Source organism: Phascolarctos cinereus, unplaced genomic scaffold (genome assembly GCF_003287225.1).
Source record: "Phascolarctos cinereus isolate Bilbo 61053 unplaced genomic scaffold, phaCin_HiC Scaffold_7;HRSCAF=346, whole genome shotgun sequence".
In the NCBI taxonomy this organism is placed as follows: Eukaryota; Metazoa; Chordata; class Mammalia; order Diprotodontia; family Phascolarctidae; genus Phascolarctos; species Phascolarctos cinereus.
Window position 1 is genome coordinate 13,606,790 of NW_027556180.1, and position 72,089 is coordinate 13,678,878.

The window sequence follows — 72,089 nt, forward strand, 5'->3', positions numbered from 1 at the left end:
AAGGAGTTTTCATACTAGGGAGTTATTTACCCAGATGAAATCATGGGTCTGGATTCCCCTCCTCCCTGCAAAAAAAAATAATTACTATGGTCTTTATTTTTAGCCCAGCTACTTCCAAACTGTGCCCTATAATGAATAGAGGGTATTGCAAAAGTTTTAGCAAAATTTTAAGCTTCTTGAAACTCTTTTGGGATATCCTGTATTTTTTCAAGAGCATTTTGACTTTTTAACAGGGAATATTAATTTAGAACTGAAATGTGAAAATAGAGATCATTAAGTCAACCTAATTTTGCAGTTAAGGAAACTGAGGCACCAGGGATAAAGAGACTTGACCCTTGTCACACAATGATTAAATCTCTACTATATGCTGTTTCCTGGTATGATTAAAGGCAAACTTACTCAAGCATCTGGCTTTGGCTGCCAAGACTACCTATCAAATTCCTGAGGGCTTCAACAGCATGGTCACTCCCTGGCATTCAGGGCAGCTGGTGCCAAATGACACTCTGCAGCTTCTGGTGAAAACCAGTTTGTAACCCAGAAAGCTTTGGTGCTGCTGGTAGCAGGGCAGCCAGCCCATTGAGGGTGGGGCAAGAGGAGGCACAAGGCAGGGCTGGCAGGATGGGAGAGGGAAAAATTCATGTATTTCCTCCTCCAAATGACATGATATGCAGGTATCATCATTAATGCTCTAAGAGGGTGCTAATACAGGCTTTTTTTTTTAACTGAAAGGCATAAAATGTCCAAAACCTATTAAAATATATTTGTATGGCTCAGCCCTATTACAGAAACCATACCCCACATGTGCAACCTCCAAAGACACAAAATCAGAACTCTAACAACATCCTGGACTATCTAATTTAGAAGAAAATGAGGAAGTTGAACAAAAATAAAGCTTTTCCCAGGCATGCTAGTCTTTGGAAACAATATAAATGTTGAAAGAACCAGGGCTCGATAACATTTTTGTTTTAAAACCATTCTTAAAACAATCAGAAAGACAAAGTATACATAATTCAGGTATGTGTATATATCTTTGTTTTTGTCAGAAGATGCAATTCAGATATTACCAGGGCATTAATAAAGGACAGTTTTGAGCAGTGACAACCCTGGGGTACAACTGTGGAAAAGCAATGGGATTGAAGAGCAAACTTCCATATTCTTCTCATAGCTTCACAAGTCAATGCGCATTTATTATGGTGAATATTTCTGTTCAAGAGTGGCAATGTAGTAGAATGTAGGGACTCACACTTTTTTATGTCTTAGACCCCTTTGGCAGTCTGGTAAGGCCTATGCATCCCCTCTCCAAATACAGAGGATTACAAAGGAAAACAATTATATTGAAATAGGCATCAAAATAGCATTAAAAACCAAGTCCATTGGTCCCAGGTTAAGAATCCTCCACATAAAGGTTTGATGTCTCTCCTTGTAAACACAATAGCTGTGTGACCCTGGGCAAGTCACCTAACATCTCAGTACTCTAGGTAGCTCAGCACCACTATAAGTTTCAGAGAAAAATACCAATCTGCACAGGTGGGTGTGGGGGGGTGGGGGTGGAGGGTGGGTTCCTCACTTGGAACTTATCTAAATCAATGAAAATCACACATTTGGTCCCTATTCCCACCTAAGGACAAGCATTGTCCTAGGTGCTGGGGGAAAAAAAGACAAAAAATGAAAACTAGTCCCTGTCCTTGGGAGATACAAAATATAAAGTAATTTCAGAGGAATAGAGAGCTAACATAGAGAAATCCGGAAAGATTTCCTGTAGACATGGCACCTGGGCTGAGCCTTGAAGGAACTCAGGATTGGAAGAGGCACAGGTGAGGATGGAATACACTCCAGTCTGAGTGTATGTTGAGAGGATGGGGGTGGGGGATGGGAGCAGCCTTTCCAAATCTATGAAAGTAAGGAATGGAATGGCAAATTTAGGGACAGAGATATAAGCTAATTTATCTGGAAAGCAGGATATTTGAAGGACAGTGAAAATTAGTCTGGAAAGACAGCTTGTGCAGAGAATTAATGTCAGTCTTAGGGAGCTGTATTTTATCCTAGAAACAATAGGGAGGCAATGAAGATTCTTGAGCAGGGAAATAAGAAAAATGGTAAAACAAACAAATGAATAAATGAATGAATGAATAAAACCTATGCTGTGGTGAAATCATTTTTAGCAGCTGCAAATAGGATGAATTGGAGAGGAAAGAGAGTAGAACTTGGGGGACCAATGAAGAGGCTATATCTATAATTAAGGCAAGGAATGATGAGAGCCTCAACTAAGGTGGTTGCTATGTGAACGGAGAGATGAAGAGGCATAAAGGGGATAGCAGTTTGTGGAAGTGGATTCCAAACTGATAACTGATTGGATGTTGGGTAGTGGCAAGGGTGAGTAGTAGAGATCGACCCTGAGGTTCTGAGCCTGAGGGACAGGAAGGATGGTAGCACCATCGACAGAAACAGGGAATGCTCTTCCCAATATAATTTAATATTGCTTTTCATTTTTTGGAGTTCTTTTTCTCAAGCTCAATTTATATATTAGCAAGTCTCAGCATCCATTTTCTTCTATTAATGATGATCATTCTCTGCACAGGCAGCATGGACGTAGAATGAGGAGACCGAAGTTTGGCTCTAGTCTGACACTTTCTAGCAATGAGACCATGGGAAAGTCACATAACTTCTCCCTGTTCCTGTTTCCTTTTCTAGAAATGGAAATAATGCCACTTCTGCAACCTACCTCATCAGGTTATTTTGAGGAAACAATGCAGTTAACTTTGAAGTACTAAATAACAGCTTTAAAACTATTGGCATTTATCTGATGTTTTAAGGTTTGCAAAGAGTTTCACAAATACCTCGTTTTATATTCACAACAACTCTGAAATATATGTGCTATTTTTAATCCCCATTTTACACATGAGGAAACTGAGATGCAGAGTAGTTAAGTGATCTGGCCAGGGCCACACACATAGCTAGCAAGAGTTTGAGGCTGGATTTGAACTCAAGTCTTCCTGATTCCAGGGTCAGTGCTCTATCCACACACTACCCAGCTGCCTTTATATTAAAATAAAAAGTCTTATGATGCGCATCATTTGCCTCGCATTTTTAGGGTCGTGCTTTTTTCCTTTTCCCTGTGGAAGTCTCAGCACCCATTTTCTTCTATTAGTGATGATTGTTCTCTGCGCAGGCAGCATGGACATCGAATCTCCCATGGAGATTCTTTCACGTAGATTACTCAGGTTTCCCAGAGATTGTCTTAGATGAGGACGCATCCACATTTTGCTCCCTACTTTTGTTGCTCCTTTTCTAAGTACATGATTTTCAGGTGGAAAAGAACCAAACTTTGAAATAAATCAGTTTCCATGGCTATAAACTCAACTATCTCACCAGTCATTCAGTCAGATTAAAAAAAAAGTTATTTCCTTGGCATTTTCATAGATTCTGCAATGGATAGAAAGAATCAAAATAAAAGCAGCAAATGCTTGTCCTTGCCTTTAAAAGCAGTCACAGCCTTCTTTTGGTAAAAAGCTACAAGGTTTTGGTCTAAGCCACTGGGTTTGTTTGCTTCTCTATATTGTGTACTCATTCTGTTCTCTTCAGGTATTGCCCCATTTTAAAATCAGTACCAAAGAGTTTTGAGAACTACTGCTTTGCAGTACAGGATGAGATCTGGTCCTGAGACGTCCCCTTCCTTCCCACTTTTTTCCATTATATTCCTAGAGATTCTTGACCTTTTGTGTCACCAGATAAATTTTGTAACTTTTTCCTAGCTCTATAAAATGATCATTTGGCATTTTTACCAGCATGGCACCAAATAAGTAGATTAATTTAGGGAATGTTATCATTGCAATTAAATTTCTGCTTGCCTCCCCATGAGAAATTAATATTTCTCCAACCATTATTTCGATAAGGAATGTTTTGTAGTTATAGTCATATAGTTCTTGTGTGTGTCTTGAGAAGGAGATTCTAAATATTTGTGTGGGGCACGGCTAGGTGGTTCAGTGGAGTGCTGGGCCTGAAGTCAGGAAGACTCATTTTCCTGAGTTCAAACCTGGTCTCAAATACTTACTAGTTGTGTGACACTGGGCAAGTCATTTAACCCTGTTTGCCTTAGTTCCTTACTCATAAAATGAGCTGGAGAAGGAAATGACTAGTATCTTAGCTCAGAAAACTCCAAATGAGGTCATGAAGAGCCAGGTATGACTGAAACAACTGAGCAAGATTTTTTTTTTTTTGCGTTTGGTTTTTAGTTCAAAGGGATTTTCTTTTTATATCTGTTCATGCTAGATTTTATTGGCATTATACAGAAATAGGGATGATTTATAAGGATTAGTTTTATATCCTCCAAATTTTCTGTAAGTATTAATTGCTTTAATTCATTTTAGTTGACTCTCTAGGGTTATTTAAGTATAACATTATATCATCTGCAAAGGACAACCATTTTGTTTCTTTTTTTAAACAACGCTTATTGCTTCAATTACATTTTCTTCTGTTGTTATAGTTAGCATTTCTAGCACTATATGAAATAGAAGTGGTGGCCATGGATATCTTTGATTCATCTCAATTCTATTGAAGAGGATTCTTGTTGATCCCCATTACACATACTACTGGCCCTTGGTTTTAGCCCCATACTATTTACTATGTAAATAAAAAGTCTTTTATTCCTATGTTTTCTAGTATTTTTTTAAACACTAATGGGGCTATCTTTTATCAAAAACTTTTTTTTTGCAGGTACTGATGTGATCATACTTTTTTTTTGCTCTTGTTATAATATGGTCATTTATGTTTATAATTTTACTAATATTAAACCAACTCTGCATTCCTATTATAAATCCTACCTACTCATGATCATCAGAGCTATTAATCTATGGTTTCTTTCTCTGTATTAACTCTTTCTGGTTTAAGTATCATGATCATATTTGTACTATAAAAGGAATTTGGTAGGTTCCATTCTTTGGCCATTTTTTTTTAAAAAAACAGTTTGTGTGATATTGAAATTGATTGTGTTTAGAATATTCAATAGAATGCATTTATGGATACATCTGGTCTGAGGTTATTTTTCTTTGACAATTTATTCATGGATGGTTTGATTTATTTTTCTGAGATTGGGCTATTTAAATTATCTATTTCTTATTCGGTTAATCTGGGCATCTCATATATTTTCATATTCTCCTGGATACAAAAGGCTACATCATAAACAAATTAAGAGAAATAGAAGAAATTACCTGTCAGATCTATGGAGAGATGAAAAGTTCATGACAAAACAAAGAATAGAGATGATCATATAATACAAAGTGACCAATTTTGATTAAACTGATAAATTGATAAAGTTTTAAAGGCTGTGCAGAAACAAATCCAAATGAAGCCAAGTTTAGAAGGCAAACAGTTAACTAGGAAAAACAAATCTTCGCGACAAGTTTCTCTGACAAAGTTCTCATTTCCAAGATATATAAGGAACTGATTCAAATTTATAGGAATAAAAATAATTCTCCAATTGACACTTTCAAAAGATATGAGCTAGTAGTTCTTAAGGGGAGAAACTCAACTTCTTTGTAGGGATATGAAAAAGTTCCAAATCACAATTAATTAGAATAATAAAATTCAAACAACTCTGAGATCCCACATCACACCAATAAATTGGCAAAGTTGACAGAAAAAGGCAATACAAATGTTGAAAGGGCTGTGGGAAAATTGGCAGGCACATTGGTGCACAGCTGGTGCAGATGTGAATTGATCCGGACGTTCTTGAAAGTAATTTGGAATTATGTCTCCAAAGTTACTAAACCATGCATCCCCTTTGACACAGTGATACCACTCCTAGGTCTATACTCCAAAAAGATGAGAGAAGAAAAGGTCCTATTTGTACACAAATATTGATAGCAGCTATTTTTATGGTCACAAAGAACTAAAAACTAAAGAGTTGCCCATCTATTGGGAATGGCTTAACCAATGTTATATGGATATTATGGAATGTTGTTATGCTCTAAGAAATTACAGAAAAGATAGTTTCCCAGAGATGTTAAAAAGCATATATGAACTGAAGCTAAATGAAGCAAGCAGAATCAAGAGAGAAACGTATACACTAACATCAACATTATAAAAACCAAGAATTCTGAATGATTTCAGAACTTTCATTAACAGCAATGATCAACCATGATTCCAGGGGGCTGATGGGGAATAATGCTACCCATGTTATGACAGAGGGATTATGGATTAATGTGCAGACTGAGACATATTTTTGAAAATGACCAATGCAGGCATTTGTTTTGCTTGACTCTGTTTATAGGATACGAGAGGTGTTTTTTTTCTTTTTCTTTCTTCCTTCAAGTGAGTAGAGGGAAGTAAGAGGGAAGAAGAAATTAAATACTTGACAATTGAAAGGACTTTAAAATATATTTTAAAAATAAAAAACTTATGGTCTAATTTGAATCCTTGATAGCAGTAAAAATATAAATCAATTCAAGATCTCCAATGTGTGGTCATCCAGATTTTCCTTGACCATCCCCAGTAACCTGGAGCTGGACTTCAGAAGGAAGACATTACCATCTTTAGATAACTATAACTATTAGAATATTCTTCCTTGAATTGATCTAATATTTTCCCCTTCAGTAACTGCTGCCAATTGTTAGACTCAGTCATATTCTTTAGAAATACTAGGAAGGCATCTAACTCTACATGTAACCGTTCATATTTTTAAGATGGAGGTGGGAGGAAGAAAAAAATGGGAAAAAGAAGGAAATTTACCTAACTTGTATATTTGGAGAGTAGCAAGTTGTACATGGCAAATTTATAGTTTCATGTGAAATCGTCTCTTTTATTGTGCTGTTCTGGAAATGCTTGCTTTGTTCTGTGAATCAAAAATCAAACAAATTTGTAATGCACACAAAAGGATTGTAGTACATAGTAGATGCTTAAGAAATGTTTCTTTCTGGGAGAACAAGGAATAGTTTACCTGCCAGATCTATGGAGAACAGAAGAATTCATGACCAAACAGGAGATAGAGAACATCATGAAAAGCAAAATGCATAATTTTGATTACATTAAAGTGAAAAGTTGTGCGCTAAAAAAAGCCAATGCAACTAAGATTAGAATGAAGGTTGAAAATTGGGAAAGAATTTTTACAACCAGTGTCTCTGACAAAGACCTCATTTCTAAAATATATAGAGAATTAAGACAAATTTATAAGAACACAAGCCATTCCCCAATTGATAAATGGTCAAAGGATATGAACAGACAGTTGTCAGATGAAGAAATTAAAGCCATCTATAGTCATATGAAAAAATATTCTAAATCGTTATTGATGAGAGAAATGAAAATCAAAACAACTCTGAGGTACCACATCACACCTATCAGATTGGCCAACATGACAAAACAGGAAAATGATAAATGTTGGAGAAGATGTGGGAAAATTGGAACACTCGTACATTGTTGGTGCAGTTGTGAAATGATCCAACCATTTTGGAAAACAATTTGGAACTATGCCCAAAGGACTACAAAAATGTGCATACCCTTTGATCCAGCAATAGTGCTTCTAGGGCTATATCCCAAAGAGATCAAACAAATGGGAAAAGGACCCACATGTACAAAAATATTCATAGAAGCTCTTTTTGTGGTGGCAAAGAATTGGAAATTGAGAGGATGCCCATCCATTGGGGAATGGCTGAGCAAGTTGTGGTATATGAATGTAATGGAATACTATTGTGCTGTAAGAAATGATGAACAGGCTGACTTCAGAAAAACCTGGAAAGACTTATATGGTCTGATGCTGAGTGAAGTGAGCAGAACCAGGAGGACTTTGCACACAATAACAGCCATGTTATTCAATGACTAATATTGTTAAACTGAACCCTTCTCAGCATTACAAGGATCTAAGACATCTCCAGAGGCCTCAAGATGGAAAATGCTGTCCACATCCAAAGAAAGAACTACAGAAGTCGAATCTCTGTCACTTATTCTTACCTTCTGTTGAATTTTGTTTCATCTTTCTGATGGTTCCTCCTGTTCGTTTTAATTATTAGTTACAACTTCAGTAATGTGAAAATATATTTAATGGGATTGTAAATGCAAAACCTATATCAGATTGTGTGCCATCTTGGGGAGGGGGAGGGGAAGGAAGGGGAGAAAAATTTTCAACTCAAAAGCATATGTAAGTGATTGTTGATAAATCAAAATAAATCAATACAATTTAAAAAAGAACAAAAGAAAAAGAAAAAAAGCATAAACAGAAATGTTTCTTTCCTTCCTTCCTCCTTTCTTCAGGTTCATTTTCTTTCCATGCAGTGTTATCTTGATTCCCCTTACTTCAGATCTGTTCTTTTCACATGAGTCACACTCAAAGTCTCATTCAAAGTGTGGAGGTGACCCTGCAGAAAGGAAGACTATGACAATGGAGCTTAGGTTCCACCAAGTTTTACCAAGACGGAAAGTCTTTGAGTAAGATCCAAGTAATAGGGTGTTGGCTGCATTCTAGCCTACCTAAGCTTAGAGAAGCTTATTCCGAGAAAATTGTCGTCACTAGTCATGGCATTTTCTACTAAGACATGATGAATTTACTGTATGAATTGGCGGAGGAAGTATGTATGACTGTGAAATAAGGATGTGTTTGTAGTTTTATTGGAGTATACTTACCCTTCTGTTGCCATATTCTAGTTTTGATTGCTATTCTATCAAGGCTCCATGACACCTCTACCATATGAATTTTATGTTTAACATAAAGTGATAATAGGAAATTCAAGTAGAAATCTTTACAGGATACTCTGAAATGTCAGAGCTGGGAGAACCCTTAAAGATCATCTTGCTCCAATAACTTCATTGGGGGAATTTAATGTCCTGATGGTGAAGTGAATGGCCCCAGGCACTTGATATTTCAGTAGGTAACAGGTGAGACTGACTGAAGGCAGGATTAAGAGATGGTCCTGGTATATTAATCATGTTTATTAGCTTCATTTTAAGAATGTATTATTTCCAGGTATGGTGGTACATGCCTGCAATCCTAGCTATGGAGGAGTATACTGTTGGCAAATCTCTTAAACTCAGGAGTTCTGAGCTTCAGTGGGCTTTGCTGATTGGATGTCAATACTAAGGTCAGCATTAATATTATGAGCCCTCGAGAGTAAGAGACTACTACAATGTCCAAGGAAAAATGAACCAGCTTGGGTCAGAAAAAGCAGGTCAACCCTCTCTTGCTAACTAATAGTGGGAGTGGCCCCATGAATAGCCCCTTCTCTTCCAAGCTGGGTAAGATGGGTCTTTAAAAGTATGTATTATTGTAAGTATGTTATCAAACAAATACAGATAGAAGGAGAAAGGATTGGGGAAAAGAATAGGAGTCTTTGATCTTTAAGATTGATACTCAATACTTACCAGACACTACGAAATGGAAGATAGTCACAAGAAGACCACAGAAATCTTAAACGGGTAGAGAACAAGTCACTGTGCACAAAGGATCAATCAACATATATTTATTAAGCACCAACTATGTGCTAACACACCAAGACACTGTGCTAGATGTTGAGGACAGAAGTCCAAAAAATGAACCAGTCACTAATTATAAGGAGCTTATACCCATGGAGGAAATAGTAAGTAGACGTAGAAACACATCAACATGAATACAAAGTTAATAAATACAAATACATTAGTTAAGTAGGAAATAGTTTAAGAGAGTATTTGGGGGATCAAGAAAGGCCACTTTGAAGTCACGGAGATGGAACAGGAAAGGTCGCATGTGAAGAACAGAGAGAGAAAGATCAGTTCAGCAGGATTGCAAAGTAAAAGAGAGGGCATAATGCCCAATGAGGATGGAAAGATAGTTTGGAATCTGGTTGTGTAGGGCTTTACAAGCTAAACAGATGAGATTCTATTTTATCCTAGAGACAATAAGGAGCCACTGGAGTCGACTGAGTAGGGGTCAGACCTGGCTTTGGAAAGCTACTTTAGTGACAGAGAGACTGTGGTGGAGAGAATCTTGATGTAGACAGAGTGGTTAATTGGATATGGCAATAATCTAGGCAAGACATGACGAATGATGAGGAACTACCGTGGCAGCACCGTGAGAGGAGAGAAGTGGTTGGGTACGAGAGATGTTCTGGAAATAGCAACAATATTGGGCAACTGATTGGATATGTAGAGTGAGGGTGAATGAGGAGCCCAAAATAATGCTGAGGTTATAAACTTGGGAGACTCAAAGCATGGTGGTACCTTTGGCAGAAATAGAGAAGTTTCAAGGAGAGGGAGGGTTGGAGGAAATGGAAGTGAGTTAAGATATCTCTGGGATGTCCAGTTCAAAATGTTCCATAGGCAGTTGTTTGTGGATGACAGAAGCTCAAGGCAAAGATAGGGTTTTCATAGATAGATCTAGGAGTCATTGGCAGAGAGATTGTAGTTAAATCTAGGGGAATTGGTTTAATGTGGAAATGTTTGGCATGATGTCTTGTGTACAATACGTACAATTTCTTGCCCTTCCAAGGGGTGGGGTAAGGAGTGGAGGAAGGTTGAGAATTTAGTACTGAAAACATATTTTCTTAAATTAATAAAATTTAAAAACCAAACCCATAGGAGCTGTAGAAGTTACAAGAGGGGGGGAGGAGGAGAATGAGAGGAGAGAGAAAGAAAGAGAGAAGCAAGGAGAGAGGGTGAGAGGGAGTGGAAAAGGGGGAAGGAGAGAAGAGAAAGAAGAAGAAAAAGAAGAAGGGGGGAGGAAGAGGAGATTTCCAAAAGAAGGAAGTGGTCCCCTGGGTCAAATGCTGCCAAGATCAATGATGATGAGAATAGAGAAAAAGGGGTGGTGATTTCTCAAAAAGTAGGCAAAGGTGAATTGTCCAGAGAAAGAGGAAGGTACAAGCCAGGTCTGGGACAGGGTAAGAAGGAAATTTTAAGTGCTGAGTTGCATGAGTTCAACTCAACTTTCTTCCTCCAAAGACTTAGGCAGCACCATGAGCTCTACTTACATTTGTGGGTTGATTTTCTTTTTTGGAAACTTGGAGGCTAAAAGAAGATGCTGCCTTTTGTTTCAGGTTGTCTGAGCTGCTTTGCTTCCCAATCCAGTCTCTGGCACACTGATGCCTTTCTCTATAGGATTGCTCTTTTAGCCTTCAACACAGAGCCCATTAGAACATGAAACCCTTTCAAGCTCATCAAATCCCATGGTACTGGCGTATCAAATCTTAATTAAGGTACAGTGGTGCTCATTTTTCTCACATGAACTCGTTATCAATTGCTACAGAAACCATAAAGGTAATTATCTCTTTAGAATCCTAATAGTCTTTAAAAAAAAATTAAGTCCTAATTCTTACATTGTACAACTAAATGAAAGAATCACTGCAGATTCACACTGATTTATCAACACATCAATTTGTAAAATGTAATTACAATTATACACTTCTTTTTTCTTTCTGTCTTTGATCAAAAAAAGTAATTTAATTGATCTGTCAAAAGACTGAGGTGAAATGAGAAGAATTAAGCTAACTAGTTCATGTGGCAAATATTTAGAAGCTTTAAAATAACTTGAATTTATATAAAAACAAACAGGTAAGTGGAGACTCAATTATATTTTAATGAGCATCACAGAAAGGTACGAGGGGACCACTTAATTGCTATATAGAATGAAGTCAATTTCCTTCCATTTATCTAAATCCTCATTACTACTATTGTGTTGTTTAATGTTACCTAAAAATTTTCCTTTATCCTGATTGTAAAAGAAGCCTTTCCCATTCATGTTTCAACTGTCCTTGAGCATTTTTGACAAAGGTTCTTAGAATACTGCATCAATGCCTAGGCAGAAAGAGGATAGTATCGATGCATAGTAGAAAAACAAGAGTAATTATTATTGTTGTTAATGATGATGATGATGATGATGATGATGATAACCTAAAAGTGGAATAGAAGGTAACTACCCTGAAGACAGGAAATAGCATAGGGAGACCCAGGCCACACTCAAGTAAGGCCCTGACACATCCCCTAAATCGTCTCTAGGGACTTCAGCTCCCACTGCAGGTTTGGGGATAAGGTGAGTACTTGGTTTCCAGATTGTAATTCTCACTGTATTTTCATTTGAAACTGTTGTACATAGGGCTGAAGTTCCATGGTGCTATTCCTGCAATAACATATTTCAAGTTTATTAAGGCTTAAATAGGCTTTTGTGGGTTGGCATTGGAACCTCATCAGCATATCTCTATCTCTAACTCTATCTATATGTACATAGGCATATCTATCTTTCTATCTATCATTCTATGTTCCTTTCTTTCTGTCTGTTCATCTATCTATCTATCCTCCCCTATTAGATTTTGAGCTGTCTTAAATTTCTATTTATATCTCCAGCATTTAGCACAGTGCAAAACACCGAGTGTTTAATAGAGATTTTTTTTTATTCATTTCATTGATCCATTTATTACATTGTTTCTGTGGGAAAATGTGTTCTAAATTCTAAATCACTGACGTGGAAGCAACTCTAGGGGCTACCTACCATAGGCTTTGCTTGAATCAGAAGACAAAGTGCTCATTTACATTTTAGAAGTGTTCTGCTTTCCATTAAATCACCAAAATTCCTTTAATCTTGTTCCTAATCTTCTGATTATTAAGTACAGCAAATTGTAGTTAGAATAAGGAAGGGAAGAAAGAGTATGGAATAATACTCTAAAGTGGGTCAAGCCTTTGGTACTTTGCTACCATTGGCAATATTATTTTTTCCCTGACAATATGAAATATTTTCTGTGGGGCTTGGTCAAAACAACAGATATTTCTAAATGCTTCCCAAAATTGAAATGAAGGTGCTCTGGCACAACAGGGAGGCTATAGGTATGGAATATTGCATAAATTGTCAAGAACAATTCATATATTGATTATTTTTGCTAAATGGTTTTCCATTTCCTCCCTCCTCATGCCCCAGTTCCACCTCTTTCAAAAATCTTGTTGTCAGGAATGACTTCCTGGGGAGGGAGGAAAGGAAGGATGTATTTGGGAATGCTGATGATGTAACAAGAAGATATTAATAAAATAAGTTGGAATTTTCTTAAAGTCACGGTATTCAAAGCCAGTGAAAATCTCTTTCCTACTGAACATAACCAGTTGAGATAAAAAAAAATGTAATGACCTTAGTGGCATATTGCTCTCTTCCCTGAAAACTCCAAACTCATCAGTCTTTTAGTGTTAAAAACAAAACAAAACAAAAAAAGTTAAGATATTGTGATTCATTGTCATTACTGCTAATGGGGGGGCCTTTTATTCATTCACTAAATGTTAATTTGCCTTTCTGTGTACCAGGAACTGTGAGAAATGCAAAGAAACTCAAGATTTGTTCCCTGCCTTTAGAAGCAGAGTCCAGTTGGTGAGACAAGACAGACACACATAAAGAGTTAAAGAGTTTTGATGGTTTAATGACAGAGGTTATAGCATTATATAAGCACAGAGGTTAATGAGGTAATCACAAACAAAAGAGATCACAGGATGACAAAGTTTCTGAGTTAGAAGGAGCCATCTGGTCTACCTTCGACATTTTAAAAGCATCCCTTTGTCGATATTCTTGACAACTGGCCATCCGCCTTTTACGTGAAGACCTCCATGTCTTCCCCCTCCTTAATCAGTCCTATTTAGGAGAGTGCTGATTGTTAGGAAGTTTCCCCCTTACATCAAGCCTAAATCTATCCCTTTGCCACAGCCTCGCGTGGCTCTCAGTTCTGCCCACTTCGGCTTTGTCAAACATGGCTAAATATTTATTCATGGGACAATCTTTCAAATACTCAAAGATGATCATGACGTGTCACTCCTCATCCTTCTTTCACTCAGGCTAAACAGACCCACTTCCTTCAACCAGTGCTTAGAGGATGTGAACTTGGGGGCCTTCACCTGTCTGATTGCCATCTTCTAGAAGTTCTCCATCATGTAAGAGTTTTTCCTTAACCATGATGCCCAGAACAGACCAAGGTCAAGTGTAGAGCTGCTGTAACCTCCTTAGATCTGAATGTAATTCTCCTTTGTCACTAGACAGTCACCAGTTCCTTAGGTACCAAATGAAGTCTGCATAAAATAAATGCTTTGGGGAGTGAACTCAGTGATACCTCTTACAAATGTGGTGAGGAAGGTTTGCAGACAGTCCTGTTATCCATTTGAAGTAAGAGGCAGGATGAGGCTTTGCATGTCAAGAGCAGGCCCTGGGAGAGCTCAATAAAGCAGAGCAGCATCTTCAAAGAGGCCATGGGTTGTCCTACATAATGAACGGAAACTTGCACTTAGAATCTGAGAAGTGGAAGACAGCTTGAAGATCATTCAAATTGACAAAGAGGAAGCCAAAGCTTAGAGGGACAAAATGCCTCCCATAGCTGTTAATGACAGACTTGGGATGAGACACCAGGACTCCTGACTTCCAGTCCGATGCTTTTTCCACTCTGCCATACTTCCCCTGATCTTTAATGAATAAGTTACTTGGAGACACTTCAATTTGCATCCTGGTAAACTTTCAGACAGAAAGCATTTAGAAGTGCATCAATGGTCTTTCTTCCTAAGGGTTTTTCTTTTTTTTTTCTAGATCCATTACTGAGTCTTTTTATGTTCACTTTGGTGTAGATTTATGTAATACCAATAGAGAATAGTTAATATTTAAGTAAGAGAACTGTTGAATATCATTTTGGACTGGGCATAGTCAAGAAAGGCAGAATCTCCCAAATGTTTCATTCTGTAAGATGTGGGAAAGTGGGCAGAAACTGCTACAAAGTCAGATACTCAGGAAGGCTCAAAATGCACTTGGAACAGAAATTGCTATTTTGACTTTTAAATCAGAGCTGTGATGTCATTGATGTCTGAAGTTGGCTAGCAGACATACTCCTAGAGCACTGAAAAAAATTAAGAGACTTTCCCGGAGTCACATGGGCAATATGAGAAAAAATTGGGACTTAAACCCAGATCTGGCTAACCCAAGGCTAGCTCTCTACCCACTCCACTGAGAGAGAGAGAGAGAGAGAGAGAGAGAGAGAGACAGAGACAGAGACAGAGAGACAGAGAGAGACAGAGAGAGACAGAGAGAGACAGAGAGAGACAGAGAGAGAGACAGAGAGAGACAGGGAGACAGAGACAGAGAGACAGAGAGCAAGACAGAGAGAGAGAGAGACAGGGAGACAGAGAGAGAGAGACAGGGAGGGAGAGAGAGAGAGAGAGAGAGAGAGAGAGAGAGAAATATTGATAGATATTGATATAAGCAAATAGATATAGATAGATAAATAGATGTAGATATGTATATGTGTATTGTACATGTGTGTATATATATACATGTATAAATGTATACATACATGCATATATTTGTGTGTACATATGCAAATAATTTGCATCTGATAATGGAATGGAGGTGTCATTGTTTATACAATATGTGTGTATATGTACATATAACCGACACCTCCATTCATTGTCCCTAGATGCAGATGGTTTGTATGATTAGAGGGGAAAGATCACTTGATTGAACAATCAGGAGACCTCAACTTGAACCCCAGTGCTTCCTAACTTTGTGACCATGGGCAAGTCCCTTTAGCTCTCAGCCTGAATAGTCCCATCAGTAAAGGTGTTGCAAAGAATCCATGCGCTTCTGATGTTATGGTGTTATTGGGAGGAAAACACTGTCTCACCCTTCACCTATTACAGAATTAGATGCTCTTAGCCATACAATGGGGAGCATTTAGGAAGGAGTCCCTCTGAAGCTGGCCCTGTGCCATATGGAGGGGGGGGGTGGGACGCCAAAGAGGCCAGTGCATGTATGAGCCTTCCCAACATCTATAGTTGCTAAATGATGGCTAGGAGTATGGGCACCTCAGGTGTGAGGGCTGCCAAGCCCTTTTCAGGGCTGCTCATCTACTTTGGGTGTCCACCTTCACCCAACTCTCACCTGTGCCTCTTAGAAGCTGTAGCATGTGCAGGGGCTACACCCTGGTAAAATAGCTTGGCAGACGGGCTAACTCAGATCAAGGGTAACTGAGGGGCCTCAGACCTGTTGGTTAATTAGGGAAATGTCTACCCGAAGCATGTGAAGATTCTCCTTGGCAGAATGGGTGGATGAGAACAATTTGTTCAAACCACCATAAAGGTGGCTGAAGCAGGTGCTGTGGAACACTTAGACCATGGTCTGATGTCGTTGACAACCAAGGTCATCCGGCCATCACCAGTCATCCTGACTTTTGTCTTCCCACTGGACTTTGATGATTCTGGAAGAGTGAGTCTGATGACTTTGTGCAGCTCTGCCTCACTTAAATCCAATTCAAATGCAAGTGGAGACATCACCCCATGATGTCATTGGTCGGTCCTCTTTGAAAACAAAGGATGAACAACTGTAATCCAGAGGATCTAGCTGTGAGTCTTTCCTCTGAGTCATACAAGCTATGGCCAAGTTGCTTATCCTCTAAGTGCCCCCAGGCAACTCTCTTCTGTTATAAATGACAGAAGAATTGCTAATCTACATTAGTGAATGGAATATCCATACAATGGAGTTCTCTAAATTGGTTGTCGTCTCCTTTCCCAACAAAAAACAAAAGTATTCACTGTTATCTAGGTTTTGGAAAAAAACCCATAGAGCATTAAGTCCAAATCTCTCATTTTCCAGATGAGGAAACTGAGGCCCCAACAGGTTAAGTGACTTGCCCAGAGTAGTAAGTAGAAGACCCCGAAATGAAAGCCCAGTCTTTTGACTCCAAAAACAGTACTTTTTCCATTGTACACTGAGAGGTAAGGGGAAGGGGTTCAAGCTGCCCATGGTATGTGAAGGAGCCTTGGATATTTCAGGCATTTAAAATTCCTTAAGAAATAAAGGCTGTAGCCACTACCCCACAAGCATGTGCAGGAGACGAATGATTGGAAAAGGAAAATTACAGGGCTCTGTAATCTAGTCTCCAATTTACATTTCAACATATTCTTTCCTTTTCTCCACTTTAAATACTTTCCTTCTTGCTCTCAGCATGTAGAAATTGACCAAATTTGAATTAAAAGAGAAAATAGAATTTTAAAGATTAATATTAAAATAAAGGTCCAGACTACAGTTGTGTCAGGGGAAAAAGGCCCTGGATAAAAGTAGCCCTGGCAAAATCATATTTTATTCCCCCATATATCACCTGCCTCCCTCCAAGATAAAATGTTTACAGAGATGAAGTCTGGTTAAAATGAACAAAAAAGGCAGCCTCGAGGGACGACATGAGCAGAGTCAGTCACCTAGAATTTATTAAGTGCCTTCTCTTTGCCAGGCACTGTGCCAAGAGCCAGGGGTAAGAAGGACAAATGGCAGGTGGTGGTACTCTCAAGGAGCTCATTCTTGCATGGGGGGGGAGGGAAAGAGCATGCAATTAGCAGCTTGTACAGGAAAAATGGGAGGTCATCTCATATGGAAAGCACAAAGACATAGGAAGACTGAGAAAGGCTTCTTGAAAAAGATAGGACTTTAGCAGGGATCTCTAGGAAGCTAAGAGACAGAGATAAGAAGGGAAAGAATTGCAAAGATAGGAAACAGAAAAAATTCCTAGTCAGGAGAAGGTACCAAACAAGCAGGAAACTAGTGTCACTGGATGGCAGAGCATATGGAACTGAGTAATCTGTTCAAGGACTGGAAAGGTAGGAGCGGATCAGGTTCTGAAGGGCTTGGAATGCCAAATAAGATTTTTCTATTTGACAGTGGATGGGATAGAGAAACACTGAAGCTTGCTGAGTGGGCATGCAATGTGATCAGACCTGCACCTTAGGAATATCACTTTGTTGGCTGAGTGGAGGATGGACTGCAGTAGGGAACAACTTGAAAGAAAGAGCCCCACCATCAGGCTATTGCAATGGTGCAGGCACAAAATGATGAGGGCAGACACCAGTTTGGTGGCAGTATCAAGTGGGAGAAGGAGGAATGAATGAGGGATGGTGTGAAATAAGGAGGAGGAGGGAGGAGCTTGTCTCAGGAATGGGGGTAGGATGTGGAGGCTTACAGACTACATGGACCTCAGGTCTATTTTAACATCCGTCGGTTGAGGCATTTTTTTACCTCCCATCTACTGTCTCCATGAATCTCACTCACAACCTACAGCGAGAGTCTGAAAGCATAGGGATGGGCAATCATGCAGTTTCTCTGTACCCCGGAATCAGCTATGGTCAAGGGTGGTTTTTTCTAGTGTTACTTAAGAGAAATAGCTTCAATCTTAAGCACCTCAGAAATAAGCTAAAGGTGAAGGACCTATATTGACTACGCTAATGCATATCTACAGATGCTATCCAGGTAATACACAAAATCCCGTGATATTATTAAAGCTTATGCTGTTTCATATTTTCTTATAACAATGAGTAGACTAAGGTAATTTCATTTAATTGGTGTATCAAATAATTTTAAATTATTTGAAATTGTTAGATATAGATCAGGTATTCCACATCGGTCTAAACATAGGTCATATTCCACCAGATCTGGCTTGTATAACCCCTGAGGGTAGTTTGTACTTTTTCTCTTAATATCACAGACCAGAGAACCATAACTGTCGGAAGGGCAAATGGGGTTTTGTCCTGGGGCGCTAACACCTAGGGGAGAGTAGGTCCTCCTTGTGGTGACCGTCGTCTGTCTTCCACTTGGCTTTGCGCTCCCGTCTCTGCTTCCTGGTGCTGCCAAGTGGTACGGCCACTTTTCTGGTATTAATATTCCTCTCCAGCTCCAGAAGGGCAGGGATCAGAATGGCCCAGTTTTTTCCCATTACTGCATTCTTGGTCAGGCCTTCCTCTCCTAACTCTCATCCCAACTGTTTGTTTTCTTCTGCCTTAGTTGAAACTGGTTCTAGTTCTGTGTCAGGTATAGACACAGCCTGAGATTTGATGTCCCCTGAAGATGTGGCCACAGAAGCAGTCTGTGTACTCATGAACCTGTTCACACTCTTGGAAGTCCCCTTATGAGATCCTGTGTTCTTGGTGCTGCCAGGGGAGGAAGCTGATCTCTGGTTTGTCTGAAACTTCCTGCAGTGACCTAGCTTAAACTCTTTAGGGAAAGGGATCTCACTGCAAGGACCACAAATTCCCCCTCTCTTCTCATGCCTTCTTTCCTTGACCTTGGAATGGGCAACAAGGATTGGGTGGTGATGATGAAGGCTTGAGCAACTCCCTTCTCAAAGAGTATGTACTTTTTCCCAGAGTCTTAACATTTCATTTGCAAATAGAGGAGCCGTGGTTGAAATGATCATTGGATCTATGATTTGGGAGCTAGAGGGGGATGTAGATTGATGGAACTTAAAACTGAATGATGGAAGCAGGTAAGGAGGGCCAGGCCTTGGCTCCTATGTAGCAGGAGACTTTTAAAGTTTGTAAAGTGGGTGAGGGGCAGAAATGGAGTGAGAGAAAGCAATCCTGGGATAAAGAAAGTGACAGAGATTGAACGGTGGTCATTTTCTCTGCATCTTCAGAAAGGCTAACTTCTCCCATTTGTGGCTGTTCAAAATTTCCCATATTCCTAGTTCCCCTTTAAACCTCCTGTGATTCCTCATATTTGTGTTCATTACAGACATTTATTCGTCACAACATAAATGTACTTCTTCCAAATACGCCAGTGTTACTGTTTTGTTTATTTTTCTAAATAGGATAATTCTGTGGCAGGGTGGCTTACCGGATAGTATGCTGACCCCAATGTCAGGTCTTACTCCTGGCACATATAGTCTGAGGGACCCTCGGTAAATGAATCAGCATTCATAATTCACCTACTGTATACCAGGTACTGTGATAAGCATGCAAAGACACTAATGAAACAGCTCTTATTCACCAAGAGTTTCCATTTAACCTCTCAATACCTTAGAAAACTTAGATTAAAAATTGAACAGGAAGTCATGTTTTGCTTTGATAGAGGGGATTTCCTCTGTCCTCTGTTTCCTCACCACTCCCCTACACTAAACAAATTACAGGTTTAGAAAAAAAAAGCCTCAAAAATTTGGTCTATTTTTTTTAGGGAAGTTCTACTAATTAGAATAGAACAAAGAATACACAAGAGCCAGAGAGCTTTGGTTAGGGGTGGGATAGGGTCTCAGCTCACCCAAGGATGGTCTTCACTGCTGAGAAGTCTCCTCTTAATAATCTCTAGGATGACATGCACTGGGAATCAAAGCATATGTTGGGGCTCAGCTCTGTACATATCTATGACCCCAGAAAAATCTTCTGCCTGCCACTTAAAAAGTCTGAGCTTGTACTTCTCAAGAGACTCTCTAAAAGTCCTCCAAACATCTCCTAGGCAGTCCTTTCTCCCTCAGGCAGGTATGCAGGGGCCTGGCTCACCATTCTCTCAGCCAATTACAGGTCGTTTCTCCTTCCACTTTCACACAGAAACAAAGTGCATCCCTTGTAAATAAACCCCAGGATTGGATGGAAATGGCATTACACATGCATTCACAATTTTTTCTTCGAAAAATATTTCAGTTTTGGAGTGTGGTTTATTTACAAAGGAACATGGTATGAGAGTTGAAGCTCTGGCTTGGGAGTCAGAAGTCTTAGGTTTCAGTTCCAGGGCTGCCACTGTCCATCTGCATGGACTTGGGCCAGAGGCTGCACTCCTCCTAGCCTATCTATCCTTGCTCATCTGGAAAATGATGATAATAATACTTGTGCTGCCTACCTCACAGGGCTATTCTGAGCAAAGATCTTTGGATAAGTGTAAAACACTTATCCAAGCATGGTCTATGTTTATCATATTTGGGCATAGCCTATATTCAGAACAATGCAATAAAATGAGAATTACAGATTTATAGCTGGAAGGGACAACCCATTTTACAGATGAAACTGGGGCTTGGAGCGATTGTGGCTAAAGGTGAAAGGCTAAAGTTTGCACAGGCAGTAGCAGAACTGGCCAGTTGACCTCAGGTCCTTGATTTCAAAGCTAATGGTCATTTTTGCTAGAAAGGAAGACTCAGGCAGCACTTTCAATTCCAATGACACCATGTTGCCCATCATTTCAATCAAGATTATGTTTAGCATGTATGTTCATTTTTAGTCAGAGTAATTGGCATTTACTTGGATTTGAGGTGGAAGAGTTGCTATCCCAAGGTGACCTCTGAAGGAAGAGAGATGCAATACTGTGCCAATGTCCTTCACTCCTGGTTTAAAAAAAAAACTAAGGAAATCATCACTTTGCATGCAAAATTTCTATGCTCTTCAAGTTCCACAAAAGGAAGGAAACCTTGTTAGATTTGAAAAAGAAATCTCTGAAAGGAAGTTGCCTTAGAAGGCAATACCTTCAGGGACTTATCTAACATAAAACATCTTCAACAGTTAAATAACCATCAAAGAAATACTTGGCAAGACTGACATCTTACTTTTGGTTTTATAATAAAATATGGAACACCTATCTATATATATCAGTGTGATGTGATCTGTGCTTTGGGATGGTCGTCTGCTCTAACAGATCTCATTAGCCAGCAATTCCTCGGGCTCGTTATTTCGCCAAAGCTACAGGAGTAGCTTTGAAAGATAGATGACTGCTCCCAACATGTGACACTCTCTCCACTGAGGAGAAGGGCCAACTCTTCCCTTTCAAAAATGAAACACATTTCCTTTTAGAGGTTGAGATACTTACATATTTCCACTGATCTGTGATCTCCTCGAGGCAGATGTTATTTTCTTCCAACAATCCAGATGGCAATACGTCCTTGGCTGGCATATTCTCCCATAAGGCTCCATGGCAGGTCCACCTACCATGGTGGTGTCCTCTAGCTGTCTTCACATTGATACATGCAGATAGAGCGTGTGGACTATCCATTACTTGTCCCTCATTCTTGCTTCATAACTGGCCTGACTCGTTTTCCAGGCACACATGTCACTGACCATAGACTTTACACTACATTTCCTGTCTGACTCCATCGTCCAGTCTATGACTATGCTATGCAGTTGAATGGACAACCTATGGAGTCTGTGTAATAATCACAAACATTCCTATAGCCTTTTGCGGTTTGCAAAGTTAACTTACGTGTGTTATCTCATTGAATCTTCTCAACCACCCTGTTAGGTTGGTGCTACTGTTATTCCTGTTTTACAGATTAGGAAACCAAGGCTGAGGGACATTAAGTGAATTGTCCAGGGGCCCACATCTAAATAAATGCAGAAGTAGAATTTGATCTCGAGTCTTCCTGACTGTAAGCATGGCACTGTGCCACCTAGTTATATGTCTATACATCTAGTTATAGATAACACATTTGTGATTTGATGGAGAGTTATGGATGTATGCCTAATTGTGGCTAAGGATTGGAATTGTTTTCTTAGAAAGAAATCTTTTTACACCCTCTCTCTAGCACCCATTCTTTTTACCCTGAAATGTTCTTCCACCATGCTGGTACCCTTCTCCCATTGGCGAATGCCTCCTAGGGGCTCCATTTTGGGGAGAGGACCAGACTTACTAACCTTAATTCCCCTCCCAGCTGTGCTTCTGACTTTCCTGACTTTGATACCATCTCCTTCCTCCCCTCCTTGACCCTTTTAGTGTGTGTGTGTGTGTGTGTGTGTGTGTGGTCTTCCCCCATTAAAATGTAAGCTACTTAAGGGCATCAATTGTCTTTCTTTTATCTTGTCTTTGTGCCTACAGCACTTAGCTCAGTTGCTGGTACAGAAAGGGCTTAATAAATGCCACCGCCTTGCCTTCCCATCCTCCTGTGAGTGAAGCCACCTCCCCTAGGTTGTTCTTTGCAATCCCCAGGTATGATTTTCCCCTTAGTTCCCACCTGCCTGTGTCCCCCTGGTCCTGATGGGCTGGGGAAGGTGTGTTATAAGACTCATTTAACTTGACCAAGAATGAAGGGAAGCATGTCCAAGGCTAACTGCCTCGGAGGGGCTTAGAGACAAACTTTCTCCTTACTAAGACTCATCTCCCTAGAATGCCACTATTTATTTGACTCATTCTTTTCTCGGAGGAATCCATTTGAGGTCCGATTCACACGGTGTAAGATGTGCCCTGCTTTGAGAGAGGTTGTTCATATATTGTCAGTAAAATCTCTTTGGTTCATTTTGAGCCCCCATTTGGTGCCCTGGTGACTGAAAAAGGGAGTTTTCTCCTCTCAGTCTCCAGGGCGACCATAACCTTTGCAGCTGCTTTTTTCTCTTTCCCTAGGACACACAAAGACACAAACACAACCGACACTCTCTCACAGACACAGGCTCCTTTTTTTTTATTTTTGAGAACTTTTGCCAGAAAGGAACCAGACCTTTTTATAAAAAATGGAACAAGAAAGGCAAAGTAGGCTCAGGGTGGTAGGGTGGTAGGAGTTCTACCGGTGCTGTTCTTGGGAACAAGGAACAGAGACCACCTTCTTCCTTTTCATCTGGGCACTGCATCCCCTGCAAATTCATGGTCATAAATGTGGCCACAGAAGCAGGGCAGCCTTGGGGGAAAGAGACTATTTCCCAGCTTCTCTCTCTTAGTTAAGAAACCTGGAAACTGCACCTTACCCGGAGTGCAATGCTCATTTCTTGCTCCTTCTATTTTTGCTTTCATTCTCTTTCTGGACTGGCAATGAGGGGAATTAACTTTCTGGGCACAATCACAGCCCTTAGTCCTCTTTGGATGAGAACAAACTGATGATTTCTGACCGCTCGTAGTTGCCTGCTTCCATCCCAAGCAGCATCCAAACTTTGGGCGGGGGGGGAGAGAAGGGAGTGTCATCCATATGTTTCTGAAGCAGACACTTCAGAGGGACAATGAACCAGGCCTATAACTGAATAGAAAGAGGAGAGATGCCTTTGAGAATTTCATAGAGGGTTTTTTTTTTTGCTTTTTGTTGGTTTGTTTTTAGGCAATTGGGATTAAGTGACTTGCCCAGGGTCACACAGCTAGTAAGTGTCAAGTGTTTGGTCTGAGGCCGGATTTGAACTCAGGTCCTCCTGACTTCAGGGCCGGTGCTCTATCCACTGCACCACCTAGCTGCCCTGAAATTTCATAGAGTTTTCAATGAACTCAGGTTTCTCCCGGAAACAAAGGCCCATTTTTTCAGCCCAATATTCTTCTGATGCCAGCTTTAGGTCACAGAATATCACAATCTTTAAAGGATTAAAATTGCAAGTCACTCTGTGGGGAGGCATGTGGCAGGCATGAGCAGACAGAAACATATTATTGATAAAGAATTCCCCGAAGATTTTAAATCATCTAGGAAAGTTGAATTCTTAATTTGAAAAGACTAAAAAGCACATTCTAGCTCCTCGCTCCAATAGTACAGTGATGAGCATACTGTTTGCCAATGGAATGTGAGCATGAGAAGTGGAACGAAGAAGAGCCCTATGGTGAGGAAGACTGTCATGCAAGTGCTGCCTCGGACACATGTTGGATGTGTGACCTTGGGTAAGCCACCTGGCCTCTTGGTATTGAAGGCAAATAACTCTGGAGGACCACAAGGTGCAATGCAGATATTCATATGCATTGGGAGAGTGGATTTCCTCATCATGCATTCCCTCTAACACTGTCAACAATAATAGACTTTGCATATGTTATAATGTTTGCAAAGCACATTGCATATATTATCTCATTTGAGGCTCAAATCACCCAATTATACCCATTTTACAGGTGAGAAAACTAAGGCTGGATGAGGTTCAGTGACTTTCCCAAGGTCATACAGCTAGCAAGTGTCTGAGGCAGGATTTGAACGCAGGTCTTCATGACTTCAAGTCCAGTGCCAATAGGTTTAGTTATAGCAGGATTGTCTTTCCTCAGTAGTGTTCATTTGCATACTTTAAAATTATACTTAGGGTTCAGATTGTCTTTCTACTTGTGGCTTTGAATTCTCTGAAGACAAAACCCATAGAATGACAAGAGTGATATACAATTAGAATTGGAGATGACTTCTGAAGTTGTCTGGTTCAATGTGCACCTGGTCTAGAATTCCTTCCTCGATATTAGTGACAAGTCCTCTAACCTGTGCTTCAAAACCTCGAGGGAAAAGGGTCCTTTGGAGTCTAGAAGGATCCCATTCTGCTTCATCTACATAGCTTTAGAAGAGCCTTCAAAGACTATTCAGGTCAGCTGGTAAACCTTGAGGACAAAGTCCCAAATGAATAATCAACCAACCTTGGATTGAAGACTTCTAGGGGAACATTACTACCTGCTGAGGAAGACCATTGCATTTTTGGATAGCTTAACAGGAACATTTTCCTTAAATTGAGCCTTAGTTTACCTGTTGGAAAATTCCACCCATAATCCCAATTCTTCTCCTTGGGGACAATCAGACTGATCCTATTTCCTCATCCACATGACAGCCTTTCAAATGCTCATAGAAGGATTTCATGTTCCCCATAATTTATTTTTTCCAGAAATACTAATTTACATTTCCATCTCCAAAGTTTGATCTAACGTTGCCTCTATCCCCTCGCTGTCCTACTTCTCCTGTCCTTGGCACATTTGATCTTTTTGATGTTTTTGCTGAATTTTGCTGAAATTCTGGATCCAGAAAAGAATTTGAAATCCTAATGAGGTCAGAGTAAAGAGGTAAAGAGGAGCTGTCATCTCCATTTTTCTGCATTCATATTTTTCATTCTATGGCTTGAGATTCTATTACTTTTTTTTTAAACTTTTGATTCATTGTTTGAGAAATGTCTAGTTAGGGTCCAAGATTCTCATGAAATAAAAAGTCAACACACTAGACTGATACTTTAGCAATTGGCTTATTAATCAAGAGAGGAAGGGAAGGAAGTAAGAGGAATTTGGACCAGGGATCTGAGCATATGCTCAGCATTACATCTCAGACATGATAGACACTCAATAAATATGTTTAATTCAGTTGTACCCTTCTGTTTCATAAATCAGGAAAGAGAGTCTCCCAGAGTGGAAGTAACTTGTCCAAAGACACAGAACAACCATACAGAAGCACAGCCAAAGCTGCCTTCTGACTGCCAGTGTAGTAGTCTGCTAATACCTAGAGAGGCCGCTGCCATGTCAAGAATAAAACAGGATGGACAAGTGCCACAGAAATAACAATTACACCAAAACTAACTCCAGCTGGTCAGAAGACTGAGGTTACAAATCTTGGCTTTCCCATTTGCTGCCTGAATGACCTTGGTTTGATTTCTCTCAGTCTCTAAAGTGAGAGAGCTGTGCTAAGCAGTCTCCAAGTTTCCTTTTGGCTCCAAATTAGTCATCCAAGAACAGAAAGGGCTTGAATTTAGTACCTGAGAAATCGAGTGTGTAGTCTGAGCATTGACAAGCCCATTTCTTAGGAAACTCTGAGAGAAGACGATAAAGGTCGGGAGGAAGTACTCATAGGCAAACAGAGTTTACTTAACTGACAGGAAGGAGGAGGATCCAGGAGGTGGGAGGGAGGTAGCTCAAGTCAAGAGGAGCAAGTCCTCACAAGAAATATCCAAATCCTTCCCTGCAGTTTCTCTTCTCAGTTAGGTTTCTCAAACTTGTTTGTGAGCCTCACTTCTTCTCTTTTGGATATGCTTGTATGTATGTGTGTATATGGATTTTATTGTGTTTAGGCACACGTGTGTGCATATGTACATGTATGGGTGCATTTGAGAGAGCACACACTTGCTTCTTCCATTGCCCTTCAGTTTCTGGAACATGGAACTCTTCAGAATAATCCCCAGCATGTTTAGGATGTGAAAATAAACTGATATCTTTTGGTTCCTATTTCTGAGGGAAGGCAGGAATGCAGAAAATGATGACGCATTCTGTCCCCTTTAAGAGGTTGGACTGGGGGCAGGGGGCAGGGACTAAGTCCCATTTTTAATTTTTTTTTACCTTGGGAGGAGAAAAGGGGAGGAGAAAAGAAGAAATGAGATTGCAAAATATAGTATTGTGTAATTATAGGGTCAGAGGAATCGCTATAAGATTTTCTGTATAAGAAGGCTGTGTGGGAAGGTAAGAGTCACAAAGCCCTGGAGCTACTGCATGCTTTTCATTTGTATAAAATGATCTGTGTTTAGAGATCTTCGGGATCAGTTTGCTCTTCCATTGATGAAGGACTAAGAGGGGGGAATGACAGACATAGAAAATAAAAGGGAATGGTCAATTACAGAGAAACTGATGGCCCTGCCTAAGAGTAGAGAGCAAAGGCTACGTCTTCTCCCCAAATCTGACAGCTTTGGTTCTTTTATGACTCCAGCCATCTGTACCATGTGGACAATCCTCCTCTTTCTTCAAAGAGCCCAATGATCAGAAATGCCCCTCTCACTCCAGAAAGTTTGATCTAAAAGGAAAAAGTCCAGGATCATGTTGTCTAGGGAATTTCATCCACTTTGGTGGTGTAGTAGATAGTGCTGGACTTCGAATGAGAAAGACCTGAGTTCAAATGTGACCTCAGACACCAGTTATTTGTGTGATCCTGAAGAAGTCACTTAAACTTTCTCTACCATGGTTTCTTCATCTATAAAACTGGAATGATAATACTATCTGCCTCACAAGATTGTTTTGGGGATAAAATAAGATAATATTTGTAAACTACACTGAAAACTTAAAGCACTATAAATTATTGGTTTCATTAGCATTACCTCCATCTAGGACACAGTGGTTCAATAGCATTTCCTTTGAGCTCTCTTTTTGAGCTATTTGGCCAAGTGCATGAATCTCCCATGTGCTTTCTCAGCAAACCTGACCACTGTCCCCAAGGACATCCATTTCTTAGGGTAAGAAAACCCAGTCTTGGGAACTGTTTTAGTCTATATGGGAAAACACAAATTTCTTATGTGTTTTAGCCCAAGGCAGACACTAACAACCCCTGGAGGGAAGAGAGTGGGGAAGGAAAAGGGAAAGGGTCTGAAGCATCTGAGGCCCAGAAGGGGTAATGGACTGACTCAGGAAAAATGGCAGAGTTGAAGCCTTGTTCACTGACCACAAAGTCAAAATCTTTTCCACCTTAATTATCTATATGATTTATCCAGAGTTATCGCAGCTTTATTTGCCAGCCCACTGAGAATGCAGTTGTCAAATATAGCCTTCCTGTCACAAGCATTGTTAGAATATAACAGCTCCCCATTAAAGAAGTATAAAGTCTTCATCTTTATGAGTTAAAATTTTAATATGTGCTTTATCACCCTTGGAAGAATCCTACTTTAAAAATAGAGGTGACAAATGGTTTTTTAATGCATCAGTTGACCCAGAAAAGACTTGACAGTTCTAATGGGTCAAATGAGTTAACATAAATGAATTAATAGATAAAGTATTTTGCAAATCTTAAAGTGATATATAAATGCTAGTCATCATTATCATCACCATCATGAATAAGAGCAAAAACAACCACAACAACAACAATAATAATATGGAGTCATCTGTTGAAACACTAAAGTTTCTTTTGAGGGGCAGTTAGGTGGCACAGTAGATAGAGAACTTGAGTTCAAATCTGGCCTCATATATGTACTACCTGAGTGACCCTGGGAAAATCACTTAACCATGTTTTTCTTTTTTGTCTCAGTTTCCTCATCTGTAAAATGAGCTGGAGAAGGAAGCGGCAAACCACTCCAGTATCTTTGCCGAGAAAACCCCAATGGGGGTCAGAAAGAGTCACAACTGAACAAAAACAACAACAAAGTTTCTTTTAAAGACCTCATGAAGTGATTTGATATTATTAAAAAAATTAACATGACATACTTCTTAATGTGATCTCTTCTCTTACCCTTATTTCCTTCATAATTCAGCTCAAGTGCCACCTTCTGCACGATGGCGTCCCTGACCTCTCTAATTGCTGATGTCCCTCCCTTCATCGATGATTGGTTCGGAATCAATTTTAAATATACTAATATATGTATATGTTGTTTCCCTGGCAGAAGGTAAGCTTGAGGACAAGGATTTTTTTTTTTCATTTTCATCTTCGTGTCTCCAGTGCTAGTATGGTGCTCAGCATATGTAAGTACATAATAAATGTTTGCTGGATTGAATTGTTTTAAGCTGAGAGGTTTAGAGCCAGCTTGTTTGCTACTTAATGATGAACTTTTGTTTCCTTGCCATGCTGACCAAGTAACAAGCAGGTAACAATACAAAATAACCTCAGTCCCATATAGCGTCTTTCTGCTTTCAAAGTGATCATGATGGGGTAGTTGGAAGGGGTATAGAAGGAATGATGGCCACAAAGTTCCAAGATGACTTAAATTGTTGGTATGTTGACTGTCCAGTGACAATATAAGCACAAGACTATTGGGGAAACTGATCTCTATTGACATTCTTGCAATTTGGGAAGCAAGAGGACATAATTAAGGTACAGCTGTAATTGGAGCATGGCTCACTATGGGCAAAGAAAGGGAACTTCTGAGTTAGTTTACAATGAACACCAAAGCAATGGGAAATCTCATTCATGGACCATTAGCCATCTGACCCCAGTGCTCCCAGTGAACCATCTTGTAGAAGAGATGTGAAGGCCAGTGCCCAGTCTTCATCAGATCTGTTCAATAGGATCATAGACCTTACATGAATTTTAAATTTGCATCTCTGAAATATAATACAGTCAACATTTCTTAAATACTTGCTATATGCCAGGCACTATGCTAAGTACTGAGGATACAAATAAAAAAAGAGACTTTCCTTGTCCTCAAGAAGCTTACAATTTAATGGGGGAAGACAATACACAAAAGGAATGTGAAAAGTGGGGTCAGAGGCTAATGTGGGGGGGAAACAACATGGTGATGAAAGAGTGGCAACCAAGAAATGTGGCTGTTGGGAGAGGAAGGCCTGAATGGGCTTCTGAGTTCTCTTTCAAGGGAAATTTTGGTAGAAGTTCATTGCTCTGTCCTCCAGCCCTCCAGACAGAAGGGCTGAGGCATTTTCACTATTTGGCCTTTGGGGCTGAACAAATATAATTCCTCCTCCCCGAGAATATTCCATATCCAAATACTTTAAATCAACATTCTCACAAAATCTTCTTTAATTTAAATATTCTCCACTTCCTCCTTCTGTGATATAGAAGCACAAAGCTGAGGCCCATCACCAACCCGATTGCTGTTCTTTTGATATTCTCTAACTTCTCAGTGGCCTCACTGGGATATGGTCTTCACAGTATCATGGAATCACAGGATTTCACATATGGAAAGACCACAGTAGAAGAAAAAGATTCCCATCTATGATCTACATGGGTGGATATGGGGCCTTTGCATGCAGAACTCCAATGAGTGGAAAACCCATTACCTCCAAAATCAATCATTAATAACATTGGGTGAGTGCCTATTATATGCCAGGAACTGTTCTAAGCATTGACGATAGAAAAAGAGGCAAAAAACAGTCCCTGCCCTCAAAAAGCTCACAATCTAATAGTATATACAAGCAGGTTATAATGGATACATAAGAAATAGTTAACAGAGAGATGGGACTGGAATTGATAGGGGCTCAAAAGAGTTTTCTGTAAAAAGCTGGATTTTTTTTTGTAAAATGTGAGGCAAGATTCTCAACTGAGAGGGTAGGGTAAAGGGGAGTCATGGAAGATTTGAGAAAGGATGAAAAGATTTGGAAGAACTGCTATGGAGAGTGGGATAAAGAGTTGATAAGGCTGGTACAGAATGATTGCCTAGCAGTGGTGAGGGGCCAGTTGAGGTCTTATAACATAAATGTGTAATGCCACCAGTCATGATTGCATGATTTTCTCTACCTTCACACCTTCATTCAACAGCTCATGTATAGGAGCAAAGGCAGACCAGTTTTCCTTAGGAGAGCTCCAATGGTTAGGGATTGTTTTCTTCAATTTTTGTTTTCATGATATCTATCAATTACTCATAGTATAACTCTGGGCCATAACTTAATCATTCTGAACCTCAGTTTACTCATTTTTAAAATACAGCTAATAAGACTTACTGCACTTATAGGGATTCAGGATCAAATAAGGTAATAAGACATGGCACTTCGTAAGCCTTAAAGTACTATGAATGTGTCAATTCTAAAACTCCAATAGAGCTTTGGTTTTTTTCTAAGTTAGGGCTACACAGGACTGAAGGTTGTTTTATAGTTTTCCTCATTGCCTGAGTTGCCAAAGCCAAGAATTCACTGCCAAGAGGCCAGCCTGCTACTTGTGAGCCTTTCTGGACTTAAACTCTTCTTTGGATAGCAGATATCATCTGGTACTGAGACCGTAAGGCCTTGGTAAATGGTGCCTATTCTTATTAACTATTTCTTCCATATGTACGTTGTAGGAATTAGAGCATGAGCTCACTCTACAAATCACAGAGTTTTGGGTTGGGCGACACATACTTGTTCACATCCAAGACTTAATTTTCTAAAAACACAACAATCAATAATGACCTTGTTCTCATGGGAAAATCTATTACACTTCACGAAAAATCTTTTTCTGTAGCATTTTCAGGAATATTGTAGCAAAATGGAAGAAGGATAGCCTTTGTTTGCGGCACAGGAAGACCACAGTCTGTCACATATGAATGAAAACGAAACAAGAAACAGCTAAGACACTTGGCATTATGCAGACCAAGAATTTGGGTGATGATTGGGATTTGTTATTATTCTTCTCAATATTTTGAGAGACACTACTGTGTAGAACTTTTCAATTCAATTCAATGTGATACATACTTATTATTTTTTAATTTTAAACTTAAATACAAAATGAGAAAAGAAAAAAAAATATTGCCATGTAAACAGCAGACTATAAGAGAGGAATCAATATAAAACAATAAATTTCCATTTCAAGAAAACCTATATAATGAATACTACACATTGTTTTCAAAGCCATCTAGCTTTTCTTTGCTTCCTTCTTGGTTTTCTTTTGCTTTTGGCTGGGCACTTTTTACTTTATTTTCCTCTTCCCTCCCCCCACCACTCTAACGAAAGGCTACAATTAAATGTAGATATATATATATATATATACCAATACATAGATATATGTAAACATAAACATATATACACAAATACATATATGTAAGACTGTACTATGCTTATTTCCTTTCATCATCTGTTTCTCTGAATGTGGATAACAACTTCCTTCATAAATACAAGTCTTTCCATGTTTTTCTAAATCAGCCAGCTCATCATTTCCTACATCACAATATTCCAATGATTCATATCCTATTTGAGAGATTATCTGTGAAAGTTTTTCCCTCAGTTTTCTGCAGCCCTTCTATTCTTGTCTACATAGGTTTTATCTATACAAGGAAATTTTAATTTAAAATAATCAAAATTATTATTTTTACACTTTAACAATGCTCTTACCTCATAATATAGTTTAAGATCTAATGCTGCTGAATCTACTTCCTTTATACATTTTTCCCTGGCTCCTTTGAAGTTCTTGACCTTTTGTTTTTCCAAATGAATTTTGTTATTGTTTTTACAACTTGGTAAATTTTTTTTAGTAATTTAATCGGGATGACATTGTATAAATAGGTTAATTAGGTAAAATTGTCATTTAAAAAATTATATTGGCTTTATCTACCCATGAATGAGAAATATTACTTCAATTATTTAGATCTGAGTTTATGTAAAAAGTGTTTTATGTTTATGTTCATATTGTTTCTGTGTCTGTTTTGGCAGGCATCTTCACTCAGGTATTTTATACTTTCTAGGTATTTTAAATGGTCTAAAACTATATTGAATAATATTGCTGACACGGTGTAGTTTCTCTATTTTTTCACTTTTGATTAAATCTAATTTAACTGTAACTTTGTCTGAGATTGTGATTGCTGTCCCTGCTTTTTTACATGCTAAATTCTACTCCTTTCCTTTATTTTATGTCTGTGTGTATCTCTCATTTTTATAATGTTTATGTTGCCCAAAAGTATTAGTGAATTCAATAAAGTTTTATTGAATTCAAATTTTTAATCTGCAATCTGTTTCCATTTTATGGGTAAATTTACCTTCCTATTTTTCCTCATTGTCCTTCTCACCCTATTTACCCTATCCCTCCTTACTTCTCTGCTTTACTTCTCCCAGCTACCTTGCCCTCCTATTCCTTAACCTACCCACCCCTCTAAGAGTCCTTGTCTTCTCCTCTCCCCCCCATCCTCTTGCCTTCTTACTTCTTTCTGAATTATAACCTTCTAGATATATATGTCATTCCCTCTTTAATCCATTCCTGATGAGAGTAAAGTTCCAGCACTAACCACCCTCTCCCCTACTAGCTTCTTCTGTATCATTTTTTTCCTTTTATGCCTCATTCATATGAGATAATCGCTCCTTTAAATCTCTCCCTACAGGTGTTTTTTAGAATCAGCCCCATTATACTCAGCTCAGCACATGCCTTTCTTCCAAACTACCCAAATAATGATGACAATAAGAGTACTGCTGATATTTTCACACATATAAAGTAAACAATTTGACTTTATTGAGTCCCTTATAATTGGTTGTTAATGCTTACCTTACATTTCTCTTGGATGTTGTACATTAAATTTCCCCTTAAGTTCTGGGGTTTTGCCACAAAAACTTAAAAGTCTTTGAATTCATTAAATGTCCTTTTTTTTTTTCTCCATTCAGGATTGTGCTTAACTTTGCTGGGTAAATTACTCTTGGATGTAACCCCAGCTCTTTTGCTCTACAGAATATAGTATTCTAAGACCTATAGTCCTTCAACATAGCAGCTACCAGATCTTGTGCAATCCTCATTGTAGTTCCATAATATTTAATTGTTTTTTCTTGTTGCTTCCAATACTTTCTCCTTAACATGCTAGCTCTGCAATTTGGCTGTGATGTTCCTGTAAGTGTTCCTCCTGGGCTCTCTTTCCAAGTGGTGATTGATCTATTTTTTTCTATTTCTACTTTCCCTTCTTGTTCTAGAACTTTGGGGCAATTTTCCTTGATAATTGCCTGTAATATTGTATCGATTCTTTTTTAAATCATAACCTTCAGGTAGTCTGACTATTCTTATGTGACAAATACTTATTAAGTACCTACTGTAAGCCCTCATTTTATTACAAATTATTCTACTTTATCTCTATTACATAGAATGATAGCTCTTGGTTTTAGGTATGTGCTTCTCATCATTTTAAGGAAAGGTCCATTTATTCCTAATTTTTCTAGTGTTTTCAGTTTTTTCTAGGGTTAAGACAGGCTTTCTAGAAGAGGTAGAAACCTATCTGACCTTCAAATACTGCTTAAAAGAATTAGCCATGTTTTACAGGGAAAGATCTTCTTCTAACAGTCAGCTTCGAAGCATTTCTCCCCGGTTTGTTAGTCATTTTTAATTTAATCTCACTTCACCTTGGGGTTACCTAATCATTGAGTTAACATAATCCCTAAAGACAGTCGTATGTGACTGTGCAAGAAGACAGTATGGAAACAGTTTTCTACTTTCATAAACCCTGACGCTTGTTTTTAATTGCAAAATGTAATCAAGATCCTTTCAGCTTCATCATTAAGATGTCTGTTACATATTCATGGTTTTCCTTGCTGTCTAATGCCAAGCGCTCTTCTCTATGTTAAAACATCAACAATGACCAAACAAACACAAAAACAAACACAAATTGCCTTTTAGATTTGGAAGCTGACGGCTTCACCATTTACTTCTGCAGCAAAGTAGTTCATTGCTCCTGCAAGTCTCCTTCCCTTTGATTTAGAGATTCCCATCTCTTGCAGGAGAATCATACTGATCCACTCGTTAGAACAGACCTAACTCAATATATTTTCAAGTACTTTTAAGATAATGATGGGTTTGGGAAGCACATAAACTCCTAGGCTTAGCCTTTTCTGGAACCAACCCATGACTGGGCAAAATTGGCAGTTGGATAGCAGGATAGACTTGGCTCAAGGTTGTCTTGGTTGCTGGTGAGAATGCTGCCTCAGGTTCAGGAGAATAGGGTGTAAACCTCAAGAGTCTGGAGATTAGCTCTAATCCTGTTTGCCTATCTGCCTGCTGCCTTTTCTCACAGAGTCTGGTTTTTGAAACTACCTTGTTCATCATTCAGTTTAAATTTGTCTCTGAAGACAAGCCTGTTTCCTTCCCCTTGTAGGCTGTGTTATGGATAACTTGGCCATTTCAATTCAATCCAATAAAAGCACTGATAAAATGTTCATTCTGAGCAAGCATTGTGTTAGGTGTTGGGGATGCAAAGACAAAAATGAAATAGCCTTACCTTCAAAGGGCTTACAGTCTACAGAATAAAATAAAATGTACACAAGGAAATAAGCTCATTTTTAAAAAGAAGAAGAAACTGGATCTGCCATTTCATCAGTATAGAAAGCTACAGGTGAGAATCTTAGCAGGGCAGCTACTGATCTACATCTTACAGTGTTGGAGACTTGTCTGGGGATCCAGGAAATAAAGAGCTTTGCCTACAGTTACCCAGCTGACAAAGACAGGTCTTGAACCCAAATCTTCCTCAAACTGATGTCAGTTCTCAAAGAGCATGTGCTGATCAAAAGTTGATTGAGTTGATTTAAAAGAAAACATCCCTCCCCACCAACACTATTTTCACAGATTCTTGAGAGGTGATGAGACAACATGTATCTTTAATATGTGACAATTCCTCATTGGGAATGTGGGTTATCTTTACTCCATCTTATGTAATACCCAACATATGACCAGTTTGATTTTCATTGAAATAGTCCCTAAAAGACACTATTCCAAAAAGGTAAATTATTGAAGAAAAGAGTGACTTTCCTAGAGGAACAGATTCTGGTATTAGGATCACAATTTTGAATTCTTATTTTTAAATCTGTGACTTAAATGTACAGATTTCAAATCTTTTCTTTACTCTGGTTTTAGCTACCATCAGTTTGCTCTTTATGATCCCAAGTGCTTTTGAATCATAGCCTTGGTCCTGAACTCTTGGCTAAGAGTTTGATTAAAACAAAAGTTATTCTGCCTAATCAGATGGTTTAAAAGGCATCCCTAATTTTTATTTGAAAACTGTAACTAGGATGTGAAATCTCACAATGAATATTTGCAACCATTTCAACATTTTTAACTAAATTGGGGAAAATAGACCAAGGCTTATGGAAGTAAAAATTACATGAGAAAGACCAAAATTCAGGCCCTTGTAGCTTCAAGGCTCCAAAAGCAGAAGAACTTTGAGGAGTTTTGAAGATGATTGCAACTCTGAACATTCCCCTCTTCCCAGCTTCCCTAATTCTGTTGATGTCACTGTTATCCTTCCAGTAACCCAAGAGCAAAATGTCAGCCATCTCCCATTCTTATATTCTTACTGTGTTCTAGCTGATGGGAGACCAGATGGTGTGGTAGTCAGAGCCCTTTACCTTCCCTGGACACAGTTTCTCCATATGCAAAAATAGGACCTTGGACTAAATGATCATCAAGGTGTTTTAACAGTTCTAAATTCTATGATCACTGAATCTGAGAGTAGGATGGAATTTCAGAGACCATCTAGGTCCAGCCTGTACTTGACCAAGAATTTCCTCTACAAAGCCCTAACGGGTAGTCATTCATCCTTTGCTTGATCTCCTCTAGTGAAAGAAAGCTTACTACCTCCAGAGGTATATTGCTAGGCTAATCATGGGATATAGTCAATTTACAACTTCTACCTATTTTACTTTCATGACTTCATAATCTTATCCCTCTTCTGCAATCACACTATCTCCTTCCTCATTGCTTCTTCTTTAGGCTATTATAAAAGTCTCCTCTTTCTCATACAGTCTATATTCTGGCCAAAGTAAACTGGTAACTGATCTTTGATCTCGATGTGTATCTCCCACTTAAGTCCATTTTGATGCATGGAACATACTTCCTCCTGTCCCTACTTGTCAAACTACTTTTCTTCTTTCTAGGTCTTGCTCAGATGCCACTTCCTTGATGGAGCCTTCCATGATTGCCCCATTTGAAAGTGAGGGGTCTTTCATCAAATGTTCTTATACTATTTCATATCTCTCTTTTGTCCTAGCCCCATTCCATCTTGTATCACTTAGTTCTATACGTGAAAACATTTCCTTAAGTATCAGATCCTCGACAGCAAGAAATATTCTATATTCCATTTACGTCTCTAGAGCCCATCACTGTCTTACATATATAGTGGTGCTTACAAGTGTTTATTAGATTGAACTAGGTATGTATCATAACTTTTACTAGAAGGTTTAGTACTCTTTTGCTATTTTTTCAGTTGTGTAGAATGATAGGAATTAAATAAGCAAGAAAAGAACCTTTTAACTAAAATTAGCTTAAATTTTGCAACATTGGGCAGTTTCTCAATTTTTTTTTTGCTTTTATTGGTGACAAATGTCTTTTAAAGATGATTAGGATTAATTGCTCTTTTACATAAACATTTCTTCATAGAACCTAATTTGTGCTCTGTGGTCCTATTTTAGGAATCTTTAGATTTCTTATCCATATGTGTCCAATGAAGATAACAAAACAGAATAAATGTGCCATCCATCAATCATGTGGTCATTAATAACCAAGTTTCCTTTGAAATGCAACACAATTATGCTGAATCCGCTGGATTAAATATCACTTATAAAGTGCTGGGAAATTCTTGAGTGTGTATTTATAGTGAATTTAAATAGAATAGTTGGTTCCAATCTTTACCATTCAGCTTTTTTTTGCATGTGTATGAAGTCCAAAGAAACCATTTCCATGACACTTGAGCATGAATTCCTTAGTCAAATATAAATCCTAAATATTCATAGCAGTTAGAAGTTAGAATTGAAAGGGAAAGAACTTGACTGGAAGCTCAGTTGGGTCTCACAGGATTTATACACCTGGGTTCTCAAACCTGTGAGTTCAGAAAATTGGGCTTATCAAGGATCTTGACTTATGCTCACCAGGCTTACAAACACTTATTTGTAAACCAGAACGAGTATGTATTAATCATAAAAGGAAGGTATATCAAGAATTCAAAATGGTATCATTAGCTTGCACAAAGTGGTGTCTCCTGATGGAAGGTCATTCACTCAACTCACTTGTATTAAGTTGTTACTGTCTGCTGTTAACTCAATTCAAACCAACAAATATTATAAAGCACCCACTATGTTCCAGACCCCGTATCAGATGCTGGCAATATGAACATATGAACAATATGAACATGTTAGGACTTCTGACAAGGTGGGCATTCAATCACCAATTTAGTAGTAACAATGGTAGTTATCCTTCAAGAACAAGAGTATAGGTATAAATAGTTTGTATATGTGTGTATACAATAATATATGCAATATATTTCATATGTTGTATATATATATATATATATATATATACATATATATATCCAATATGTGCATAAGCAATAATTTCATAAAAATAGGATAAATGCTAACCTTAATGAAAAAAAAACTTGCATTCACAGATTAGTCATATAGAAAGTAGTAAGAGCTATAATTGGGTATGGAAACAGTATGCTATGGTTAGCAAGCCTTTCCCGTGTAGAGGAAGGCTATAACTCTTTAAACTTTATCAAACTGAGCTATAATCTTTAGTTGAGAAGTTATTTTCAAGGCTATCCTGCTATTAAATCCACTGTTCACTGTTAGAGAGAAGGATTGCTGTAGAAAGTTAGACTTTAATCCTCAGGGAAGGCCTGCAAGTTCTTTCAGTCAATGACCAGAAAGATATTCCCCATAGCCAGGATATGAAAAAAGGTAGCAGATGCTTAGCTGAAGATCATATCTACTCTCATTGAACTCTTTTCCTCTTTATAGTCTCATCTCCCTTAGTTCAAATTTCATTTGAATTTATAATCAGAAACCCTTTTTAATTCTTAGTTTTTATCATTATTCCTTCTCCCTCATGTTGGGGGTCTACTTCCTCAAGTAGAAAAGGAGCTAAAAGATATTATGATGAAGAAACTTCTTCTGATAGCCCACCCTAAAGACATCCCCCCCATACCCACCATCACGTTCCTCTGTTCTGTCCAGATTGCAAGGGCTGAGCTGATTGGAGAAAACTTGACAGGCTGAGGACCTCCATCTCATTTTCCCATAGCAATATATCACAGTCTAGTCTCTCTACATTAGTTTCAAAGATTATTTTCATTCTGAAGTGAAAGTATGCACCACATTCTAAAGATATAATGCTTATAAAATTGACATTGAATAGGCAATCAAAATTATCTTTAATGCTTCATGCAAAATGTTTAAATATTTTACTGAGTGGCATAAACATGTCCTTAAATTATTTTTCAAGTTACTTTTTATGTTCTTCTAAATGTAAATGAGGAATTAAGTTTGTCGAAGGGTGTATTGACATGTAAACTGAGTTGACTTACTGGTGGATTCTCTTGCTCATTGATTTTAGAAAAAACATAGATAGACTTGTATGAAATAATGAAGAGCAAAATGAGCAGAACCAATAGAATGTTGTATGCAATGACAGCAAGATTATGTTAAGAACAACTTTGAGTGACTAAGTCATTTTGGCTATTATAAATACCCAGACTGACTGCAAAGGACCTGTGAAGGAAAATGCTACCTGCATCCAGAGAAAGGAAGAAATGTATACAATTATATATATATACACACACACACACACATATACATAACTACATATTATATATATACACACACATGTACATACATACATACATATATATACATATATATATATATATATATTTGTATCTAATGGTGCCATTTCTAGGACAGGAAAAAAAAGAAAATTATATAACTTTATTATATATTTAAAAGGAATAGCAAGTTGTACATAATAGATTTGCAGTTTCATGTGCAATCTTTTTTTAAAGATTCTACTATATCATGGAAATGCCTTTTATTTCTTAAATTAAAGATAAAATATAATTAATAAAGTAAATGTAATACCTTTGTATACAAAACAAAGGAATCAAAACCATTTAAAAGAAAAATAAGAAAAAATCATTAAGGTACAAATGATATAATTTAGTTATTGTAAAAGCTCCATCATGTTGTTGCTGATGTGGCAACATTTCCCCTTCTTCTTCCTTCTCCCATCTAAGCTAAAACAATGAATAGTGAGAAGAATGAATAGTTTTTGCTTAAAAACACGTATGTCAGGGAGTAGGGTTGGCACACTGGGAAAAAGAAAAAGACATGGGCAAATGGGATAGGTTTTCCCAGGGAGCTCAGGAGGCCCCATCTTGCACTGGGAAAATGACCCAAAATATTTGAAAACCATTGGCCATTAGTTCTTGCTTTGTCTGAAAACTTTCTGGGTCATGTGGAAGGAGAACTGACAGAGAAGAGGAGGGAGGGAGGGAGAGAGAAAGAGAGAGAGAGAGAGAGAGAGAGAGAGAGAGAGAGAGAGAGAGAGAGAGAGAGAGAGAATAAAGTACTCTTTACTCTGCTTTAATTGGTAGAGAACAGATGGAAAAGACATGCCTTTTGGTGGGGATTGGGGGAGTTCCACCAAGTGAGCTCTTCTATTAAGGACTGTTTGTACAGAGATTTACATAAAGTTTTGGTTGCTCATTCAAAAATATTTGTTTTCTCTTTTTTTTAATATAAATTTTGTTATATTGCAAACTGTGTTTGCAAATGAGGTCTCCATTTCAGTATACTTTGCTGGCAATAAGGATATGCCCAGAGATTTCCTGGATGAGTTTAATGATTCAAGAGAGTACAAAAATCCTTCAATCCTTCTTTGGATCTTCAAGGCATGAGACCCTCTGATCAAAAAAATATAAAGCTACGCTATTAGTTTGTTGAAAGTGAAGCAAGCTCAGGCTCACATCTCTCTACCTTTCCAGTGATTTGAGATTTAAGCAACCTATCTTTTCATACTCCTGCTTGAAACTTGGGCTAAAAAGTCTAACAGTATGAGCTAAAGTTAAACAACAACAAAACTCTGCTTGGCAAAGCTTCTACCCCCTGTGCAGAAAGTGCAAACATTTGCCAAGAAGTGAGTCACAAAACAGAATTTGGAAGGTCACTGTGATCAAAGTGCACAGAAAATAGAGGATGTCCATGGCCAGTAGTGGGAGAAAGGGAAAGAGAATAGCAATGGGGCTTACTTTATAGTAGTATTGACTTTCTGATACAAATCAAAGTCTACTGGAAATCCCTCAATAATTTCAGGAAATTCAATATTACTTTGGGAAGTCATGTTATTCTCTTTGATGCATAGAAGTTTAGCCCATCACACCATCCTTGGGGCACAACAGAATCATCAGTTAAAATTAATATAATAATCTTTTCTAATTGGGTTCCCGGTTTTCTGTCTCTCCTCTCTCCAAAGCAGTGTCCACACAGCGGCCAAAATAATCTTTCTGAGGGAATCAAGGACTTTCAGAAGCTCCCACTCCTTCAAAATAAAATGCAAATTACTTAGCCTGGTATTTAAGGCCTTCCCAACCCACATTCCAGCCTGATTTCATATTACTCCACTTCCTGCCAATTGAATTAACTTTTGTCTGAAATTGACTACGTCTCCTGCCTCTACACATTCACACAAGCTACCTACCTTGCCTACTCAAGACTGCCTCTGAATCATAATATTCTTTCCAGGCCCAGCTCAGGTACCACCTCCTTCATGAAGTACTCTGGGATTCTTCTGTTAGCTTTCACTTCTTCCTCACAGGACATTGTATTACTGAACAATTGTATCTCCCCAGTAGAATGTAAGTTTCTTACATATTCATTTTGTCTTTGTTTCCCTAGTGCCTAGCATAGTGTAGCACATCATTGGCACTTAATTAAGTGGTGGTATTGTCATTCAGTCATTTCAGTCATGTCACAGTCTTTGTGACCCCATTTAGGGTTTTCTTGACAAAGATACTGGAGTGGTTTGCCATTTCCTTCTCCAGCTCATTTTATAGATGAGGAAACTGAGGAAAACAGGATTAGGTGACTTGCCCAGGGTTACACAGCCAGTCTGAGGCAAGATTTGAACTCATGAAGATGAGTCTTCCTGACTTCAGACCTGGTACTGTACCCACTATTCTACCTAGCTGCCCCTTTAATAAATGTAAATTGCCTCAAATTGAGTTTAACTGAATCATATTTAGAGTTTTATGAGTGAAGACATAACTATAGTACCATGTTAACTTATCTTACCATAGTAATGAAAGCTCCATTTCTACTTGCTATTGGTAGGAGGATAGAACAGTCAGTTAACAAACATTGCTTAAGTGCCCACTATTAGTAATACTGTGACAGAAGTAATACTATTCCTCCTTTCAAGGAATTTGTTTTGTTGGGAGAGAAAAAAATTCTAGGCCAAGTGAGCTGATCGTTAAATTTTCAGTGCGAGAATTTACATCTCAGAAATCAGCAAATACTACAAATCAGAGCTTGTTTTATTGTTTTTGTTGATTGTCCAGACTAAACAAAGGGTGATAATGTAGATTAAACTGAAAAGTGTCTTGCATGTAGTTTTTTTTTTCTTCCCAGAGAGATAGTTGTGAAATATTTATCAGCACATCCTGGGTAAAGGTGATAGGGGGGTGCATTCTGGGCATAAGAGATGGCCAGGATAAAGGAGATACATTTGCCATATATGAGGAACAGAGAGAAGTCCAGTTAGACTGGAACATGGAAGACAGACAGAGGAGTAATATATAATGAGACTAGAAAGATAGTGTGGCACCATGTTATCTACGGTTTTAAAAGACAAACACAGGAGTTTATTTTAGAGGCAAGAGAGAGCCATTGGAATATATTGAGTAGGGAGTAAAATGGTCATATTTGTATGTAAAATTATTTAGCAGCTACGCACAGACTGGATTGTAGTGGGGAGAGATAAGGCTGAGAGTTCAATTAAGAAGGCACTGGAATAGTCCTGGCAATTAATGGTGTGAACAGAGAGAGGTGATCAACTGCAAAAGATGTGATGAGGGTAGAAACAATAAAATTTGGCAACTGACTGGATATGTTGGGATGAGGAAGAGTGAGAAGTCAAGAATGATGAAGAAGTAAAAACCAGCCAAACAAACAAGGAAAGTGGAAAAGAGAGGTAAACTGTAAATAAGGAAGCAAATAAGGAAGTTCAACAGAGGGAGGGTTTGGGGATGAAAGATAACTTCTGCCTTTTTTTCATATATTTGGTTCTTACAATTTGCCACTACTAGAAGTGATAATTCTTGATTCCTACCACTCACGAGGACCATAGAGGCACATCAATAAATATATTGGTAAAATGGATAATTCACAAATCTCCATTTCTCTCCAAATCATAAAAATGTTCATAAAATTTTCAATCCAAGTTGAATGTATTCTGAGAGTCGTATCATAGAGGGGATTTCTGTACTGGGTGGGAGCTTAGACTAGAGCTTAGTAACCACTAAAGTCTATTCCAACCCTGAGATTTTGCACTTCAGTGTCTATAGTGAAGTATGTCTGGCAGTGATAAGAATAGAGGCCCATCAATGTTGTTTCAAATTCTAAATTCGGAACCATAGCAATAAAGCTAATATAATGTGAGGATCAAGATAAATCAGTACAACCAAAAACAAAATGGGGGAGGGGGAGTCACTTTCTTCGTTGTGTATGCCGCCACCATTACAATTTTGCTAATGACAAAATATAACAGTCAATATTTCGATTTCCTATTTTGAGCAAAATAACGACTTCCCGCTTCATTTCTGTTGTGTTATTTATTTATTGATCCACACGTGCACTCTCATTGACTTAGGGAACTTCCAGCAGGAAAAGCATCTCTGCCAATGGAGCTCAGCATCATCCGTTTCCACCGTAAATTATGGTGTTACAGAGAGAGGTGTTTGGGAGTACTTCGAGGCTGTGAGCTGTCCATGGTCATACAGCTATGTCAGAAAAGCAGAACTCGACTCCATGACCCTAAACTTTCATTTTGGCCCTCTGCCCACTACCTCACACTTTTAGTATGCTATTTGAAAAGTATGTCCCAAGATTTATATGACATGGCTCTACCATTAGACAAATAAATTCATCATCTATGAAATCACTGTGATAAAAGGAAGACGTGGGAAATATGTTTAATCATTTATCAACTTTGGCTGTTTTGCTCTGCTAAACAGCTCAATAACTGAATGAATGATCACTTGATGACCTAGTTTTTCACTGAGTGGAGCCATTAGCATAGCTGCTCTTCTGAGTAAACTGTCAGTACAGGGATTACAGTTCATGTTGACCCAAAAGATTTGATGAGACTTCTTTTGAAAGGTGTGGAAAGTAGATTCCATCAAAGTAATGCAGATTGAGAATTCTTACTCATTCATCCATTTAACAAGCACTTATTTCATGCCAATCATTGGGGATATAAAGACAAAAACAAAAAGATTCTTTAACTTCAAAGAACTTACATCCTTCTGAGACAAATGATGCCCACCTAGAAAATTAAAAACAAAATGATATACAAAATAAAGTGGGTAATGGGATTGCTTTAATGATTCAGCGGACCAGAGCAAAAATAAAGCACAATTATGGGCAAGTATGCAGTAAAATCTTATTTGGTTTCTTAAAAGAAAAGGAAAATATATGAAAAAGTCTGTGAATCTAAGATCTCACAGATCTTTCATAGACAGAAGAATCTAGAGAAATTTCCCATCTATAGGGGAATCCCCTGCCATTTGAATTGGAATACGACATCCACACCTGTGGAACAACTTTGGTGATGGTATGTTTTTCTACTTTATGACTTGCTCAATATTAGTAATCAAGCAACAAGCATTTATTAAGCGCCTAGTACGTGCAAAGTGGTGCAGTGGACTTGAGAATTGTACTTAGGGTTAAGAAGTCTTGAGTTCAAATCCAGCCTCACATACTTACAAGTGATATAACTGTGTGTGTGTGTGTAAGTGTACATTTTTAGAGACATCATTTTGCAAACTTTAGAGTGATATATGAATGGTATTATTAATAATATTATGTATCATTATATATTATTGATTTCTTGTTATGCACTTGGCACTGCTTTGAATGAAGCAAGGATAGGTCTGTAGAGGATTGTTAAACAGTCATCTCTCAAGGAATCTTATATAACTTTAACATATGAATGGAAGGTTGGAAGAATCTAGTGATTAAAATGTCTTTCGCAATCAACAAACAATAAATAAAGTAGGAAATATTGTGTAGGTTGCATCAAAGGTGGGACATTTTTGGTGGCATTCACTGACATTTTGAAGAAATGAAGTTTTCTTTAATCTTCATCATTTCAATTCAGTCTTTCCAGATTCTTCCTAGTTTTTACATTTCATTCTTCTTATGGCACAATGATGTTTCATAAGTTCATTGACTCTAAGTTGTTTACCCATTCTTGACTGTTTGACAACTGGATGGTTTCAACTTTTTTGATGTTACAAATAATACTGTAAAGATATTTCCATACAAATATACCTTTCTTTCTTCCATCAACAACACACTTAACAGCTAGATCTAATGGGATTACTGGGTCAGAGAGTGTGAACAGCTTTGTAGCTCCTAATATAATTCCATATTGCTTTCTAAAAAGATTATTCCTGTTCACAATTCCACCAACAGTGTATACAGAAGCTTTCCTCCTTCCCAAAACCTATTATTGCCAACTTTTAATTTTTGTGATTTTAATAATAGCTACTATTTTTTAAAGTTCAAATTGCTTCAAAAATATTCTTATACATTGTACACAGTAACAGCAATATTGTGCAATGACCAACTTTGATAGACTTAATTCTTCTCAGCAATGCAAGGATCTAAGATACCTCCAAAAGACTCATGATGGAAAATGCTATCCACATCCAGAGAAAGAACTATGGAATCTGAAAGCAGATGAAAGCATACTATTCTCTCTCTCTCTCTCTCTCTCTCTCTCTCTCTCTCTCTCTCTCTCTCTCTCTCTCTCTCTCTCTCTCTCTCTCTCTCTCTCTCTCTCTCTCTCTCTCTCTCTCTCTCTCTCTTTCTCTTTTTTATCTCTTCTTTCTTGTGGTTTTTCCCTTTGGTTCTAATTCTTCTTTACAACATGACTAATGTGGAAATATGTTTAATATGATTGTACAATTACACTCTGTCTTGGGGGGGGAACAAAGGGAGGGGAGAGTATTTAGAACTCAAAATCTTATAGAAGTGAATGTTGAAAACAAAAAATAAATAAATAAATAAAATTTGAAAAAAATGAAAAATTTAAAAAAGAAAGAACAAAATATTATCTCATTTCTTGATAATAACCTTGGCAGGTTGTTACTCTCTTTTTACAAATGAGGAAAGTGAGGCTTCCAGAGGGTAGGATACTGAAAGGGGGAAGCTTGGCATTGTATTCAAATATCAAATTAGAGAAAAGTGTTCACAGTGAGAGATATCAGGTAATGCTCTAATAAGTTAGTAGAATATACAGGACACCAATAAGGAGAAATCCAGCTGTGGACTTGCCAAAATTATAATTATAAAACTATAAAAGTACGAAGACCAACAAACATGTATTGTGAAAAGAAGTTAAAGAAATAACAACTTGAGCAGCACCGCACTGTTAATTTCAGCTCTATTTCTTCCTGTTCAGTTTTGAGTTCAGCTTATTTTCCTTCTTTAGCACTTGACCAAAATATAGGCACTAATGAGCTAACTTCATCAACTTCCCATCAAGTTACTCTTGGTTAATGTTCTTCCTAGAGTATTTTCTCATTCATTCACTAAAATGCCAATACTTCATAATCCTGAATTGCCAGCCTATTTTATGCAAGTCTATACTATTTTTTTCCAATAATAGTAATTAGGTGTATAATTATACAAATATATTTATCTTCAGTCTAAAAAATAAAAGTTTTGGTCTTCTGTACATAGTTTGAGCCTAACCTAAGGATCTGATATTAAAAAGAAAATAGCTGAGAGCATTCAGGGAAAAACATTCAGGTATTTTTTAACTCTTAGATCACTTACGTCTATATGAGAGATAATTTGCATAGATCATGCAACATCCACACGTTGGGACTTATGCTCTCCAAACAAGGCTTACATGAAGGAGGAGGGAATTGGGATGTTTTGCTTCCATGGGTCCAGATAGCAGCCTATTTCTACGCTTTTAAAGTAAAATTGCACGTTATGCCTGAAATACAACATTTTCAATGGATTTGTCCATGTCACTGAGGCAGATATTGGCTTTGTGCTGAATTATCCAAGTCTTGACTTTAATTTTTATATATGATAGCATTACTTCTTCAACCCTTTCCTTAGGATCCTTCCTCATCAGTCATTCTCAGCAATACTGGAATTGCAATTGATGCCAAGATACCTTGTAGATGTATGGAATGGGGAAGAGACTTAGCTGACCTCTCCTATACTCAGTTCGAGCCATAAAAATGTTGGGTCCCAACAAGCCACATTCATTAGATTCAAGGAACAACTTTCTGGGGGCGAACAGGTTAGGATATTTTTGATTCAAAACTAACTTTTGTCTTGGAAAAGAAACCGCTAAAGTGACCTGCAGACTTGTGAGAGCTCAGAATGGTGAAATTATGATGCTGGCTCCATTTCTCAAAGGGGAGGAGCTGAACAGGTCTGGCAAGAAGGAACATGACTACGTGAATGTGACCTGACTAGAATATACCTAGAATGGGAGAGGTTTTAGGAAGCCAATCTCTTTTGCTCTCTTTTCCCTCCCTGTTGGGTAAAGAGCAGTGGGCTTCTCTGAATGCATCCTTTCATGGTGGAAAACAAAGCAGAAGGAAATGTTCCCTTGATCTGCATCTTTCAGTCTCCTGGAGTATGGAGTAGAAAGAAGCACTAAGGCTCTTCATCTGCTGTGTAGACAACAAGTGCTGATTTCCCCACAAATGATGAGTGATCTCAGGCTCTCAATCTGTTAGGAGTTGGGGAGAACACAACATAACAAAGCACAACACAAGATAACATCACATAACAACCTATACTTATATATCATATGTTATTTGATCCTCACAGAAACCGTAAGAGGTAAGTACTATCATTTCAATCATGTCTGACTTTTCCTGACCCCTTTTGGGATTTTCTTGGCAGAGATACTAGAGTGGTTTGCCATTTCCTTCTGCAGTGGATCAAGACAAGCAGGATGAAGGGACTTGCCCATGGTCCCACAGCTAGTAAATATCAGAGGTCAAATTTGAACTCAGGTCTGCCTGACTCCAGGTGCAGTGCTCTAAGCACTGAGCCAGCTAGCTGCCTTGTGCTGCACTTTAGTAAGTAACAAATTCTAGGTAAACCCAAGTCTCCCTATATCCTGACAGGCTAAAATACTTGGGTTACCCTAGGCTGTAGTGATTGCTTCCAAAGTCTACACAAATCCAATTCTCCAACTTCTGGTTTGGAAAATTAGATTTGCTTTGTACAGAGGAAGTATGATCACAGATTTAGAGCTAGAAGGGAACTTTGTGACTATCTTGCCATATACCTTCATTTTACATTTGGGAAAACTGAGGCCTAGAGAGGCTAAATGACTTGCTGAAGACCACATAGTTGAGTGGCAAAGCGAGAACTGGAATTCAGATCCTTTGACTTCAAATCCAGTGTTCTGTTCACTGTCCTAGGCTGCTTCCTTAAGTGCACAAATTTACTAAGGGCAGAGAGCCATTATTCTCCACATATGTGTATGAGTGTATGGTATAACTCTCCCCTCCCCGCATAGGAGACTGGCTGCCACTATACAAGTATCATTTCCCACCCCACCCCCAAAAAAGAAAAGGACTCAGTGTCACCTACGAATTTCCCAAAGAAGCTAGTTTTACAATAGCTAACTGAAATACACACACACGAACACACACACACACACACACACACACACACACACACACACACACAGAGACACATTCAGCAAATACTAGCCTTGTATCTGGGAAGGGGAAAAAAGATGCATTTTTCGTCCATTTTGAAACTGTGTAATCCAAATTTCTCTTTGTAGAAGGGAGATTCAAGATCTGTGATGACTTTTGTTGTCTTCTCCCATTAAATTATAATTTCTTTGAGGGCAGGACTGTCTCTCTTTTTCTTATTTGTATTTCTAAGGCTTAGCACCTACTATGAATTGAATTATATGTTAGCCCTCTTCTAGAGATCATGATCATTCAATGGGGGTAAATCTTGTTAAAATCTTTGTCCATTATAAGGAAAATAGTGTTGTTCACATTTTAAAGATGGACACAGGGAGACATAAGAGGCTGTCTTGTTGTGATATGTTTAAATAGTGACTGTAGCCAAGCTCTCTTGAAGCAAGAGCTAAGCCCCAAGGCATGCCATACTTGTCAAATTGAGAAGTTACTTAGCAGTACAAAACTTATTTCTTCTCTTTTTCCCTTTTTTTCAAGATTGGCTACTAACTCTGTCCCAAAGCTGACACATGACAATATCTGTGATCCCCTAACAATCTCTCCACCAACATGATTAATCTTGTGGCCCAGTGAAAAAACTGCAGCCAGCAATCTCTTCTCATGCCACACTTTACAACAAAACTTTCAGCCGTCCAGAAAAAGATTGAATATGACAGTGTGGCTGTTTGGGTGGCTGAGAGGAAAAATGTGCTAGAGGATATTTGGGAACCAAGAGAAGAAAAGGAAGAAAAAAGTCAACACTCCAAGTCCAACAGTAAATTCCTTTTGGATATTCACATGTGCACTTTACAATTCTAGAACTGTTTCCAGAAACATAATCTATCAATAATGGCATTTATAGGTCAATTAATATTACCTAGGGGTTTAGCTGACTATTCTTTTACAGTATATCTGCCAAAAGAAAATTGCATATGGTGTGTTGTGACTTGGATCCGAGTTGGCTAAAAGCCTGTTTTTCTTCTACTTTAGAGGAAACACTGAACCATAACGGCTACCACTTTGGCCCTAAGCCTAAAGACAGGTCAGCTCTAAGGCTGGCGTATGATTTGTCTCTCTCTGCTACAGCCTAGCTCTGCCCCTCCTCCTTCACCCCAGTATTGACTTAGGGGAGAAATAAGTAAATCCATGGCCTATATAGAAATACTGAGATCAAAATCTCAAAATATGTCCAAGTTATGAATGGTTTGGTCTCAAAGTTCAGGCAAAATTGTGACTTGGTTGTTGTCTGGAGGGGAATTAGATAGGTACATGGCAGACACTGAAAGGGAACTTGATGACTTTTGTGATAAGAAGTGGTATTGTGCGTAGGCTAACATGGGCATTGGAGCTTGCGGTGCCTAGAGTCAATGACCTGGCTCTATTTAGCCATGGTGCTAATAACTGTTTACCTGGGATTGGGGTATTGCAAATCTTTACTCGATCTTCAAAGACAAATCAAAATTTTAAAAGTGAGTTCAGATCGAGAGTTGAAAGCATCTTTGCTGTTGTTGAGTCATGTCTGACTCTTTGAGGTGCCATTTTGGGGTTTTCTTGGCAAAAATACTGGAGTGATTTGCTATTTCCTTCTCCAGCCCGTTTTACACACGAGGAAACTGAGGCAAATAGGGTTAAGTGACTTGCCCAGGGTCACACAGCTAGTAAATGTCTGAGGCCTGAAGATAAATGTTCCTGATTCCAAGCCCTATGTTCTATCCACTGACTGTACCACCTAGCTGCCCTATTAAAATAAAAAGGAAGAAAAACATCTTATTCTTATCTTAATATTTCCTTCTTAAATACTTTGAAAAAACTAATCTGAGCTGTTGCAAATTCTGAGTCCATAGTTTGGGGTTCTCTTCTACCATGAAAATTTCCTTTTGCCATTAACTTCACAAACATTGAAGGACCTATTCATTCATTATCTCCTCTGTTCATAGCACTTTGCAAGGTATAGAGACGGTAAATGAAAAAAAAATAAGGCATAGTACCCGCCCCCAACCAAGATAGGCAGATAAGACACAGAGCAGTGTATAATTAAGGAACAAAATGATAAGTGTGTGACTGCAGGAATGGAGGAGATCATTGAGGGCTGGAGCAGGAGGGGAGAAGGTCTCTAGGAAGAGATGGGACTTAGTCTGGACTTCGATGGCTTGGCCAGATTTGGAAAGAAGAGGGATCAAGAAAAGACCTTTTTATTGCAAGGATGAGAATGAGGAAAGGAAGTCACAAATGATATGGTGCTGAGGCAAAGAACAGCAAGGATGATGGGCTAATTGGTGCAGACATGTCATGTTGATAAGGGAGATATGTGATTAGGTAGATCCCAGGACCACTGTCTGTCAGGCCCTGCAGCCTCCGTCGCAGGCGTAGCAGAGAGAAGAAGGAATGGTTCCGAGTACGCCATCACAGGCACAGCTGGCATTGCCTCCTGGGCAGTCCTCGCCCAGCTCTTCACCACGTGTGCACCCTGAAGATTCTGTCTCGAATTCTGATGGGTCTCTTCTTTCTCATTCACTTCTGGGCCAAGTGACCATTCCCCTGTACCACAAATCCTGGAGGACCAATAAAAGGTCGGTTGGAACACACTCACTGTTCCTTGATAACGGCCAAAGTAAAGAACCCACATCTATCACACTTTCACTTGCTTTCTTGTTTCTGTGCCAAAGAGATTTGATCTAGAAAGGGGAGAATAAACATAACCAGTTGAGAGCTGTTGGTTTGTTTCTCATTTTTAAGAGAGGGAAGAAAACGAACTGTGTTGGCTAAAGGCCTTGAAGCTTGATGCTGATGCTTGACTCTCTAAAAGTCTGCAATGCATTCTTAAGGAGATGGCTGATGAGTGTTTCGAAAAGAAGGCAGTGATCGTGCAATGCCAGTGTGGGGTCACCAAGAAGAGGTCATGTCAGGCTACTATTATTTCCTTTCTTGGTAAGATGGCTAGACTCATACATCACAGGAATACTGCAAGTCTACAATATTTATAAATTACCTCTATTTCAGGATTGCATTTGACAGACTCCCTCATGCCATCTTTGTGGAAGGGATATTAAGATATTAGCTAGACAAGAGGACAGTTAGGTCAATTCAGACCTGGTTGAATAGTTAGACCCAAAACATGGTCTTTAATGACCCACAGCATGACAGAAGTTCAGAGACTAAACAGTAAAACTCAAAGCTGAATTAGAATCTGCTCCATTAACATCCCCTTAAAGGGATCATTCAGCCTTCAACATTTATATGGTGCCTACTATGTGTCAAGCACTCTTCTAAGGACTTTACAATTACTACCGGATTTGATCCTCGCAACAACCCTGGGATGTAGGTGCTGCTAGTGTCTCCGTTTGACAGATGAAGAAACTGAGGCAAATAGTGGTTAAGTGACTCGTCCAGGGTAAGAGAGCTAGTTTGAAGCCAGATTTGAACTCAGATCTCTGACTCCAGGCCCAGTGCTCAAGACTTCATGTGAAAGGGAACATTCTAATTCCCAAGGCTGTTTGTTCTTTTTTTAAGGTTCTGATTTTTAGGAATTTTTCTGTACAACAAAGCAAAGTTTATCTTTCTGTTCCTTTTACCCGTTGTTCATAGTTCTGCCATCACGGGCCATACAACACGCATCGTCAGTGTCCTACATGACACAGAACTGCCCTGCAAATACATGAAGGCAATCGTAATCCCTGTCCTCCACGCATCTTGTTCTCCAGGCTGACAAACCCTAAGCTGATGTTACCATTGCTGGAGTTCTCTTACAGAATGCCTTGGCCTTCTATTTCCAAATACTTTTTATCAATTATTTGAATGAAGGCATAGAATTGGTACACGTCTCTAGTAAGGTCCATTTTAATAAGAATAGATGTAAAGTGCTCTGTTATTCAGTCATGTCTGACTCTTCTTGACCCCATGGACCATACTGTCCATGGGGTTTTCTGTCAAAGATATTGGAGTGGTTTGCCATTTCCTCCTCCAGTGGACTGAGGCAAACAGAAGTTAAATGACTTGCCTAGGGTCATACAACTAGTAAGTGTGTGAGGCTGGATTTGAACTCAGGTCTTCCTGACTCCAGGCCCAGTGCTCTATCCACTGAGATCCCTAGCTACCTCCTTTACTTGAATTTAAAAAATCAACTTTTTATATCGAAGTTAATGAAGTGGCAGGTAGCCAATTCTTCTAAAAAATGTTCTGGAGGTTTTCTTAGAGTACAAGTTGCATGTGTGTTGGGGCTGTGCTATGTTAACTAAGAAAGTGAATGCAAACTTTAGCTGCATTAAGAAAGACACAGAAGAGAGCTGCTATATGGCACAGTGGGTAGAGTGCCAGGCCTGGATAATAAGTGTCTGTGTGACCCTGGGCAAGTCACTTAACCCTGTGTGCCTCAATTCCCTCCTTTATAAAACAAGCCAGAGAAGGACATGGCAAACCCCTCCAGGATCTTCACCAAGAAAACTCCAAATGGGATCACAAAGCTTGGACACAGCAGAAAATGACTCAATAACAACAAAGAATCTAGAAGAAGGGAGTGTCTCCACTTGTGGGCCATGTTTAGACCACGTCTGGAGAATTTGATTCAGTTCTAGGTATCACCTAAGGAATTGATAAATTAAGGCACCCCCAAAGCTTGACAATAGAAGAGTGGAATGGATTCAAGATGGTGCCCGAGGAGGGTCAAATATTTGAACATAGGAGCCATGATCCCTCAAGGCTTCCCTTCTCAAGGTGAACATTCGAGCTTCCTTCAGTTGATCCGACATAGGCAGGAACCTTACTTTAACCCTCTAATAAGTCCCAGGAAGTATACAGACAGGCTCAATTAGCCCAGACATAGTGATGACTGAGCTACTGGTATGATTCAGAGGGTGTGGTGGTGAGTCAGTATCATGGTGACTGACTGAAGTGACTACTGGAGAGAGGCCGTGTGAGCCTGGGAGGCCCAGTGAAGCCAAAGCCCCTGTGCTCTTTAGTTCCGAGCCACGTTGTGTCATCCCTGTGGTATGCAGAGGTGCTCATCGGTGTCTTCATCAGTGCGGGATCATGGCCTGCGGTTATTCCAGGGGTGATAATCACATGCACTGGTGTGGGGGAGGCAAACGATGCTGAGAGCTCGGTTAGAAACAGCCTAGTACAAAGAGCAGCAATGATTCTGAAGGAGATGTAATCGTGGGGTATGATGTTCCAAGAGGCAAAAGCAAAGATCTGACCGAGCTGCAAATGCAAATATTAAAGAATACCCATCTTTCTCAATGTCCCGTGCTACCTTTCAAAATTAATAATGTGCTCAAGAAATAACAAGTGAAAAAGATACTAAGATTCACCCTTGATAAAGTATGAAAAAAGTAGACACAGCTCAGCTGGAACTCCTTAGTGCTGGCAACGCACATGATTCCCTGCTTGCTGTGCAGTCACTGTGGTTTGATAGGGTTCTTTTCTGGGGGAGTTTTCCTCTTATGAAAGGGATGAGACTCCCATTCATTGGCTCATGAAACTTCACCAAGGCAGCTGGGACAGGGACAATGTTACCTTTTGGTTCAAATCTAGAACCTCCAATAAAAGAGAAATAGGAAAAATACTCAATATGTAGTGTGTATCAGGGAAAAGATAAAAAGACAAAACATTATGCCTACGCAGCAAACAATGATAATAATAGGGCAAATCACACTATTTCTGCAATTAGGTTATTGGTTCAGTTCTAGACAAATCAAATTATCGAAAGATTCTCTTTTTTCAGAACTAGGCAGTATAATGCTAAAATTCATTTGGAAGAAAAAAAAACTTTAGAATTTCAAGGAAATAACGAAAAAAGTGTGAATGAAAAAAGTCATAGTAATAGCACACCTAAAACCAGATCCTAAAGTGATCAATAGCTAAATAATAAATAACATCCCCTAAAAATAAATAAACTAAATAGTTTTATTTAGTATTGATTTGGGGGGGGGACTGGAAAAATAGAGCATTGGAACACACTAGATAAGTAAGAATGAGGAGCAATCTGAATTGGCAGCCCAATGTTTGACAGGCCCACAACAAAAAGTCCTGGGGAAGGACTCCTTGTTTAACAAGATCTACAGGAAAAACTGGAGAGCAGTTTACAGAAATTCAGTGGAGACCAGCATTTTACAACATATAACACACATGTGAAAAGGACATGAAATATCTCACAAAATGTCACCACGTTAGAAAACTGGAAGAACTGGGAGGAGGCATACTTTGTAGTTATAACAAGAGGGAGACTTTTGCCTAAATAAAGGATAAAGAAAATAATGAAAGCTAAAAGAATCCTTTTTCATTTTACAGAAGTAAAGATTTTTGTATGAAAGCATTCAATAAAGGTAAAATTAGAAGAGAAAATAGTGAGAAAATGCTTGTATTAAAATAACTGATAAAAGTCTGATATCCAAGATTATCCATATATGGCATTGCCACAAATACATAAAAAGAGTAATTCCACAATATATAAGTGGTGTGTGTATATACACATATACATATGTATATACACTTATATATGTATATATACATACATATATTAAAGGTTTTCAAAAAAAGAATCATAAACTACAGATTGCCACATGAAAACATGCTGCTAATCATGAATAGTAGGGCAAATACAAATGAAAACAAGTGAGGTTTCATAGCACATCCATATCAATTGGCACAGATGGCCATAAACAGGAGTAGGTATTGCTGGAGAAGGGGCTCTAAGGAGACAGGGACACTAATACACCATTGGTGGAGCTGTGCATGGGTCCAGCCATTCTGAGGAATCATATGGAATCATTTAACAAAAGTAGCTAAACTTCCCACATCTTTCGGCCACTCGGAGTATGTATCTTAAGGAAGTCAAAGACAGTAAGAGTTCAGCATATCCCAAAGTATTTGCCACAAGCCCGGTATCACCCTAGATACCTCACTGCTTCACCCTGCATACATACTCAGCGGCCAGATCTTGTCCCTTCTATCTCCATGACATTTCCCAAATTCTTCTTCTTCTTTTCACTAACACAAAAACTTCCCTAGCTAAGACCACCCTAGGACTATAGTCATAAGCTCCTAGGTACTCTTCTTGCCTCAAGTCTCTTTCCCTTCCAATCACTCCCATACTTCATTGTTAAAGTGCTTTTCCTAAAGCCCAGTTTTGACCATGTCATACAGTAAATATGTCACAATAAATTCAATGGGTTCCCCACTACCTCAAAGATCAAATACAATCCCCAGTTTGGCATTTAAAGGCTCTCCCAACCATACCCCAATGCCAGTTCACAAATTTGTTTCTTATATATCTCTGCACTTTATTTAGCACATTCGATGGTCCAACCAGACTGACCTCGCTCTTGCTCACACAGGGCATTCTCTCTCATCTCTGGACCTTTGCCCAGTCCATATTCTTCTCCTAGAATATCCTCCCTCCTCAGCTCTACCCCTTAGATTCCCAACTTTTGTTCAAGGTTCAATTCAAGTACGATTTCTGATTCCCACTTACAGCTGGTTCCTGCTCTGCAATGTTGCCTTGTATCTACTTTGTAAATGCCCACACATGTACATGCTCCTTCCACCTCTAAAACATAAGTTTCTTGGGGCCAAGGTCTATTTCATTTTTCTCTTTTGTGCGGTCAGCACCAATCACAGTATCTGGCACATACCAGGCACTTGAGAAATACCTGTGGATTGATTGCTAGCAATACTCTTCATGGTGGCAAAGTGGAAAACAAAGTGGGTGGCCAGCAATTGGGGAAGAGCCTTTATAAACTCTGCTAAGTTATTTCAATGTGATGGAATTTTATTGTGTATTAAAAAAATACAAATATGAGGAATTCAGAGAAACATGAGAGGATAAATATGAAATGATGCTAATGGAAGTAATCAACTGATAAGCTTTTAATTTAATATAAAAAGAACTATCAGACAGACAGAAAGACAGATAGAGAGATAGATAGAAAGAGAGAGAGAGAGAGAGAGAGAGAGAGAGAGAGAGAGAGAGAGAGAGATGACAATGGAGTCCATGAAATGAACATTAAAAAGAAGTAAAATTCTGAGCCACTGAAAACAACAAATATGCAATTAACTGATAACAAAACATGCCTCTGACCTCTTGCAGAGGGGTGGGGGTTTACTAAGACTGAATGGTGTATACATTGACACATATGGTAAGAATTTTCTGATATTTTTGCTGAAGTAGTTTTTTTCTGTCACCAAAAAAGAAAAAAAAAATCTAGACTGGAGATGGCAAGTTAGTGTGGTAGGTGGTGTTAAATGACTGCGATATAAAGGAAAAAGGCATTAATAATATCTATCTCTGTACTTCTACAACTATATCTATACATCTTCATCTTTACATCTATATGTATCTATAGCTATATGCATTTGAAAGAGAAATTTGGAGTGAAGTATTTTTCTAATTCTCAGTAAATTCATATTGGAAGTATGGTATACACACATACACACACACACACACACATATATATATATATATATACATATATATATATATGTATCACATATATACATATACACACATATGTATATATATAATACACATATATACATATATATGTATATCAAACTAAGTTCCTAAGAAGTACCTTAACTAGCAGAAAGCAAGAAGTGATGCAATTTCATCTGCCCAACATTTTCCTAAGTTATCTTATTATTAAAGGTATGTGAATCAAAGCAGCAGTCATATGTCCCTAATGACTCTGAAATGATGGATCCAACCTCAAAATTGAAATCTGCAAAACCTCTGGTCCTTCATACAGTTCTGTGCATCCCAGGAGGTATGCAGAAATATTAATTGATGAGGAAGTTTGGTCCTTTGAAGATGAAACTTCACACAGAATTAATTAGAAATGTTGGGTCAGGAAGAACCAAATTCTCATCCCATTTCAAGTGTTATAGCTAACATTCTAACAGGGAATTTTTAAAAATGGTCTTATCTTTAAGAAAATATACTAGAATTCTTAGTGGCAGGATCCATGTTTGGTCGTGGGGGGGTTGTGTTTGTTTGTATGGTTCCAGTATGTATGTGTGCATGTGTGTGTGCATGTGTGCGGGTGATTATTTGCATGTCAGTGTGAAGGTATGGGTTTGTATTTGGGGGTGGAGGTGGTAAGGAGCTAAATAGTTTTCCATTATTTGACAAATAGAAATATGGAGGAGCATTGTAGATGTGGAATGTTGCAGGCACGTACAGATCAGGTCATTGTATTTAGTTTTACTTAACTTTTATCATTATTATTATTATTATTATTATTATTATTATTATATTATTATTATTATTATTATTATTATTATTATTACAAAAGACCTCTCATGGGAGGGGGAGTAATCTGTAAGCATTGGAATGTAAAAACAAAACCTATCAATGAAACTTTTTTTAAGAGACAGATACCAGATAGATGAAGAGTATAGATGTTTCAAAGTAATCTGAAAACTGATGAACACATTTTTTTTAAGTTCATTATCACTCATAATAACTCCCTGGAGGGGGGAAGAGGTTATTTTTCCAGTGTGACAGTTCTCCAGCTGCCAATCACAATCCTTAGCTTCCTCTGCTTTCTTTGGCTATAAAGCAACATGCTAATGCATGGGAAGACTGCATTCAAGTCCCTCCATGATCTGGGATCTATCTGTATTTCCTGCCTCCCTTCATGACCTCCAGATTCCAATAGAACTGGATTATAGAACCCAGCACCCACTGAAATCAGCATTTCATCTTCTGCCACCCACCCCAGGCATTCGCTGAGGGATCCCCTTTGCTTAGAATACATTCCATCCTCATCTTCATGTTGTTTTCAACTAATATTCTTAGAACAAATTAATAAAGGTTCAGATGAGGCAACACTTCCCTAGTCCCTCCATGGGTAGACCCAGAACCAACTTGCCTGACTAGGATTTTATCAGATTAAGGGCCAATTAGTTCCAGAAGAAGTTCCCAGGAAGAGCCCTGATTTCAAGCAGGTACTTTTCATGGGCAAATCCACAAATCTGAAAGCTTTGGAATGGATTCATCTGAACTCCAGGAAAATCCAGTTAGTCAATTTCACTTCATCACTTGAAGGAAAAATGATTGTCCTTAAAGGTGCTCTTCTCTAGAGGATGCCTTGTTTTCTCCAAGTCTCTGTGACTTCCTCATTTTCTCTTCACTTGCACTAAAGGAAGCTGATTAATTAATGAGGTCTTCTAGAATGTGATTATTTGCCACATTGTCTTTTCTCCTTTTTTCTCTTAGCTGGTTAGCTCAATGGCTAATGAGCCCAAGATTATAGGTTAAATTCCCATGTAGTTGAGTTAGATAAAACATTAATATATAGCCAGAGATTGCAACCTTAAACTTGGCCAGCTGTCTCACAAATACATGCCACTGGTCACAAGGGGAAAAGGGAGGGAGTAGGAGGCTAACTACAATTTATCACTATCATTGGACAAATGAAAATGTATATCCTACTGACATTGGCCAAATAGTTGCCTGTGTGGTCTCTATGCCTGCAGCCTCTCCCTTCTTCAATCTATCCTCCATACAGCTGTCAAAGTGACAAATCTAACCAAACATGATTCCAGAAGACTCATGATGAAATATGATCCCAACCTCCTGACAGAGGGGTGATGGACTCAGAGTGCAGATTGTTTTGGGGACCAAGACAATGCAGGAATAGTTTTGCTTGACTGTTTCTTACAAGGGTTTTGTTTTGTTTTGTTTTTCCTTTTCAATGGGAGTGGGTGAAGGAAAGTGGAGGAGAGAGAAGATAGATTTTAATCATTGAAAATGTTCTAATTCAATTAAAAAACCCAACAAAACAACACAAAACCAAAAGGGCCCTATTTCTAAAGCACAGATCTGATCACGTTGCTTCCTGCTAAATAAACCCTAGTGGCTCCCTGTTACCCCTAATACCAATTACAAATGTTATCATTTTAAACCCTTCAAAACCTGACCCAAACCAGCCATTCCAAGCTTATATATTACCCACCTTCATATATTTGAAGGTCTATCCAAAATGACCTTCTTGTAATCCCTTATACACTATGTTGTTTCTCACATATTTTGTGCTTCGAGGTTTGCACTCTCTCTTCCCTTCACTCTTAGAATTCCTAATGTTCTTCAAAACTCAGTTCACATGCCACCTTCTACATGAGACCTTTTCCGATGGGCCCAGTAGCTATTGCCATCACCATCATCACCATCATCATCATCATCATCATCATCATCATCATTGCCATCATCATCGTTGTGGTCATGGTGGTGGTCATTGTCGTTTACGTCATGTTACCTCATCATTGTTCAGTCCACACCTCTTCACCATGTCCACAACAACAGGATAATCATTGGCCACATAATTTGCTGAAATCGAGGCACACTCTGCCTCTAAGCTTCTCATAATCTAGCAATCTCCGTATCAGGAAAGTCTTTATTGATTTCTATTGATTAGTCTGGTGTGAACTATTCTTGATGATGCTGATTCTATATTTTAATAATTACCATGCCCCTTTTAAAATGGCATTTGGCTCAATAGTCTGCAGCTTATGGATTTCACCCTCTCTTTTTTGAATTGAAAATTTTGCCATTTTTAGTCCTGTGTTACCTCCCCAATTCTTTATGAGTTTTGAAAAACCTGCCAGTGGATCAGTAAGAATAATGTCCAGTTCTTTCAGTGCCTTAGGATACAGTTCATCCTGACCTGGTAAATAAGACTCACCAAGAAACTAAATAGTTTCTTACTATCTCTTCTTTTATCTTGGGTTTAAACTCTATTTATCATTTTGGTTCCATATGGATATATGAATGAATGAAAAGCATTTGGTTAGTGCCTACTATGTTCCAGGTGCTGGGTCAGGGGTTGGGCAACGATTTAGCCTTCTCTGTCCATTCTTTCATCTTCCTCTTTCCCTCAGCATAGGTAACATAGTCCCTTTTGATATTGTCCTTAGTATTCAGGGCCAGCTTCAGCCCATTTTTGAAATATGGTGCTCCTTACACACTTTTAATTTAAGGGCCACAATAACAAACCTTGCTTGGACTAGACAAATATTTTATTATGTCTTCTTCTTCTTCTTCTTCTTCTTCTTCTTCTTCTTCTTCTTCTTCTTCTTCTTCTTCTTCTTCTTCTTCTTCTTCTTCTTCTTCCTGTTCATTGTCCTGGGATAGATCTCCATTTCTTGATTCATTATGAATTGGGATTTGTCTCTTCATCTACTTTTGTGTGATTCACCTCAATACACATTTATTAAGCAACTACTATTTGCCAGGCACTGTGCTAAGCAACGGCCTATAATACTTCAATAATATAGTGTCCTGTGATTTAATCAGTGTATGCAATCCCTCCCTAGACCAGACTAGAATCCTTCTACAGATTGGTAAAAAAAAGACATAGAGGGTTGCTGGAGCTGAAAATTATATATCACCACTCAACCAATTTGGTGATGAGAACTTCCAAATTTACCTAGACTGGTTCTTGGAGAACAGATATATAGTCCATCATCAGGTCCATAAAGAAATGTATATTATGACATAAGTTATATGAAATACAACAGAACAATTTTGATGAACCCTGTATGGTATGATGTGCAAAGCACCATCTCAGGTGGTGAGGGATATATTCTGTATTCTCCTTTACCGAGTATCTGTAAAGTCATTTCATTTTTTGCCCACTAAATGTTGAGCAGAGCTGCAGCTATCTCTTTTCCAAGTATATCCCACACCATATTAAACTTGTCAGGTTACAAATAACCATCCAATACTCAGTTCCACTTTTATTGTCTACAAGTTATAATTTATTAGTAGTAAACTTTGTTGAGAATTAGTCCGAAGAGTGCATGATTTCAGCTGTAGTATATTGGAAAGAAGCATGATTCTGGAACATGAGGTTAACAAAATTTAAGATCGGTTTTAACTGAGAATGGATTTTCCTGACATTGATTCAAAGTGAATGGCCTATTCAAAGCTTACTCTTTATAAACGTATATCTGGGATAAACTGCGGCTGCTAAGTTGATGTCATTTGGACTTTAGCTAAGTATGTATAAATTAAAAATGGAATGAAACAAAGGCTTGAGTGAGAATTTTTGAAAATCTTGACAACCCTGAAAATGACAGCACCAGATGCTTTGTTTTGCTGCCTACGCTCACTTGTGCCTCTGGAACGCTGGTCTAAACCTGTCTGCAGGGGATTTGGGGGAAAAGTTATGTTTGCCTAGAAAACCATTCCCTTTTCCATGTGAATATTCCACAAAGTCTTAGAAATTCCTGTGATCTTTTCCTGTTTTGTTTTCCTTTCTTTTCTAAGTCAGATTTCTTCATGTTTGAAGAATTAAAAGAATGGAAATGAAAGATAGAATAAGTCAAGAAAACATATATGTGAAAGGAAAAAAAAACCCACATTTGGGGTTAGCCTGGTTATTTCTTATTCTCTCTTTGGAGGTTTGTACTGGGTGGTGCATGAAGGGCTGGGATTGAGGACAGTGTTTGACCGGCTAGCTGGGTGTCTCTGGAGAGATGGCTTGGCCTTCGAATGCCCCAGGCAAATGTCTAAGATAATAAGTTACAGAATATACACATAAATACAAAGGGTTTGCACATTGGTAAGTCCTTACTGAGATGATAGAGACACCGACAAAAAGAAGGCAGAGAAGTGAGAGGTGAAAGGGACCCTAGATAACATCTAGTCTGACTCTCCCATTGCATAGATGAAACACTGAGGAGTGATAGAAGTCAAGTGACTTGCCCAAAGTCACACAAATGGGAATTGTGATGCAATGAAAAGAGTTTTGAACTTGGAATCAACAGACTTGAGTAGAAATCCTGGTTCTGTCACTTAGGAACTATGCGACTTGGGTAGATCTCTTAATATTTTGGTTAACCAATTTGGCTTGCGTTTCCTCAAGCATAAATAAAGGCATTAGACTATATGAGTAACATCTAAAATGTTACTATAGATCTATGATCCAGTTGTAAGTAACTGAACCCGAATTTAAACTCGTCACATAACAATATTATTAAATATAATTATTTCTGTAAGAAGTTTTTACTGACCCCCCCAATACTAATTCTTTCCCTCAGAGATTATCTCTAATCCATTCTGTCTATATCTTTTTTGCACATGGTTGTTAGTAAGTCTATTCCCCCCCTTAGACTGTGAGCTCCCTGAGGGCAGTGACTGTAAACTACCTTTCTTTGAATTTCCAGTGCTTAACAGCACAGTGCCTGGCTCTTTGTATTGTTATTTAGACATTTTCAGTCACATCCAACTCTTCATGACCCTATTTGGGATTTTCTTAGCCGACATAGTAGAGTGGTTTGCCATCTCTTTCTCCAGCTCACGTTACAGATGAGGAATCTGAGGCAATCAGGATTAAGTGACTTGTCCAGGGTCACATAGCTAGTAACTGTCTGAGGTCAGATTTGGACTCAGGAAGATGAGTCCTCCTGATTCCAAGCCTGGAACGCTATCCACTGCACCACCTAGCTGACCACCTGGCTCTTAGCTGGTGCTTAATTAATGCTAGTTCACTTGACTAAAAACTGCTGTTTAGGTAGGACTGTTTTGTAAAAGTCACCAAGTGTCAACTATTCATTATCTATGTTTCTACAGTATCTTACTGACTGTCATTTGCAAAACAATGGATTACAGTGAGATACTGGTTGTGTTTGCAGGGTTAGATGCCTGGAAGTTGCAGCTGCCTTGGAGTCAAGAAGATCTGAGTTCAAATCTGATCTCAGACACCTAGCTGTCTACCCCTGGCAAAAAAAAAAACAAACAACTAAACCTTTCTGCCTCAATTTCCTCATCTGTAAAATGGAGATAATAATAACACCTACTTCTCCAGGTTGTTATGAGAATCATATAATATTTGTAAAACATTTTATTGACCTTAAAAATGATATATAAATGTTGTTATTGTTATTGTTGTTGTTGTTGTTAGTACCCCAGCTTTGGAAGTCTCAACACACTGGAGGAACACTGAGTCTAATCTTAATCCTGAAATAAAGAGTTCTCCAGTCACATGAAAGAGTTTCCTCCAAGGCTCCATAGTTCCTATCAGGCAACTGTAGTTATAAAGAAAAGTAATCCATCAATTAGTAAGTATTTATTTCTGCAGCCCCTACTAGGTGCCAGGTACAAGCACAAATGAAGAGAATAATCCCTACTCACAAGGACCTCATGTTCTAACAGGGGATAGCTATGGAAGTAACTCCACAGTGAATACGTAGAAAAAGAATGAAAGCCAAGGCAGTTAGGATCCGAGGTACATGGAGTGAATACAAGTGAAAATCCATGGCTATCACTGACCCCGGGAATCTCAGCCAGGGAACAGAAGCTTCCCTGGCTCTTTGCCATTTGTACCTAAGCCAGGTCAACCCTCTGTGCAGCTAAGATCTGTTGTCTGGGCCTGTTAGTGAGCAGAAGTTGATTTCACGAAAATACCTTTGCCTGCCGTGAATGCCACACCTTGTGACTGCACAGATTTGGAGCTCCTTACCACTGTCTGAGAGTCACTGGGGGATTTTCTCCCTCAGAGACATTAACTGCTATTTTATGGATTTTCATAAACATTTTACGAGAGAGGAAAAATGTTCCCAGAAACATTCTCTCTCTCTGTCTCTCTCTGTCTGTCTCTGTCTGTCTCTCTCTCTCTCTCTCTCTCTCTCTCTCTCTCTCTCTCTCTCTCTCTCTCTCTCTCTCTCTCTCTCTCTCTCCCTCCCCAGAAAACAATTGAAATGCTATGTTAAACTGTCTTGGAGAAGGTCAAGGTGAATCCCCAAGGCATGACTGAATCACCCATCTCTTCTCACAATGAGCCAAGCCCAGGCACTTGTATCTCAGTGGTGTTCTGAGAACCTTCAGCCACTGTGATAAGAATCCCTGGCATTTATGTGTTTTTAACATTGATTTTTTTTTGGATTTTGGTGAGGCAATTAGGGATAAGTGACTTGCCCAGGGTCACACAGCTGGTGAGTGTTATGTGTTTGAGGCCAGGCCGGTGTTTTATCCACTGCACCACTTAGCTGCCCCATATTATTTGGTTTTAACATTAATTTTTTTGTTATATTTATGTGTTTTTAAAGTGATTCACATATAATGTCCTATTTGAGCCTCAGAATAATTCTGTGAGAGCAGATTTGACCTATGTCCAAAAAGCAACCAAACTGTGCCTTCCCTTTGATCCAGTAATACCACTACTAGGTCTGTATCCCAAAGAGATCATAAAAAAGGGAAAAGGACCCATATGGACAAAAATATTTATAGCAGCTATTTTCGTGGTGGCAAAGAATTGGAGATTGGAAGAGATGCCCATCAGTTGGGGATTGTCTAAACAAACTGTGGCATATGATTGTAATGGAATATGATGGTGCTATAAGAAATGACAAGTAGGATGATTTCAGAAAAACCTGGAAAGACTTACCTGAACTGATGCAAAGTAAAGTGAACAGAACCAGAACATTGTGCACAGTAACAGCAATATTGTTGGAAAAAGAACTGTGAATGACTTAGCTATTCTTACTATTGCAAGGATCCAAGACAATCCCACAGACTAATGATGAAGCATACCATCCACTTCCAGGGAAAGGACGGATTGAATACAGACTGAAACATGCTATTTTTCACTTTCATTTTTTTTCTTTTGAGTCTTCTCGTACAAAATGGCTAATATGGAAATGTTTTACATAATTGCATGCGTATAACCTATATCTAGTTGCTTACCATTTCAGGAAGGGGAAAAGAAGAGATGGAAGGGGGGTAGAATTTTGAAGTCAAAAGTTAAAAATTGGTGGAAACAAAAGAAAAGAAGAAAAAAAGAAGAACTCTGTTAGATGTTACAGGCATTATTATTCCCATCATAGACAAAGAAGCTGAGGCCTAGAGAAATTAACAGAAGGACAAGAATACCTCAAGGACAACATTTGCACTAATTGATGGAGCACTTTTTTGTTTTTATGTATAAGGCAAAGAAAGTAGAGATAGGATGACAATTTTTGCCCGAAATTAAATTATAATAAAATATTTGCTGACAAGTTTTGTGTCAATAGATATGCATGGTTCCTCTAGAGCGTGAAGTCTCTGCTAGACTCCCCTGCTATGAGGCTATTGCCATGACCTCCCCTGCTAGCCAGTGGCTGACGCAGGATTTGGAAATGCAGCTTCCCTGACGCTGAAGTCCAGAACCAACTATGTCCGTCCCCCCAGCCTATCTCCCTTGGATGCAAGCAGGCTGCCGAGATGTTCTCTATCCTTTCATGACATCATCTGAACAATAAGGTATCCTTCCAGTTAATCTTTTTGTAGCCAGGCCTGGCACTGAATCCTAGTGTTAGACATGGTAGGGGCCTCAGAGACTGAAAAGCCAAGGGGGCTTCTTAATGTGGAACCCCATACTGACTCTTCTAGCAATCCTAGGTCATCGAAGTAGGAAGCTGTCACTCCAAAGGCTGAAACTCCTCTCTTGCGTCAATTGCATAAAGTGCTAGGCTTAGAATTGGGAAGATTTGGGCTCCAATCCCACCTATGTGTTTATTAGCTGTGTGACCACAGATAACTAAGTTCTCTGAGCTTTGAATAATCCTGTGAAGACCCATTTATTAAGATAGAGAGAAATAACATATCAGCACTGTGGAGCTAAATGCCCTGCCTCAACCAAGACTCCCACAGTGAGTGGCACACAGTAGGCGCTTAATAAATACTTGTTGCCTGGTTGATTGATTGGTTGATTACAGTTAAGCTGAGTCCCATCCTTCTGTTCCATCTAAGTCTCTCCAATCTGTTTTAACTACAGGTGCGCAAATTATCTTAATAACATACTATTTGATTTTTTTTTTACTTCAGTGGTTCCTTAAAATCACTTCGTGACTGAATAAAATGACTGATTCCAAAAGGTGTTTTAAGGATGCCTTGAATACTTTCCTCTATACCTTTCACTCAAAAAAAAGTCATATTAATTCACCATTTTAACAAATGTGATGGGAAGAACACTGGGAGGAGGGGAGGAACTCCTAGGCCCAAGGGGACCTCTCAGGTGCCAGAGAAGGTCATGGAGCCTCTCCCTACTCCCATCCCTTCTCTCACTACAGAGATTCAAGAGAAATGTAGGTAGATGAGGGGAAGCAATCTTATCCTTTGTTAGAGAAGGGAACAGTACTAGCTGAGATATAGGGAACCAGGGAGCTAGGTTGGATAAGGAGGAAAAGAGGAAAGAGCCCTTTTGTAAGAATCCAGAATCCATAGCTTAACTCCTTCTAGACTGAATAATAAAAAGGCAAAAATAAAAAATACCCTCCATTTCAAGAAGCCCCATTCACTGTCTGCCCTCCCCACCAGGGCTAGAGTGGGAGATGAGGAAGAGTAGGGAATATTTGTTTTACCAAGGCCTTGCTCTTATCTTTTCCAAAGGGTTGGAGGAGATAGGAATTTGGGCTTAAAGGGGAAAGGGGAGGAAACCTGTTAGGACTGAAAGGAAGAGAGCAAACCAAGTAAAACATGCTGGAAATGGAGTAGACGTGAAGCCTGGGGCCGGCCAAAGGGTGGCTGGGCTGGGGGAGGAGAGGAAGGCCTCTCTGGGCCCTGGACTGAGGCTGCAGCCACTGACCTCTTGGATGCCAACCACTTTTCCATGGCTCTCCCAGCCTCCCATCACGGCTGACCCTTGGCTGACAATTATCAGTATCTCTGCTCCACAAGATCATATTTTCGTTCAATTTCCTTTCCAAGGTCACCTTCAGGCAGAGGTGGGGACTTCCTCTCCTCCCCACTGGCATCTCAGCTGGAATTTCTCTTGCTACTGGGTACATCCATAATGAGGACTGAAGGGCAGCTATCTTCACATTTCTTCCCAGAAGCGATAGTGTTACTTACAACAAGAGCCTTGGCTTAGCTGTGTTTTCCATTGGAGGAAGTGGACATCTCAACTGTTCTTTACGGCAGCATGTGAACATTGAGGCCTTGTACGAGGCAGAATATAGCATGGGGAAGATATCTGAAGCCCCAGCATCTCCAGAAGTCCAGATCACGTGCCATTTTGATAAACTTCTATTCCAACCACATGATATCATTTCCTCCCCTGCCCATGAGATGAATTAAGTCCCCCAGTCCCCTGTGGTCTTATATGGGGATTCCTCACTATACCTTTCAAACCCACTCCCCTCATACACACACAACCCCCACCTCCACAATCACTGTCAATTAACTAAATCAACTTTCTGTTCAGAAAGAACCCATCAAGCCTAGGTTGTTTTCATGGCCTCCCCTAAACTACTTTCCCCTATTCTCCCAACTTCTTTCTTGCTAGGCTGAAATTTTCGAAACTTGAGGAAAGGCCTTTCTTTTCACAACTGAAGACAAAAAGGCCTGGCCAAGCTAACACTTCAGTGTGAATTCCTTTCTCTGAAATTCTAATGAGTCAGTCACTCAGTCAGTCTGTCAAGCAAATGAGTAGAAAAAGCTGTTTATCAGCCACCGCTCTTTCCTGGTGTTGGGGGAAGTGGGTGAGGAGAGCTTAAGGGAACACTTACTAAATGCTGGTGGTATGAGACGGATAACCTCTCAAGAGTGGAAGAAGAGGGTACAGAAGTGGGGGCCGGCAGCTGCAAGAAGCTGACCGTAGAGGCAGGAGACTGAAGAGAACTCAAGGGTAACAGCAGGAGATAAAATCCCTCCTTCCTCTCTTATCCCCTCCCATGAAGAGGTGGAAAAGGAAAAGGAGAGAGGGAAAGGAAGGATCCACATAGCAGCTGGGCTCTGTGGCATTTTTTTAAATGCAGTTATAGATGCAGAAATCTTTCTATGCTGAATGATTTCTCAAGTTTGTATTTGTTTGTTTGATTTTCCTGCACATGAATGGCTCCATATATAACAGCTCTATTTCCAGGGATTTCATTAATGGAGGCATCAGTGCATTTGGCTACTTGTCAATTTGGGAATCATTCTATCACTCTGATGTCATTGCCTTACTTATAAATAACATCCTCAGACTTGTCACCTATGCTGCCTTAGTATGCAAGCACAGTTGTACAGATAAGATTGACTTAATCAACTGCTCTGTGACACTGAGTGCTGTGGGTGGACACTACTGCCCTCTAGTGAGTGGAATGGTAAACCTTTCAATGATGTTTCTGGCACTTCCTCCTTAGTGCTGGAAGAATCTTGAGAGATCGCTGAAATAGTGTTGCTTAATTATTTAATTGTTACAGCACTTTAAACAATGGATATGGCTTATTCACCTCTTCTTTCTCCTTATTAGAGACACCATAGCATGGATAGAATGATGGTGCTGGAAGCGGGAAGACTTGGGTTCAAATTCCACTTTGGCTGTTTACTAGCTGGGTGTCCCTGGAGGTACTTCACCTCTTTCTTCTTTAGTTTTCTCATCTATAGAATGACAGTGTTAGACTAGATGAACCTGATGCTTACTGACAACTCTATGATCTTCTTCCCTTTGTTTTTGACCTCTGTCCTTATTGAATATCGCAGAATTTTCCAGTTGGAAAGAATTTTAAAGACCACAAAAGTTGAAGTTACCACTGTCATCGAATTTTTATAAGCTCTTTTTTTTAAATCAAAGTGTTTGTCTTAATTCTATTCTGTTTTTTAAGACCTTCAAAATTCTAGAGTTTAAATTATAATTCGAAAGAATCTTGGAATTAGAAGGGAAATCTTAAGAGGGCAGGAGAGAGATAAAAGGCATGGCAGCAGACTTCATACCTGCTCTGGGTCCTGTCTTTCCAACAAGGCTGAAGTTGCACGTTAGAAGTTCAAGAAAAAAAAATCTGTCTGGTCTAGATGATCCGAGCACAAAGGAGCTGGGGGTTTCCTCTTCTCTACCTCCACCTCCCAACTTCCCCTCCATTATCTCATCATCTTAATAACGTAAGAACTGGCAGCAATCAAGATCTTATGGGGTCTGGGGAACAAACTCATTGACAGAATGCAACTGCTTGGGCGTCTTGTTTCATTTTGACTCATCACTGATCACTCTCTGAGGGAAAGAAGAAGAAGAAGAAGAAGAAGAAGAAGAAGAAGAAGAAGAAGAAGAAGAAGAAGAAGAAGAAGAAGAAGAAGAAGAGAAGAAGAAGAAGAAGGAGAAGAAGAAGAAGAAGAAGAAGAAGAAGGAGAAGGAGAAGAAGAAGAAGAAGGAGAAGAAGAAGAAGAAGAAGGAGAAGAAGAAGAAGGAGGAGGAGGAGGAGGAGGAGGAAGAGTAAGAGGAAGAGGAGAAGGAGGAGGAGGAGGAGGAGGAAGAGGAAGAGGAAGAGGAAGAGGAAGAGGAGGAGGAAGAGGAAGAGGAAGAGGAGGAGGAAAAAAGGAGGAGGAGATTATTATGATGAGGAGGAAGGGGAAGGGAGGGGAGAGGAAGAAGAGGAGGAGAAAGAGAAGTCAACATTGAATGTACTGTAGGCATCCTCCTCCTCCTCCTCCTAATCAGTTAATATATAACTTAGACTGTAACCATCATCATCACTATTATTACTATAGCACCTAACCCTAAATGCACTGTGCTAAGTGCCTTACAATCTCATTTGATCTTCACAACAACCAGAGATAGGTAGTGCTGTAAAATCTCAATCTTATGTGGGAAAATTGGAACAGTAATGCATTGTTGGTGGACTTGTGAAATGATCCAACCATTTTGGAAAGCAATTTGGAACTATGCCCAAAGGGCTATAAAAATGTGCATACCCTTTGACCCAGCAATAGCACTTCTAGGGCTATATCCCAAGGAGATCATACAAACGGGAGAAGGACCCACATGTAAAAAAATATTCATAGCAGCTCTTTTGGTGGTGTCAAAGAATTGGAAATTGAGAGGATGCCCATCAATTGGGGAATAGATGAACAAGTTGAGGTATATGAATGTAATGGAATAGTATTGTGCTATAAGAAGTGATGAACAGGCTGACTTCAGAAAAACCTGGAAAGACTTGTATAGTCTGATGCTAAGTGAAGTGAGCAGAACCAGGAGAAAGTTGTACACAATAATTGTGCAATGACTAATATTGATAAACTTAACCCTTCCCAGCAACACAAGGATCTAAGACATCTCCAAAGACCTCGTGATGGGAAATGCTATCCACATCCAAAGAAAGAACTATGGAGTCTGAATGCCGATCGAAGCATAATATTTGTTCTTTTTTTTCTTCCATTGAGTTTTGTTTCCTCTTTCTGGTGGTTCCCCCTATTGGTTCTAATTCTTACTCGCAACACCACTAATGTGAAAATTTGTTTAATAGGAATGTATATGTATAGCCTATATCAGATTGTGCGCTGTCTTGGGGAGGATGGTGGGGAGGAAGGCAGAGAAAAATTTAAACTCAGAAGCTTATGGAAGTGATTGCTGATAAATCAAAATAAATTATTTTTTTAAAATCTCCATCTTACAGCTGAGGAAACTAAGATAGACAGTGGTCAAGTGACTTGCTCTGGGTCACACAGCTAGGGAGTATCTGAGGCTGCATTTGAACTAAGTCTTCTTGACTCCAGGCCCAACACTCACCTAACTGTAGCAGATCCCCAGACCAGGAGAACTTGCATATTTATGTTGTCACCTGAGGTTAATTCTTGGCAAAGCTGACAAGTTCATCAAAAGATAATAACTTCCCCCTGGGGGAAAAACATACTAAGGTAAAAATGACAAGAAGAATATAGTGTATTATCTTGGTGCTTTTAATAGAGCCTTTGTACGCCTTTCTGAGTGTTTTTTAACTTTTTAATTCAATAATGCAAAGTGGTTTTTTTTTTCCAATTACACAGAGAATGAGAAACAAGCATCCTTTCAGTTCTAAGCAGCCATTTGTTCTGCAGCCCAGCTTAATACAAATAAAGAACCTCTCAGAGGATCTCTGACCATAAGCAGGGCCAAGGTAAGAGAGAAGAGTCTGAGAAAGAGAAGAGTCCAGCCAGAGGAGTGTGGGGAGGGCCTGGCAGCTTTGACACAACTGTCTGCATGGCCCCTCCAAGCCCTCAAGCCTCTTGGTCTACTCCATGTACAGTATAACTAAGCCCCACTTACTCCCGTCCTCCATCCCGGTTGCTGTGCTGTGCTTCCAGGATCTGAGCCTCCCCCTCCTCCCGTCCAGGGGTATCACATCCTGCATTTTGCTAAAGCCAAACCCATATTGACCCTCTATACGAGGACCTCTAAGAGCCTCTTACACGTACAATTGACCCCTCAGGGTCCCCCCACCGGGACTCTCCATCAGAAAGACAAAGGGCTGACATCCCTGTTTTCTCAGGAGGATTCCAGCTTAGTTTGGGGGTTAACTAGGTGACAAAATGGATTACCGGATTCTGATGGGAAAAACAATTACAAGACATCATTATTTTCAGTGACCAAGGTGGCACAGAGGATAGAGAGATGATCCTGAAGCCAGGAAGACTCCTTTTCATGAGTTCAAATCTGGCCTCAGGCACTTACTTCCTGTGTGACCTTGAGTAAGTCACTTCACTCTGTTTGCCTCAGTTTCCTTATCTGTAAATTGAGCTGGAGAAGGAAATGATGAACTGCTCTGGTATCTGTGCCAAGGAAATGAAATGGGATCACAAAGAGTCGGAATGAAGAACAGCAGCAAAATTATTTCCTTTGCAGTCCTAGACATTTATTTTGTGTGTTTAAAAGCCTTCATCTGACCAGGGATCTACTTAGGTTTCACCAGACTACTCAAGGGATCCATAAGAAAATAAAAATGCTAAAAAGTCCTGGATTAGCTTTTGGAGA